The following is a 71,634-nucleotide window of genomic DNA, read 5'->3' as shown; positions in this document are numbered from 1 at the left end:
AAAAAAAAAAAAAAAAAAAAAAAAAAAAAAAAAAAAAAAAAAAAAAAAAGCAAAAAAAAAGCGCCCCTCTTTCGACCGTTTCTGGCCAATTTGCAGCTCGAGGCAGCAGTCTGAGGCTGCGCAGCTCAACGCCCGCTCCCCGACACCTGCGGCCGGGGGTTACCTGCGCCCAGGACCTCCGGCCACGCCGACTGCGCCAAGCGGGGACCCGCCGGCCGCTACCGGGCCCCTCCTGCGCTTCCACCCCTATCGCCACCGATCACCTGCAGCGAAATGCTTGCACGGAGGCGAGCAGGCCACTTTCTAGCCGCCTTCCTTCCTTAGAGCCTGCTGGGTTGTTTTCAAACTCTCCCCTCCCTTTCTCACATGCTGGCCAAGCCCTCCCGTAACACCCAGGGGAGGAATCCATTGGCTGAAGTTCCCCAAAACGCGTGGAGCAGCCCTTCCCCCAGTCCGATGCCTGGTGCACAATAGACACGCCGTGTCTCCAGGCTGCCCGGGCCAGTTCGCTGCCGGCCTTTGGTTTTTTCATCGAGGTTTATCTGAGCTGTAGCTGGGGTGACTCATGTGAAGTCGCCCGGCCTCGGCACCAGAGAGAGCAGTGAAGAGCAGAGAGTTGTGTTGGGTTAGAAACATCGCAGAGCACGTTCGTTGCGCTCCCTGCTGCGGATTTTTCAAAGTTTTACTTTCTGTTTTAAATATTTTCGATAGGCAGCATCTGTGCTCCTGACACCTCAGCAGTGCTGTTTGATTACAATCGAGTCTGTTACTGTGTCACTTGGAATATAAATTTCCACACATAATGCAGACAGCAAAAATATATCTGTTAAATCTGCTCTGTTCAGTTGCCTGTCTCTTGGCCTTCTGCTTTCTCTTCCTTCAGCCTGCTTTTACTTTTGCATCTTCTGCAAAGGTGCCTTCATAAAATGAACTGCAAGCACAGCAATCCCATTCTTCATCAGGCAGAGTCAGCTCCAGGTTGAAAGGATACTAAAACACGCCTTCGCTTTTTTTAATGCTCAGTAATTAGAGTTGCTTTTGAACATCCTCCTAGAGCTCCGCCGGTGAGCTGGGAACGGGGCTGCGCTGTGTGTGCAGTGCCTGTCGAGGCTGGGCACCCTGGGGGCGTGGAGGGGTTTTGCCCGAGCATGGAAACTGAAGTGTCACCCACTGCGATGGCTTTGGATAAACACTTCTCACAACTACATCTTTGCTGTCTCTATCGTGGCTTTCCAGGACTGGCCCCTCACATGGCACGAAAAGGCAAAAAGCCTTCCTTCCCTCTTCATGTGTCTGAGTACACCCTTCTGGCAGAAGCGTTAGAATTGGGTTTGCTTTGTAAAACTGTTCCAGGCATGTCTCCTCTGTGCTGCAGATGTCATCTGTTCATTCTTGCCTTAACAAAAGGCAATCATGCATCTGAAAAGATGCTTTACTGGAAAGGGCTGAACTTGTGAAATATGCAAAAAAAATGGGAGTACTTGATCTAAGAGTTCCAGACAGTGAGTTCATTTAAAAGCTAACAACCAGAAACACAAAGCACTGCCTTTACCTCAGAGTAATTGTCCTTTGCTACAGGTTTACTGTGGGAGAAAATCTTAGGGAGCAATTTATTAAAACAAGGTGTGTTATTGCCTTGTAATTATTATTTGACAAGCTGAGGTCCCGTGATTAATAAATCATGTGCCTGCTTTTTGTGTGTGTATAATCACATGCTCCATATTTATATTGACAGAGGGTTACAGAATATTTACCTTTGTGCATAGGACTGCCAGGAACTTCTTTGCTACCGGGTCTTCTATCACAAGCACTGTGTGATATAATCCTTTTCATAAACTTATCAAGTTCTGTCCTCAGAGTGATTTAATATTTTTCATGCACAATTGCAATGGGGGAGCTATTCCAGAACCACATTGTCAAATGGTTAGTAATGCTCTTCTAACCCAAATGTCTAATGCCTCTTTTTGATTATCTGTTCTGTACCCGCACTGGCCCTTAGCACCATCAGCTCTTCCCTCTCCCTTCCTGGGAGTATTTGCGCAGAGAAATCGCCCTGCTCTCGGCATTCGCTTTGCAAAATGAAGCAAGATACCCTCTCCTTGAGCACACCCCAGCCTTCGCTGCAGCCTTCGCTGCACCTTTCCTGCTGCCTTCTGGGATTGTATTTCTTGCTTCCTTTCCACTGTGTTGTCAAGTCAGTTATTTGGTGATCAGTGTGAGCTGCCAGCTAGACTGTAGGAAATGGTTTGGCCGTTTGTGCCTGTGACTGCCACTTTCTGCTGCTGACTATTTTTTTGGGTGTAATATCTCAAGCCTCCTTTGTCCTGAGGTTGCTTCATATTTTCTGTCATCAGCAATTTCACCAGTTCTCCGTTAACATTAGTGCCAAGCTCATTTACAAAAGCACTTTGCCAGATCTCCAGGAGTGATGTTTAACGCTCCCCTGGTAACTGCCCTCTAGCCTGACAGCCATGTGCTGCTCTCACAGCAGGTCTCTTGTACCTTGTGCTAAATCACTTCTCCCTTTTCTTAAGAACTTTCCACATGGCACCATATGAAATGTGCAATTTAAGTCCAGATAGGTGAGATCCACCCCATTTCCTTCACTAAGCAAATGGCTTGCAGCTTGCCTTACCCAAGAAAGATAGATAGGTTTGATAAACCCATTTAATCTCATGCCATTTACCTCTCTCTCTTTTGCTAGCCTTCCCTTCACCATTTTTTCTGAAGCTTTCCATATACTATTAAGCTGAAACCTTCATGCCTGTTCTTGTCCAGATCAGTTCACTTCTTCTGTACAGGCTTACTGTGCTCCTGTCCCTGACTGAGGGACCTGTTAAAGACATCAGGCCAGTTCTTCCAGAGCTCTGGCATGTGGATTAGCCCGTTCCTCTGCCTTCAGTGCAGGAAGGAGCACTGAGATTTGCTTCTAGCCTGGCCGTGAACATTTCCATACCCCTATCCCATTAGCTTTCTCATCTGTAGTCACATGATTAACATCCTCAGTGAAAGTTAAGGCAAAGTACGAGTTTGGGTTTTGCGCATACCTAACACACATTAACCTCTATCCCATGTAATCGCTCTTTTTCTTTCCCTGTTTTCTTCAGCCATATACAACCAGGAAAAACATTTTCCCATTTTTATTAATATCCTTTAAAAGTCAAAACTCTGACTTGCTTTTGAGACATAGCTTTTATACCCCATCAGTTATTTGCTTTTTAAAGTAATTCCTTGTAATAACTGCTCGGTTTTGGTATCATTTTTGAGGTTGGAATTCATTCAACTGCAGTCTCTGTCTTCAAGTTTTTCCCCTTGCCTTGGTTTTATCCCCAGTGAAGTTATACTTAATTAACTGGAGTTTTATCCCCAGTCTTGGAGTCTCATTGCAGTAAAGTTTAGACATGTAAATCCCCCAGCTCCTAAGGAAAGCTGACTATATGGATTAGTTCCTGTTATTTATTTAAATACATCCCTTGGGAGTCTGAAGCTCTATCAGTCACACCTGCCTTGATCACAAGGATATCATATTTTAAGTGCGGTACTGTTTATCATTTAAAAACCTGAAGCATCTCAAGTTTCCTAGAAAAAACTTGACCAAAGTGGATTTTCCTGATACTTCTAGGGTAAAAATAAACAACACAGTGGAAGAGCAGAAGTCGATTAGTTGCTCTTTTTAGAAATATGTTTTTTAGCTTAAAAATAAAACTCTGCAAGTCACCTTTTGTGCTAAACACCAACAATGTGTTTTACCTCACCAGGGCCAAAAGACCCAGGTCAAGGCCTTCTCCCGATCAGTGAGATCTAGAGGTCTACCTGCTTCTCTTCACCCTGTTTCACATCTTTTATTTTCTCTCTCTCTCTCCTCTCACTCTTCCTTCTGGATTTCCTCCCTGCTGACACACCGTCCCAGAGTCCTGACACTGGACTGAAGTCAGAGAAGTGTCAATGTACAAGGGCTTGACGTTTTCAGCTCTCCTGCTGCAATGCAAGGAGGTTTGGCACCCAGTGTATCCTGCAGCACAGCTGGCTAAGCCAGACAAAGAGCCTAACATCTTAAAAATGTATTTCTGATCTCCTGGCAGGTGTCTGCACATATATCCAAGCTCCTTGGAAGGTTTGGACCACCAGGTCTGGAGGAAGATGGTGCTGTTGGACATTCACTGTAGACGGGGCTGTGCCGATATAAGCAAAACCACCCCTGGTCTTCACCACTTCTTGCGTAGTGTGCTCTGGGGTGTCAAGGTTGAAGTGTCTCTAGAGACGTCCCCTGTCTGGGAAGGTTCTTGTAGTCTTCCTGCATGTGTACGGTCAGCGGGCTGGAGGGAGTGTGCTGGAGATGGGCGCTGCAGTGGCGATGCTCAGCCCAGGGGTGCATCACACCACGCCTTGCCCTCCGGGTCACTGGGTGCCGTGGGCTCGGCCACGCTGTGCCATGGCAAGCTGGACAGCAGCTTCAGGCGCAACAGATCCCACAGCAACCCCTCGGCGGTGTGCATTGGGCTCCTGGGGGAAGGAGCAGCACTTAGGAGTGGTGGATGCTGCTCCCGTCCAGGCGCCTCCTGAGCACTGTCCAGGCTGTGCTGACCCCCCAGGTGGGCCGAGTGCTTCCTCCATCTCTGCACCCCCCAGGGAGCTGGCGTGGCACAGGAGAAGGCAAGGTGTGTCCTTGCACTGGGGCATGAGCCATGGAGTCAGCACTTCGGGGCCGAGTTCCCACCTCTGACGCCGACTTACTGCATTGCATGACCTCAGGCGAGTCACTTAGCTGCTTTCCTGCATTTCCTGACTCTGCTAAATGCCGGGGATAATAAGTAACTTTGTGTGAATGCTACAAAGCTTTGAAATCTTTAGATGAAAAGGTGCTGTATAATTGCAAAGCATTTTTAATAACGCTAATCATTCGCTTCACTCTGCATTGCCCGTCAGTCTCAGGCTGGAGCGCTGCAGCAGCCACTGGCGCGCAGGCAGCGAGCATCAGGCTTTGCTGAAGTGGAGGATTTCCCTGAGTTTGTTTCCATTTTGGTCTCGTGCTGGTCCAAACAGGAGTCTGAGCTCAGCCCAGGACCTACAAAAAGCTGCAAACTCAGAACAGTGCCTGGCCCTTGCAGAAAGGGGCTTTCTGGAAAGAGGGGATATTTGGGGGAAGGGATTTAAACAGCTGTGTTGACAACACAGACAATAGGGATCTGATTCAAGCTGAGGGGGGCTACGTGAAAGGCAGCACGAAGCTGAAATTAAAGCAACAGTGAAGAGGAACGAGAGGGAAGAACGGCAGATCTCTTGGTCTGAAATGCTCCCAGTTTGGAAGCAGCCACAGCCACATGTCCCAGGAGGTGCCTGGCTGGCACCAGCCTCCTCTGCATCCCAGAGAGAGCTTTATACTTTTAAACGCCCTCTGCCAGGGCTGCAGGGACCTTCGGGGACAGAGAGCTTGAGTGTGAACATTAATCCAGAGGACTACAGAGGCAGCACTTTTGTGAAGCATTGCAGCCAGAAAGCAAGCAATGAGGTTATCTTCTTTAGTTAGGCCTGCAGAGCTGATGTTTAACCACAATGTTATTTTTATTTGATTCACTAACATGACAGTAGCTAGTGATGCCTGCAGCTCGCTGCAGTCCAATGCCTCCTCTTCCAGACAGAGGAGACTCTGTGCACTGCTGGCAACTCCTGTGATTTTATCACAACTTTTATGCTGTGGGGAATATATCCTAAAATCCCAGCTCCTTGAAACAAGGGAATTGTAACTTTCATTTATAAACAAAGTATGTGTCTAGCCCTCTAGGTTGTGGATGAAAGATTTGAAAACACAAAACTAGTTGCTAAATGCTCAAAAAACTTGGAGGTGAATAAAGAGATCCTAAAGTTTGTGGCTAACAAAAAAAAAGTTAGGAAAAGAAATAGCTGGCAAACAACTTCTTCTTGGGAAATGGGGCAGGGCTTGGGCTGACTCCTGGCTTTTCTAGAATCAGGGTTGCCAATATGTCTTTGAACTTTGCAGCCATTCATAAATCCTTACATAACAATAGCAGCCGCAACACACTGGAGCTCTAGAAATGCTGACATGAGGAAAGTGGTGGGAAAAGATTATTTTAGCCACCTATGAAAACTCACCTTGAAGCATTACTCTTTAAAGATGGAAGATCTGAAGCCTCAACAACCCCTATCCCCTTAGAAAGGAGTGTCTTTGCTCCAGGAACTTGTTTTGCACTGTAGTAAACCTCTTGTAGGTAAAGAGGAATTCAGAGGCTCCACAAGATCATAGAAAGTCATTGAAAGAGGTTGAATATGACATGTCTTGGTCCTTTGCATTTCAGGAAAATGATTCTTCTTTGTTTCAGTGGGTGGTCTTTGCTGGAAGCCTCCAGGACCAAATAAGAGCAGATATGAGCTTCAAAAACCTCATAAGCACTGCTCTGCTTCTTCAGGCATGTTCACACAATCACAAGTAATCAAAATACCACAGCGGCGCTAGTTGTTGTGTATCAGCTGACCCACACTAACTCCCAGTGCACACACCTGCCCTGCTGCTTCTGAGCTAACATCCACTCGCTTAGACCACCTGCACAGTTTAAGCAAACATAATTTACTTCCCACTTTGCTTGGCTGACAAGAAGTAATTCGTGAAGGTGAGTTCATGCCATTCCTTGCCATGGTGTGAACATGCCCTGAGTGCAGAGAGATGGAGCAGCTCCTAGGGGGAACGTACCCCTACTGTATTTCTGACAGGTTTCTTCCACTTCAGTTTTTCTTTCCACTTCACTGAGCTGGCATAGCTCAGCGCTCTCACACTTCTAGGCACTGCTTGCATCTGATACTGTTTTAAACAGGTACTTAACTTACCTTAAGGCTTAAGTAGGGCTTGATTCAACCAGACTCACACTGCTGGTTTTGGGATCAGACCCCACAGAGGGGATTTGGGAAGAGACATGCTGATGGCTGAACAGCATCAGCTTGTGAATCAGCACCCACCCTTGCAGGAAGAGAAAAGCAGAGGAGCAGGTAACACACAGCCTACAAATGTGCAGTCAGAGGGACATCAGCTTGCTGGTGAGAAATACCCATGAACACAGTCCTCCCAATTTATTTCAGACCTCTTGGGTCCATTTCATACACAGCCTGGCATCAGTCACACATGGCCCTGTCAGTTCTCTGTGCGCCCCTGAGGCAGCTGAGCTTCCTTCTGTGCCTGGCACAGGAGGGGAATGTCCAACACCAAATCCCTACCCTGCCTCACTAAAATACTCCTTGTCGCCCATCCTTACCCCCAACCAGGCTCATTTGTGAGAGAAAAGGAAGGAGAATGCTTCTGGGATCATTTACAGCATCCTGGCTGCCTTGCTGATCTCTTGGCAGACTAATATCTAGCATATCCTGCCTAACTGAGTTAATCTTTCCCAGTTGTAATTAGATGGAAATAACCACTGGAATAGCCCAGCCAGAGTGGTGCTGATGCCCATTAACATCACGGCAGACCTGGGCTGCTCTTCCTGTTGGTCTTAGTGTACTTTCTTTTTACTCAGCCAAATCTGTTATGAGCACGCCTGTTTAAGGCCTGCCTTGTTTCCAGAGACCCCACACTTCATGGCAAGGGCACCTCGGGGAACACCAGTCCCTGCGTGTCTCCATGCAGCCAGTGGCTCAGCAAGCTCATCACTGCAGCTCATGCCTACAGAGCGCGATGGGAAATAATAATGACCGGGGTAAATGAGGAGGTTAGAAACTCGACTTGGGCACACACCAAAACAATATTACTTGTGATTGTAGTGTTGGCAAAGTAAGCCTGATTGCCAGCTGCTTAATGCTAAAGTCCATGCAAGGCAGCACAAGTCTTGCTCATGCACGCACATGCACACACGCACGCTTGCCCTCCAACGTGCCCACGCTGTGGGAGCTGGGACCTCTACAAAGCCCTAATAGCACTGCTGTGAAACTCGTTTTAACATCTCAGCAGTGATACAAACAGACAAATTTTTCCTAGTCCCCCACCACAGGTGTGCAAAACAGAGTGGCTACGCCCCCTGAGCTCAAGGTGAAAGTTTGCTGCCAAGAACACCTTGCTATCTGCCAAAGATAAACTAGCTGCAATGCAAACACAGCCCAGCCCAAGAAGAAACCCACAAACAAAACAGGCTTCCTGTGTCCTCTAAAGACATCAAGACAGTGTTTAAGGAAGGCGCAACTAATATGCATGTACTCAAACAAGGCTCAGGAATAAAGGGAGGGCAGCTTGGAACAGGAACCTTTGTTTCTAAGGCACTGGGTAGAAATCGGGCTGGAGAAGCCTCCCGACCCAGGGCTGTGCTGCTGATACTTACTGTCTTACCTTGAGGAATATTGGCCAAGTCTCTGCCTGGCAATTATTTAAATGTTTAATAGGCCAGATTCAGCCTGCCCTACACAGCTTTCTAGCTCATAAAAGGCTTTTGGACATGCCCACTCATTCAGATCTGACCCAGTTAATTAAAATTTGACGTATGCTCCTATTTTAGTTTAAATGAAGCTACTTCAGTTTGCTGAACACCACACCTGACAGTCAGCTCTTTAACCAGAATAAGCCCGATGTGAACTGAGAGCTCACTGGCTTTAATCACCTTGGGTATCTGATTAGAAATCTCACCCTGCAGTAGGCTGATGCAATTGTGTGCAGACAAGCCCTAAGAAAACTATCTTCATGGCGTGGAAGATGGATCCTGGTGGCCCCGCCACCCCCCTGCCCACTCCCAAGCCCCTGGGACACCCAGCAGGGCCCCCCTGAGCCTTATGCTGGCAGTAAAGGGAAGAGATAGAAACAGCCAGGAAGGAAGGGATAGAAACTACCTCTGGTTCTTCCACTTCAGCATCTGGGGAGTCAAGTTTCCATGGTGCTCTGAATATATTAGGTTAGTACAAGATGGCGTGTTTCATAAAGATGGGGGCCAGACTGCCAGCATTGTAACTCATTGTAGTTCTGCTTGAGGCAAGCAAAGGGGAGGTGTAATGTGCCCGGGGAGGTAGAGGAGATTCCTGGCCACCAGGTCAGTAAGGCCAGCTTGGGCCCTGCAATGCGAAGGCTGATCCTTATGGCTATCTCTTTTGTGCAAGAGAAATGGGTATTTTTTGTTTCACTGCTGCATTACCCAGTGCCAGTAAGATGTTGCAGGAAGGATCCCTGGTTCTTATCTAGTTCCCCTCTTCTCCACATCAGGGGGAACTTTTCCTCCACAAATACATACTGTGTACTCCAATGGCTTCACAGTACAGCATTGCATCAGGTAAGCCAAGCACGTGAGGAGTGATCAACATATTGACACAGATAAGCGTAGATTGGCGGAGTCGGATGTAGAAAAGTAAGCAAAGGTGAACTTGTTCTCTTGGGCTGCCCTTGCTGCCACCTGCACAAACACAACAGAGTCTCAGGCCACATCAGTGCTGAAAAGCAGGCGGAGGGAGGCTGCTTTGTGCAATGCCAGCGTGTGCTGCAGCATCAGCCCAGCCCTGCTTGCATCAGGGCAGCGTGCCCACCGGCTGAGCCCCACAGCAGCCTGACCCAGAGCAGGCAGCACCATCCCCGGCTCCCTGCGCACCCCTGTCCTCCCTCCTGCTCAGCTTCCCAGGGAGGGCTCCGGTTTTCAGCCAGCCTTGGTCTGGGCTGCTCTGCTGGTCAGGCAGGACGGCTGGGTTACAGCCTGGCTGTCCAAGGGAGGTCACTCACAGACTTGTGTCAAAAGGCCAAGCTGGTATTTGGGTGCAGACTGGTGTTCACTTGTGAGGTTGTTCACACCCAAGTTCCCTTTTGCACCAAGAAAATGAAGTGTGCCAAAATCTGAACTGAAAACTCATTATGTTTGGAACACCACAGTTTGGATTTTTCTTTTGTTACAGGTATATGATGTCAAGTTAACACTTACAAAATTGATTTGCCTGAGTTCTACAGCAAGAGATTCATAGCTGTGATGAGATGGTATCAAAAACACACATACAAAGGTTTCAGTACATCCAGGACAGAAGAACTGAAACCATTTGTGGTTAAAATACATTACATGTGTGCCTCAGCTGCAAAACAGTCACTTAAAAGATGCTAAAACACTGATTTCATGAACTGTGGAGTCAGAAAACCTAAGTGCCAGTCTTTTTGCGCATGACCCATTTCCCTCCCTCACGGGTGGTGGGAGGCATCGCCTGTGCTTCGATGGTGCCCCCTCCTTGCACGTAGACTGGACATTGCCTTGTCTCAGTTCTCCTCCTAATGTTTTCCTCTGAGTGAATTCATCAAAGCTGGAGCTGAAGTTTCCCCTTGGCTTTTGTCCTCATTGCATTCTTTAAATATTTAGCACAAGCATGTCTTTATGCCACCTTGACTGAGGTTGAGTATTTCCTCCCAGGAGCTCCAGTTGCTGGTGATGGAGATGAGCCAGGGAGAAAGCCAGGCAGTGGGAAAGGTCCCTGTGGAGCTGGGAGGGCACCAGGGAGGACAGTCTGCTGAGAATGATTGCAGTCAGCAAAGGCAGAGGGAGAGCGCGAGGGAAACAGGGTAAACAGGCAAACAGGTGGACTTAAGCTGAGATGAGGTGGAAAAGATGCTTGGCTGGGTATGATTTTATAGGGTGCTTTCAGAAGGATGAGAAGACAATCTGTATGGAGATGGAGAAAAGCCAGACAGCTTGCCCAGTTCATTCGGAAATAAAGAGAAAAAGGGAAATGAGAATATATCTATAGAGACAGGCGTGAGTAATAACAATCGATAATAATCACAGGGCGAACCACTGAGATGTGTTCACTGCAACTTCAGCATCAGATGGCAGCAATCACTTGCAATCTGTACAGCAGGAGCTACCTGGTAAGAATCACTACTTCTAGAAATTATATTTAAAAGCAAACATTTCGGCCTCCTGCTTCCTTCTTACCCCCAATCTATATTTTTTTAATTTTGATTTTTAATAGATCCCCTAGGAAGCTAGGCCTGTTGTTGCTGGGACGACTGCCCACCAATGTATATGCTTCATAATTCTCTTTATTAAAATCTTTCTTTTTAAGAAACACAAATTGAAACACTTTGCAATCAGTTACACAGATCAGTTAATATTGGTGACAGTTCCTACATAATTAAACAAGTACTAACAAATTCCAACTGTTTACAAGCCAAAACTTAAATTAACAAGATTATATAAGCTCAATAAATAGTACATCTGGTCCAGTTCAAGTATAATTCAACAAATCACAGCCTTAATCCTTAGAGAATAGAAAAACCCTGAATATAACCAGCCTAACACTAATTTAGTGTTAAAGCCAATATTAAACTTTATCTAATCTTATGGGGCAAATGTTTAATTCTTTTATTTTTTACTTCAGAGAAAGTAAATCGCAGATTGACATTAAAGACTATTTGAGATCAATACAGATTTCACAAAGATGAAAAACATAGTCCCTATTAAAAAAGTGCAATCTTTGGTTGAGATGTGTTGAAACCGTTTGTATATATTAAGGAAGCTCCTTTTTAAATATCAATATTTGTTTGGCTAGACCTGAGCCTGCTTTGTGCTATATATATATATATATATATATTAACAAACAGCGTGGATTATAGTGATGATGAATTATGCCAACTAAAAAAAGTCAAGATTTTAAATATAATAAACCAAAAGAAACAATGCATTTTTACACAAGCTGAGAAAGGTAAGCAGTTGCCTACAGTGGCCTTCTTCCTCAGCCGAATAGGTAGTAGAGAGAAGTTGAGGAGTTGAGTGCCTGTCAGCATTGCATGATGGCCTGTTGGAGAGGGAAGGAGATTATCTCTGAGTTCTCAAAGTGCATCAGGCTGAAAACTGATCATAGGGATCATTAGGAGCTAGTTGAGACTTGGGATTGTTTTTAACTGCTTTTAAAGCAGTTTTAGGGGGAGTTTTAGGGAAAGAAAGGACCTTCTCAGAAGGAGAATTGCCTGTCTGGCCATACCCATTATTTTGCAGATCACTGTTGTGTGAGGACAGAGCCCAAAAGCACAGGGTGTCCAAACCACCTCTATAAATTTCTGGGTCTCATCACATCTGCAGGGCTGGGCACTGCATCTGCATCACTCACCTGAGTCATCTACCTACACTACACAGGGCAGAGCCATCTGGAGCCTCCTCCTTCCTCAGGGGCAAGCAGGGGCTCGTACCTATGACCCAGACAAAGTATCTGGAGCCAGGACAGTTCCTGGTAAGCCTTGGTCAAGACTCCAGTTTTTGGGGCCCTGGATGGAGACCAAAACTTAAGCAATTGGAGACTGAAGTATACCAAGGCCCACTCTCTCAAGAAGGGATTTTGTGTGCTAATGCAACCGGCCAGGAGATAAAAGGAGGTTAAATATGAAAGCTGTGAATAATGGCAGTGAACGTGGTTCAGAACCAGAGGAGGGGGAAAGTAGTTTGAATCATCTCCCGTAAATCCAAAAATAAGCCCCTGGGTAAACGCTCATTTTAATTATTCTTCTGCTGCCAGTCAAAATCTTATGGTTACCTACTGCTTTCCTTGCCTGCCTGTATCCACCTGTTGTCTGTTTTCAGAAAGTCTGATTTAAAGCTCTCTGGCCTGGGAAAGCCTTTGTTGTGGATTTGTGCCGTGCCTGTAATAAAGGCAGTGGACCTGTAGCTTCTACTGCAATACAAATAAAGAATAATAACAGTGATACTTTTCTCATTTGAGGTTACCTGGGGATAAAGTTGCTGGAGGCATGTGACTTTGATATAAAGTCAGCTATGTCTCACATCCAATTAAGCTTAACCACATGGTCTAACAAGCTCCCATTAGGCTGGTGAGAGCCCCAGTTTGATAGCAGGGTTAGCTTCAAAGATTTGATGCTTGCATTTATAGTGATTTCCTTCCCTTGTGCTCAGATTGTGCTGAAGGGCATGAAGGGAACTTCATATTCAGATGATACATGACCAGCTTGAGAGCTGTGCTTTAGAAGACAATTGCACAATCTTTACTGCTATTTTCGTAATCTTACAGCTTGCAATTCAAGCTCTTGCCCTAACAGCCCTGTGTTCAAATTTCACTGCAATGTGAAAAACAAACAGTCAAAGAAAAACCCAACCCTTGAAGGAAAAATACCTGGTTTGCAATATTTTTTTTTTTTCTATAGGGAAAACCAAAAAAACCCCTGTTTTAAATGACAGATGGACTAAGTCTTAACATATTTCAAGTCCGGACAAAGGAGGATTTAGGCTGTAACGTTTTTCATTTCCCCTTGTCTTTTGGATAGGCCACATCTGAATCTGGGATGCAAAGAATCCCTCAACTTGTGAGAAGCAGGAATGCCAAATATGAAATCTGAACCCACCTCTGGTAAAAACGAGTGGAAAGCGCAGGCCATGAAATGGAACAGGGCTTCAGGCAACAACACCAGGCACCTCTGAAACACACTGCCTGGCGACAGAGTACTTCAGAGAATGAGCATGGCTGCTGGCACAAGACATAATGGAACGAATACGTTGGTGGAAGCAGTTTTGGCAATTTAGCCACTTTGCAATATTTTGCGAAGTCCATGTCATTCTTAGGGATGGCTAGAACCTGCCGGGAAACTATTTCCTCTGCACAACATCTAAACAGGACATCCAGCACCAGCAATTTTTACAGAACATACTGTGATGAATATTAGTCAGGCAAAGAATGAAAATACGTCTGCAAACCGCCATCTGTCTAGATTGCGTGGGGCATTTTATAAAAGCATAACTCCAGGATCAATTTTGGCAACGGTCTGCATACGTATTCACTTTCTACACAAAGCCCTATTGAAATGAACTAGAAACTTGTACAGTGCATTTCAAAGGGACTCTGCAAAATACTAAGCAATAACTGTGCAGAAACAATAGCTCATAATAATGCCAGAGCTGCTGGTGCATCCTGTGTTCTCAGTGCAGCACTCTGTGAGCCATCAGTAGTTGTATTTGCCTTAAAAAATTCAGGGAAGTTAAATACAAAAACAATATTAAAAGTCTGGCATCTTTCCATGAAAACCAGGAAAATTCAACATTGCCAAGCTGAGGAAAAGCAAGCTTTAAAAAAAAGAAAAAGACCCCACAAACGAGGGGCTTGAATAAGATGTCTAAAAGAGACATGGTCCGAACATGTGGCACTTTAAAAAACCTCTCGTGAGAGTTTCAAGTCTGTAAGACTCAAAGTTGGCACCCTTTAGAATTATCAAAAAGAAGAGTTTCAAACACAACGGTACCTGGAGAACATCCTGATCACACCATGGAAAATGCTGAAAACCAGAGCAGGTTAGCTGTCAGCACGTGCATACGAACTGCTCTTGCTGTGCTGGGTTCAGGCTTTAAGGTCCCTGGGGCAGACTGTGGCTCCCTCTGCATTTGTACAACACAGTCAGTGTACAGTCAGTGCTTAACAACACAAACATTTTATCATTTCACCAAGCTCTACAACACATGGAGGTGGATGCTGATGGGGCTTATATTATGCCATCTAGTGACTAGTTTTAGCGCAATGGCTTTAGATGCCCTATACAAATCCTACTTCTCACTGGGGCAATGAGTGAAATGGCTGAAGATATTTTAAGCAGCATTAAAGCCTATTTATAGTCACATCTCCTTTCCTTCCAGTGTCCACTGGAGGATGCTGAGTGCTTCTAAATACTCCGCCTGACCTGATGTGTCATATCAGAATTAAAACTTTAAGAATCCCTGAGAATTCTGATTTAATCTAGGAAACCACTCCCAGCATGCAGAGTGTGAGAAAGAATTGCTCCACTTCTTACAGATATGCCAGCATTGCTTCACCGTGGGAAACAGTTTCAGGCATTTTGGTTTTTAATGGCACTCTGGGTATAGATGCATGGAACATGCTCTTTTATTTCCCCTCCTCTGTACAGTGCAAATTGACAGTTATATCATAGAAATAAAAAAAAGTAAAGTATCAGCAGTCACTCATTATTGCTCTTCCAGTTCATCCGCATCATAGTTTTTTCTTTGCAAAGTGAGGAACAATGCCAGTGTCATCCTGAGACAGATGGCTGCCTTCTTCCTTCATTTTCAGGCTCTCTTCTGCAAGCTGGGATAGATACTTCTGCAATCATATCAAAAACAAAACATCGTTACCAAACCCGAAAATATTCAACATGGGATGCTTTATGTCCATTCACAGCTCTCACACTCTCCCAGCATCTCAAAAGGGAAGAAAGCACATAGAAGCCCCATTTTGGTGACAATTCAAGCCAGGAAATAGAGCCGTGTCAGGCCACATGGAGAAAACATGGAGAACCTGAATACATGGAGAGCCTCAGAAGTTCAGTGATTTACTCTGTGCCACAAGGGAACTGGTGACAGAACCAGGACTCCCCATCCATCTGTGCAACTAGACCTCACCTTTTCTCCTTGGAAACTCTCTACTCGCATATGCTATAGGGCTCCAACGTAACTCCACTGAGTCAACTGAACTATGCTAGTATAAGGCTGGTGTGTCAGAAAACAGATGTGGTTTCTGAGTCACAATTTAAAGCATAGATATCACATTTTCAGCATGTCCAGTTCAGAGGTAAACCTTTTGCAGAAAAACATTTGTTTTAAGGGAATAATCAAATTCAGTAATAATTAACACAGTTTAGCAATCTGGCTAGAGTATTTACATTAATTATGTTTCTCTAAGATAAAGCCTTTCAGTGCTTTAAGTACTCAGAGTGATCTGAAAACAGACATGGCCAGTGAGACCTTCAGCCTTTTGGCAGTGCTTTTAGTTGGTAGAGCTGCAAACAAAATGGGCGATGAACTGGTGTGGGTCTGAAAATGGTGCTCAACAGACCTAGAAATGGATGGAAAGAAGCTTCTTCAGCAGCTAGTATGGAGACATATAGGAAATTCCCACATAATAATTACAGAATCATAGAATATCAGGTTGGAAGGGACCTCAAGGATCATCTGGCCCAACCTTTCTGGCAAAAGTACTGTCTAGACAAGATGGCCCAGCACCGTGTCCAGCTGAATCTTAAAAGTGTCCAACGTTGGGGAATCTCCCTGGGGAGATTATTCCAGTGGCTGATTGTTCTCATTGTGAAAAATTTTCCTCTTGTGTCCAATCAGAATCTCCCCAGGAGTAACTTGTACCCATTACCCCTCATCTTTTCCATGTGACTCCTTGTAAAAAGGGAGTCTCCATCCTCTTTGGAGCCACCCTTTAAATAGTGGAATATAGCGATAAGGCCTCCCCTAAGCCTTCTCAAGGCTGAAAAAAACCAATTCTCTCAGCCTTTCCTCATGGCAGGCTCCCAGTTCTCTGACCATCTTCGTGGCCCTCCTCTGCACCCTCTCCAAACTGCCCACATCTTTTTTGTGTAGTGGGGACCAGAACTGAACACAGTATTCCAGGTGTGGCCTGACAAGTGCTGAGTGGGATAACAACTCCTTTATCTCTGCTGGTGATGCCCTTGTTGATGCAACCCAGCATCCCGTTGGCTTTCTTTGCCGCTGCAGCACACTGGTCACTCACGCTGAGCTTCTTGTCCACCAGGACCCCCAGGTCCCTCTACACAGAGCTGCTCCCCAGCCGGGTAGATCCCAGCCTGTGCTGCACTCCTGGATTGTGTTTTCTCAGGGGCAAAACCCTACACTTGTCCTTCATAAGGTTCTTGTTAGCCCACTCTTCCAGCCTATCCAGGTCTTCCTGCAGGGTGGCTCTCCCTTCTGAAATGTCCACTTCACCACTCAGTTTGGTATCATCTGCAAACGTCATCAGGGTACACTTGATCCCCTCACCCAGATCACTTATGAAGACATTAAACAGCGTTGGGCCCAGTACCAATCCCTGGGGGACCCCACTTGTGACAGGTTGTCAGTCTGAAGAAGAGCTATTTACCACCACCCTCTGGGTGTGGCCTCTCAGCCAGCTCCCCACCCACCACACAGACCACTCGTCTAGACACTAACATATCAGTTTCTCTAGGAGGAGGCTGTGGGGAACTGTACTGAAAGCCTTGGAGAAATCCAGGTAGACAATGTCCACCGCTCACCCCACAACAACTGAGCAGGTTACTTTGTTGTAGAAGGTGGTTGGTTTGTCAAGCATGGTTTGCCCTTGGTGAATCCATGCTGGCTTCTCCCAGTCATGTGCCTCATTTGATTTGGGATAGCCCCCAGTAGGATTCATTCTATAACTTTTCCATGGATTGAAGTTAGACTGATGGGTCTATAATTTCCTGGATCCTCCTTTAAGCCCTTCTTGTAGATGAGGGTGACATTAGCCTTCTTCCAGTCTTCTGGGATGTCCCCCAATCTCCACCATTTCTCAAAGATTACAAAGTGCCCTCACAACAATGTCAGCCAGATCTCTTAACACTCTTGGGTATATAACGTCAGTGCCCATCAATTTGTAGGGGTCAAAGCTCCCTTGTAATAATGTAGTAATGTAATACTGTAGAGATGTTCTTATTAATGACTTATACATACACCACATGCAGAACAGTTGACCTACACATTATTAGAATCATAAACCTCTCTTTTCCAGCTGATTATTCATTCTGATTTGTTTTGAAAAGACCATCTCACATCACTGCAAAATTTTATCTAGTTGCAGGATTCTCCCAGTTTACTCTTTGGCTTCTATGGAGAAGAGTTGAAATGAGAAACGGATGTAAAAAAACTAAGGACTGTCTTAGGACTGCCAGGTTGTCTCACATCAGTACAAGTTTTGGATGTAAGAGGTGCATCTCAAAGGGACTCAGATGTGGTAATGAATCAGCATACCTGTGACAAAATGACCACTGCACCCTTGTTACTCTGAATATAGAGATTTGGCTCTGGAAATTACACAACTCTCAGTCTTGATCCCTGGGTACAAAATTCCATGTGGCAGAAAGCCAGAGTAAATGTTACAGTAGTATACAGAGATATAGGGTCCATAAAGGCTGGGAGAAGTGATCCGTACACCATGAACTGTAATAAATCACTAATGCTTGTCATCGGATCAGATAAACCATGCATATTTGTTTTTTAATGACTACCCACCAAAATAAGGCTGACGTTTATCCACCACCTTTAGCTGACATTGTCAGCTATCATGAGTACCACAAATACCAGTTTTGAAGTTCACAGACCAGACATTCAGATTAATTTATAGCAAAATGACAGTCAAGGAAAAATATTTCTTCATTTAAATACAAGTTTTGATGAAAACTGTATAAAGCCAGTGGAAAACAGGATACAATGCCGCACGAATTGCCAAGGTAGCTTACACCAGATGAATCTGACAGCTTTTTGTGGTAGTGGTGGGAGGGATGGCCAAATGATAGATTTTTTTTGACATGGAAAATGCAGTGGATCTGTAAATATAAATACCACCTGGGAAAATAATTTATTAAGCTGAAGAGAATGGAAAATTACAAAAAGTCTTCCAGATTGACAAAGAGACAGTTGGATTTTTTTCAGTGATCGTTTTTCTTCAAGGGGCACCATGCACAGATGAAGTTGACTATTTTACTTCAAGACAAAATTTTTATCATCTAAGCAAGGCTTTTGGAAGAAAACTTGTAAACAAACTTTAGTTTTGCATTCAAATCCGAACACTGGACATACACTTTGGATGTGGCTCCAAGGAGTTCACATGAAAGACAAGTAGCAAATCAACTATAAAAGACTCATAGTCATGAGACCATTTGGGACAATGTCACTGTCATTAGCAATGGTATTTGTCTTGCAGGCAAGACAACAGAAAGACAGTCTGCAGCAGCAGCAGTCCCATAGCTTCACATACAGAAAAAGTTAAGAGTTTATAGTTCTTATGTTGGTGGATACACTCATTAAATTGCATCATCATAGAAGACTGACATTTTTTGCAGAGTGTGTAAATAAGCACTCTTGCAACTAAAAGGGTTCTAGTAATACAGAACAATTATTTAAAATCTGCTGAGTTTCCACTTGAGTGGGCAAAAGTTGGATGAGACATTTACTTCCTCTGTTTAGTAAGATAAGAGGTACAGCTCACCAGAACAGTCTGTTTTCATTACCATATTTGACAGCTTTAATTTTAACAGCTTTTGTGGTCTTTGTTCTTTTATCTCAAGTCAGTGTTAGATATCTACCACAGTGCTCATGGGAAATGTCTTAACGGGGAGAAAAAGAGGGCTTTTTTTCACAATGACAGTTTTAGTTGTATCTTTTTTTCTATGACTTTAACAAAATAGCTTAGGAAATGAAAAAAAAAAAATCTCTCTTCTCCTCATGGGACCAGCTGCCAAGAGCAGGGGCTGGAGTTGCAATCTTTGCATTAGCAATGAGTTTCTTTGGGACAGACTCACATGGGATACACAGTCTGCACTGAGTGGTGCCACCTCTGGTGAATCCCTCTGGATTATTTTGTATGAAGCAAAAAAAAGGCATGCAAACTGGGCACCTGTTTTTCAAGCTTACACTTGGAGGATCCATTATTAGCAAGAATCACAGCTCTGCAGGCACAATCTTTGAAAGCTAGAGATCTTTGTATGATTACAGCTACCTAGCTTCAGGAAAATCAAGAATAAAATTCTCCCAGAGAAATTATGACTCTGAGTGTCACTAGAAAAAACCAACACATACAAGCCAGGTAGGGGAAGATAGCTGTCACCTGAAGAGAAGCAGAGCTCCAGCACTTACTATGGGTAGAGCAAAGCAACAGAAAAAGGAGGAGCAGCTTTGCTTTGCTCTTTCAGGACTTTTGCCAAGAGTGTGTGAATGCCAACAAAAGTGTCTTCTGCAGAGTGTACACACCCTGCACACTGGCAGGGACACAAGGAGGTGAGAGGCAAGGCTACCTCCTCTGAGGAGTCCTCAACACAGTGCAGTTAATGCTCATCCTGTCGTGGCTGATATTATCAACCGTGCATCTGAGAAGTGATAAAGGCAGGGTCTTTTGATTGAGCTGCGAGCACCCATGGTTCCTGTGTGCTGTTACCAAGTGCGGGTATGGTTATGGTATATTCTTATAGAAACCATACAAGTAATAACATGTTTCTTCATGACCTTATAGAAATTGTTCAGCGGTGTTCTGCGTGGCTGAACCGCTGTGCCATTCTGTGGCACAGGGAGGTGATTTCAGCAGGTCACAGGAAATGCCTCGGAGAGCCCGTGTGTCACAAAGTACTCTGTGCTGAAACACGCTGCAGAATTACAAGCTAATGCAAAAATATGTCTGGCAATATTATTAAACAAGTGGCATGTTTAATGCTCCTGAAATTAAGAAATAAGAAAGGCTGCTGCTGGGCTCACTCCCAGTGATAAAAACATCTGAGACCCTCAAGAACAGAGAATTAAAGATCTGAGTTGCATGCTGTCCTGGTGACAAGGATCAAATGTAGATAAGAAGATCAAATTATCACCTGGCCCCATCTTAGTTATGATCCAGAAGTTGAATTCAAGGATCTGGGAGTGAGAAATTAGTGTGCTAACATTTGGAACTACTGTAAAGTTTTATCTAAATGTCCGGTCATCAAAATTCTGTCCACAGAGTAAAAACTAATTTCTTGTAGCATCACCTATGGACAATCCACCGCATAAGCTGGTTGTTAACCAGCTTCAAGTGTGTTTTTACCTGAAGATTTTTGTAGTGAACACTACTTCTGCAGTGACTTGTCTTTGCTGTCTCTTCATTTGTGTAGAACAGTCCACAGAGCTTGCAGTAAAACCCAGTTCTAGGCACCACAAATTCCACACCTATTGAGAAATTCTGAATTACATTTAAATGTCAGTTGAAACCCTTCCCCTCCACAAAAAACTTGTTTTCAAAGAAAAAAGTTGCTGTTTAGTTAAATGACATAGATAAGAAGAATGAATCCTGGATTCACTTCTCTTATTTCCCTAATTTTGCAATACTGAGCTGCAGTTTAAAGTCCTGTGCATTGCAAATAGACCTTCCACTTCTCTCTTAGATACTATACATATTTAAAAATGTACCTTCTCGTGCATAAATATTGACTGGAAACTTCACTGTGTAACCTCAAGGGCTAGAATAGCAGTAGTGCTTATTAGCAGTAAATTCATGCTTAAGTTACACAGATGTAATTCTTCCAGGTGTTTTACTCATGATCAGTGTTTACACAGTAAAACCAGTACTTTTGCTTGTACTGAAAGTATAATCAATACTTTTATGACAAAGACTTTGAAATTACTAAGTATTTCTCATATATTTTTTCCATCTAGTCCAAGGGAATTTACTTAATCTCATCAGCGATATTAACTGCTATCTTTTGCCATTCATCTGAAATGAAATTAGGAATGATCTATAATCAAAAGCCCATTTCTTTCAACAGCTACCCCTCTGTCATATACCCCGTTCCTTCACTCTCCTCACATCTGTTCTGAAAAATAAATATAGCAAGTAGCCTTAAAGTGACATCTTGTTGTAAGCTCTAGGTATTGCAGTGGGCAGCGCCGCAGGCCACGGGCAGCCTGGGTGTCGGAACGTACCCAGGGGAATGCTGAGTTCGGTAAAGACGTCCTCTTGTTCCCAGCCTGGCGGAGAGTGCCTTCTTTTCGGCTCTACCTCTGGGTATTCCAGAGATCTCATTTCCAGGTACCTAGAATTTGCTTAACAAATGAATACATGTATTGAATGAAAACAGTTTATTAGTTTAAAGAGATGTTTTTAAAGTAAAAACTGGAAAAAATGCTTTCCCATTCAAATCAGAGGCCTACTCTAGCAGCTTGTACAACACTGTGCAGTCACCCCAATTTCTCCCAGTAGACCATTTTTCTATTTCTAATGTCACGTTCATTCAGGGTTTTTTTTTTCATATTTTAATCTCTAAATAGATCTATGACATTATACATGCCTCTGGCACAAGCATGGTCTGACTGCAGCTCTGTAACCACGCATGGTACCCTATGACCAGTGATGGAGCTGGGCTAACATAGGGGCTGCTGAGAAAAGGGGGGGCCAGCAGGACCTGCTGAGAGCAAATCATCAAACTGCATGGGCAGAGGAAACCTTCCTCTGGTAGGACCCCTTCAGCACCATTGTCCGCTTCTCCCTGGAGCCACTCTTCTCCCATCCCCAGTATTCCAAGGGATAGTTTCTACTTTAGGACTCTTGGCCACCTGAAGATTTTGGTTCCTGGCCAGTAGGGATGGGACGGTTGGTCCCTGCTGACCAACGTGAATGGATACAGGCAGGAGATTGAAGGTGTGGAAAACAGTGGATTGATTTGCTGAGGTGGATAAAGCTGGTCAAAAGAACAGATGCTCTCCCTTCCCAACATGTGAATGGTTTTTATTTTAAAAAAGATAAATTTGTTATCACAGAGAGATAGAATTACAGATAAACTGGTCTGATTCCTATTCTTCAGTTCTTACATCAAAGAACTAGTTCCCTTACCCTGACAAAACTTACATTGCATTGCAAATTTCACTAGATAAGGGATATATTTTCCCATAAAACAAATATATTTTTGCCCAAACCAAACCCTTCCTGCCTTTCAAGTCTGTAGTCCACAGATCTGCAATTTCTGGCTAAGAGAATGAATATTTATTCATTATTTTAAATACATCTATTACATGATTTAAAAGAAAATACATAAAATCCTGACTGGTTGGCTTTCCAGTTAACTTTAAGCCCATCCCAGGTTTCCAAATCTGCATCAGACATCCTGGAAAACCTGCAAGCTTCAGTTGGCTATTCTTAAGACACCCTGAGCCTTCGTGGCAACTTGAGTCCCACCTAAATTGATTTCTGGGCTTCTGAGCTGACAGCTGCATTTGTGGAGAGCCTAGAGCCTTACACTGCAGATCCCAGATATCAAGTCCACAGCAGAAACCTGGGAAGCACAAGCTCCCCTAGAGCTTCCAGGCTCCCTGCTGACAAGCTGGAAGCCGAGATGCTGAAAACCCAAGGAACTATGCTCTTGGGATACCCAGATCTTCCGTCACCTGGCTGCCTGTGAAGCGGGCAGCCCAGGGGAGCTAACCTTGCCATTCCCAGTCTCAGGGAGTTTGCATGGCAGCATTATCTCCAAGTATGCAAACCCTGGCAAGGTGTCTTCAGGCCAAACAGGTTAAGTATTGAAAACATTGAGTTTCAAATCTGTCCTGGAGAGAGAATTTCAAAATCAGATATTCACCTTAAATATTCCAGCATTTTCTGGTGGAAAACTGCACCCTCAAAAATCTTCATGCAACTGCTGTTCACAAACCCTTCTCTATCACACAGGCTCCAGTAGCAACAAAAAAGAGCATTCCTGGCTGACATGCTCTATGTTGTTTGCCACTTCCCCTCATTATACACAGCCCATTTGCTCAAGTTTCATTTGAAAGTGTGACAAGGAACTGAACTCAGACACTCAAGATTTTTTTTTTTTCCCCCTGACAGCTAAAATATTAATAGACAGCTATGATTACATGTATTGGCATTATCTCACAGCATGTCCTACCAATTATGTTAAAGGCAGCATGCGGTAGATAACAGGAGATGATAAGGCAAGTCCTGACAAAAGGCACGTATTTGCGTGAACAGAGACTGAGAAGTAGCAATCTCCAGATGATTTCCATGTTACTAACGCTTCAGTACAGTGTGTAAGAATACCCACCTTGTCCAGGAGCCAGCCAGACATTATAGATACTTTTCTGTTGACCTTCAGAGACTGTCATTCATTTCATTGACAATTCAAAATAAATTTAGCAGGGCACTGAAAGAGTTCAGTTAAACTCATGTGAACCTTTACATGACAATTATAGCAGCTTATGCCTTTCAGAAAGCTTGCAAGCTGCTTATCATATTTCCTTTGCACTATTCAGCTAAGAGCCTCTAATGGTTTAGCTTGGCAAAAGGCACTGGGGTTCTTTTACTGAGCTGCTCCAAGGACAAGTCTCGATACTATTAGCAACATTTATTCTTGTTAGCAATAAATTTCAGTGTACTGTCAGAGAAAACATGCAAGGCTCTCTGTGGGTTGAAAAGAAAAAAAATCAGTAGTTACCCTTGGCCTCTGGACACTCTTGGCTTCCATGTCTTGTTTCTTCACTAGCATTTTTAACAAGCATTTCCATAACTTCTCTGCTCTCAGTTCCTTGTGATCCCATCTGTTTGTAATCATCTATAAATGTATCAGGGAGCTGGAGAGTCTCTTCTTTCAGATGAACAGAAGGTATATGGTGATCTTCGGGCTCTGAACGAGTGTCAGAGCTCTTATCAATTTTTCCTTCCTTCTGCTGGGGATCTGACTCCTTAGCAGACTGGTCTTCTTGCAATTCCTCTGGCTTCTGCTCAGGGTCCAGATTTAGGCTTGATGCTTCAGTTACAGCATCATCATTATCATCATCCTCATCATCATCCTGACAGCCGCTAGAAGCTACACTGCCCTTTGCTGATCTGAAGTTTGTTTCTAAAGCTTCATGGGCAAATTCATCTTCACTCCTGGCTAAGTGGCTGTGATCGTTTTTCAGTTCTAACACAGTTGACATACAGGGACACATTTCTGAAGCAGTTTTATTTTTTTGATCAACTGGTACTATTTCTTCAAGCTCAGTTATATCAGGCTCCATAATTAAATCATCTTCTCCCACTTCATCTACTGTCACTAATTCCTCCATGTTAGCAGGATACCAGGTCTCACCTTCTATCTCACTTTCACTCTCCCAGTCTCGGTCCTGTCACAAAGATGTAAAACATTTGAGAGATCAGTGATTAATGATCATCAACACCGTTAAAAAGTGGGCTTTGAACATCAGTAACCATGAAAACCTTTGATCTGGCCATGCCTAATCCCTCTTATATTTTAGTTTCAAAGAACGATATGCCTTGGTGTTGTGATTTTGAACCTTATGCACAAGGACAAGCAATCTCTTTTTAGTTGTCACATAAACATCACTTTGTGGAGATTCTGTAACTGCCCTGGGGATAACAGTCTCTCCAGTCTCCTGCTTCTTACTTTTCTGTAAGCAGTAGAACAAGGCACAACCTGTTATACTTTATTATGAAACTGGTGCCACTATGTGATCCCCAAATAAAAGAAACTCTCCCCTTCCTCTACCTCCATCCCAGGGTGGCAAGAAATAGACAGCATGATGAGAATATACTGAACCCCAGTCTAACCACTGTGGCTTTCACTTTGCTGGACTAGGTCCTTCAGGTTCCTATGGTGACTGAGAAAACATGGCTACCTTCTGCAGTCATCTTCTTCTACCAGCAAAAACCCTCTGCCAGGGACTGTGTTGGTAGAGATAGGCCTAGACCTTAAGAGAAATCAGTTTTACAGTTATATCCAAGGTACATAATCTGAAATACCTCATACATGCCGCTATAGACTTAGAGGATTCAGACACTAATACTGGACTTAAGAAGTATTAGAATGATAAGGTATATTTTACTTTCAAGACACACTTGCAGCTTAGATTTCAACTCCCAGACTCATAGTGTACACATAATCTATTAATAATCTGTATTCTTCTCCTGTTTGGCCATTCCCACAATTTTCCTCCTAGAATCCTAAAACAGCATGAAAACTCTAGGAGTTGACACTGCTCTTGCCAGGAGATCAGTTTTCTACAGCAACAGATATCAATAGCCTCCATATCTGACCATCAACCCATGACCCTACAGATATGAAGCTGGAGGAATTCCAAGGACATTGCTGTCCCTGACTGCGATGCTGCAGTAGGGGTGCTGTAAAGACATTATTTAATTAAAAACAGAAATAATCAGAAGAGGTTGCTATCTATAGTCCATCTAAGGCCAATGTTCTGAAAAGTTTTCATCGTTAGTCCCCTCCTTCTCCACTAACTGACTGCATCTCCTATTTTTGGGCATGGTTCACAAAGTTACACAGTTCACTTGGGCATACGTTACTACAGTTGCCAGTGCCAAGGGCTATGCATGTGAAGCAATCTACATGGGCAAAGAGCAACTAAAAAAAGAGTTCTAGAGACTTCAGGAAAAGCTATCCCTTAAAGCAGAGGTCAAGATAAGGCAAGTTAATTTAGACAACCCTATTCTACAATCCCTTTACAAGCCTTTCCGTGGGGGTTTAATATTTCAGTTGGGAGAATGTGCTACTAAACCTGGCTTTTCACTCATTTTATTGTGGAAGCTGCACCAACAATGTGTCACCAACCTTCTCTTTTCTTGTGTTTTCCAGAACCTCTCCCGATTCTTTTCCTTGTTTATTATCTGAAGGTGAGCTCTTCTCTGGAACTTGCTCCTCTTTTCCAAGCTAAAATAAATACAACATACACACGTATAGCAACACACACTGGTGCTCTAGTATGTTTCTATTCTGGGTTTAGGGAAGCAAAGTCACTCACAAGGTCACATTCTTTATTTCTAAAGTTTATGCAAGTCAACTAGGCTGTAAGAAAAGACCCAACAATTGGATTCCATTAGCAAAGTTGCACAAATAAGAATTAAGAAAAATTTTAAAAATATTAGAGATGTGTAATTTAAATCATAGAATTGGCTAGAATACAGGTGGGGGAGAATGTGAATTCATTAAAATTTCCAGCCTCCACTCCTCTGTTCTTACCCACATCTGTTATGTTGGCTCAGACATGGTAAGGAGAGCAGCAGTGTTAAAACTCTGCAAAAGACCTCCACTGTTGTGTTTATTGATGTAGGATCAGTTGAGAATGCAACTGCTTGCACAGTTCATACTTTGGAAGAACAAAACCACAGTCCTACCTGGCACTTGGTTAAAGAGGGGCGAAGCAAAAGTATCAGTTCAAGGCATTCAAACCCATTCCTTTTAAAATAAAGTATTGGCAGTAGTCCCTGGAGAGGTATGCCTTTTAACAAAGCCACTTTAACTTGAAAAACAAGCAGAGGAGTGTGCAACACTGGTGATTTAGAATGTTGTGTGACATTTCTCTCCGACATCTCCTCCCAAGGAACCATTCATCACGGTGAAATACCAACCAAAGGAGAAAGATGACAAAAGGTGGCACAGACACACATATCTATGGTATGAGGTAGTGCTGCTGCCTGTTACAGAGACTAGCTGAGTTGAAAGATCTAGAGATTTCCACCAGCTTTGCCCCCGCATGAGAACAACAAATGCAGGGTCAACTAAAACCAACCAAAGATGGCCCTGGCAGCACAAAGTCACAAGCTAGAGCTGGACCCCTGGTCAGCAAAGCAGCTCTGCAGCCTCCTGTGCCAGCATCCCCGGGGGTGGCTGGCGGCAGTGTATCACCGGGGGGACTGGGGGAGGCAGGGTGGCCAAGAGCCAGTAACAAGATCCCCATAGGGTGGGGATGCAAGCATGGGCTGTACTGGGACTGAGCGAATGAGGCATCTTGATCCGTTCCCTCTTCACTTTTTCCAATTGGAGAATCAAACCCACAAATGCTGTCACTTTACCAACTGGGAGTATTTCTCCAGAGATCTCAAATTTTACAGATGAGCTGATTCAGTGGTTCTGCCATGAGAAGATTCCTACAGCACATTGAAGGGAGTGGTGTGAATTGTCCCTGCCCACAGCGGAGGGCAGGGACATATTAACAGAAACCAATTTCTCTGCTAAGTTGACCAAAAAAAATATAAAAATGTTCCTCATTAAAAGTTCATTTTAGAAGTATAACAACCAGTTCCCTATATTGTCTTACATATATTGTGCATCCCTGTAAAATACTACTTAACTCCAAAGCAAGTCAATCCACATCACAGGTAGTGGAAGAAGGTGATGGATGCTGAGAGAGCAGCTATGGGGTATTCTGCACAGACTTAGAAGAGAGAGCAGTAGGGCAACTGCCTCTGCACACACAACCTGCATGCAAACAGCAGATTGTCACTTGGTTTTGTTGTAAGTTTTCTGTCCCCTTCCCCCCACTGGTTACCCAGAGCTTCTGTGCTTGACCCAGAAAGACAGTGTCCATGTACCCAACACTGCAATGGTGTAATAGATCTGCATCATCTGGGCAAGGACATAGACAAAATGACCTCCTAAGATCTCTTCTAGGACTATATTCCCTGATCATGGCAAAACATTGCATATCACCAGCACCACACACACAACAACTGATCTAAAATACTTCAGAAAGTATATTAATTCAGCATTTACCTTCTTACATAAGTTTAAGATCTGTATTTACCTCATTCTCAGGAGGTTTGGTTTCCTTTACATCACTGCCTTCAGCAGCAGCATCTTCTTCTTGGTCTTTTTCAGCCTTCTTCACCTTATTCTTATCACTTTGTTTCTGCCTGGAGCCCTCAGATGCTTTGCTGTGCTTCTGTTCAGCTGCCTCCTCCCTGGCAGCATCCTCACTGTACGAATGCCTACGTTCCCTTAACTTTGGTTCTTCCTTTCTCTTAGATCTCCCAGGTAAATCCTGTGGCTGCCTCTGAAACTTGTCAGATTTTGACTTAGAGGTTTTTCGGTAATAGTCATCTTCCCTGCTCTTGTAACCAGATAAAGGGTGAAGGGAGCCAGGGGAACCACTCCTTAAATATTTTTCTCTGTGCCCTCTGCCTCCTTCAATCCGTTCATCCAAATCAAACTTGTCCAGCTGTCGGGAATAATGTTTCCTCTCGTGTACCCACGTGTCAGTCCTGTCCCTCTTCTCATCCCCATTCTCTCGCCATTCTCTGTTGTCTCTTTCCTCTTCCCGTCGAGAATATGGGGACTGATCCCATGACTCTCTCCCATTTCCCCAGTCAGTCCTGCCGGTCCCCATCGGGCTGTGGGGTGAACTGCAGGAAGTAAAGCTGGGCGTGTGGGATCGGGGCGACAGGGAGCGGCTTATGGGGCTGCGCGAGCGGGGCCTCTCCGTGCCGTACCTGCTGCAGAGGGAAAAGGCAGCTGTAACTGGCTGACTCACTGTGGTCTACCAAGTTCTTGCACACTGGAAAGACATGGGGACTGCCCTGGTGCCTGCGAACCTGTGATCCCAGGCCTTTCACAGACACGCACTGCACAGCTGCAAACACAGTGAACAGGAGAAAAGGCAGTGTCATAACCAGAGAGCTTAACTAAATCCCCACAGATCTGTCAAGAATATATTCATTCATTCTTAAATGCCTCTTATAGCGGTTTAGTGTTAAAAGGATATAATACGGTAATACCTTTACAATGACTCTAATGTCTGTACTCTTAATACTCACTCATCTAGGGCATCTCTGAGACAAAAGTGACAAAAGGTCACCTTATGTTTTATCACTGTGATTCCTCTCCATTTTTGCTGGAAGGTCCAGAAGCCAGGCAGATCAGAAATATACCCAAATACCTTGTAATGTGAACTGACTCCTTCCCTCTAGGTCTCGCAGCACTCCCAGCCTTTACAATTTTCACTCAAGGGGGAGGAAAGTGTAACAGCTTCGTTTGTGTGTTCTTCACATGCCTGGCATATTTTTCTGAGTCATCATCACCAGTAGGAAAGAGTTCATTTATTTTCATAACATGCACAGTTTCAATCTGATCTCATGATATAGGCCCTGCAACTACTGTTGCACCCACTTATATTTTTACAGTCTTTTGAAGTAAAATCCAAATTATGAAAGCATATGAGGTAAGAGAGGGAAGCACACAGATAATGCTTTTTCTACCTGCTGGTTTACAGATTTATCCAGGTCCCAGTTCCAAACTGTGGAGAAACTTTACCTGTCCACTTCGCGCAGCAGGTCCCTCTCCCTCTGCGAGTGGATGTCCTGGATGATAGCAGCCACATTCTTACCTGGTTTCTAAATAAGACCAAGACACTGTTTAGCATGCTGCACTATTCTCCAGGCTAATACAGGTGATTTGTCCTTCAAGAAACAGCATCCATGCATCTTTCAGTTATACCATTACTGAGAAATATTTGGTTTCAGTGCTGTGGTTACAATCTTTTCTCCAGCTGGTATCTCAATCACAAGATCAAAGCAGTAAAATGATACAAATGGAAAATTTGCTCCATTACGTTGTAGCACTGTATCCTCATACTTGGCTGCTGTAACAGGCTTTGAAAATGAGTTTGTCCTTCCCTGCTACACATACACTGCAGAGTACTTTCTAGGAAATGGATATAAGTAGAAACAAACTGGACAATTTTTCTAATATCTGAATTAAATATGCATAGTAGCCTGTCTTGGATCCTCTAGGAATGAACTGTCTTCTTTTCATCTCAGAGTTTAGCTCATTCTGGAGTATAGCTCTAAAAGACTATGTTTAGACACAAGAGTTTCAGAAAAGCTATGTGCAAGAAAGATGCATACTGGAAGTGTAGATTACTCGAGATGCAAGATGTGCTACTCCAGGCTGGAGTGCACACAATTCATCAAACACTCAGAGCATGAAGAGCTGAGCAACATAATCATGCAGGAACTCAGAGCAGTTTGTAGTGGTAAATAGCTCATGCATATTCCCCCTTCCATGTTGCACTCGTTTGTTTGTTTTTAACAAAGAGAAAGGGCTTTTGCTTGTGCAGAGAAAAATTAATTCCATGACCTGAAAAACTGCCATTGGAAAGGCTGAAAATCTTCCTGAAATCTAGGCAAACTCCCACATTCTCCTGGCTAATTCCTGTTCTGCCTCTATGTTAAGATGCAGTCTCCACCACCTTACATCTGAACCCCTCACTGTACCACACTAAGAAAGACTGGGCTGGTTTATGAACTTTTGGCAACTCCTTTAAGTCTCCTTAAACCATGATACATGTACAGGAGAGAAAGAGACTTTTCCAAAGGTCAAACCAAACTATCTGAGTTGTCTCTCTTTCTCAAGGTGCACAAAAGGCTCTTAACCTCTTAACTTGGAACATTACAGTTATTTTATAAAATAATTTTGTGCTGTGTTAGATAATGCACAATGAGGCTTTTCAGTTCTGCATTGCCAGTTCCAGTCCAAGTCTCCATGAAAAAAAAAATACCTCTCTTTGCATTGCACATGGCAGTAAATAAGCTTCCACAAATGTGCTCACAAGAGCACTGATTTCTGGACATCACTCAGGTGTCCACATCAGAAATGTCACACACTCTACACAAAGTCCAAAGACTATTGCTCTGTTCTCAGTCTATGTGAAAAAAAAATAAAATTAAAATATCTTGCTTTTAAATTTAGGTCGTTCACAAGAAAGAAAGAAAAAGAAATCAATATGATGTTTAGCCCTGCCATCACTGCATGGTATAGAGACTGTACTCTGGCTCAAGCATGTAAGCAGTGAAGAGCATTGCTGCAAGCTTAATGTCTGACTAAAAAGACAGGACTGTCTTATTTTTGCTGACATGTTGTATCTTACACATGTCTGTGTTTTAGACTTTTGTTAGACCTGCTCAGAAGTAAGCTCAGAAGGGATTTTTGAAATAATGGTATGAGAGGACCAGAAAAAATGGGATCTTTTCCAAGAGTTAAAATTTAGAACAAGAACAAGCGGCTAAGTATAAAAGATTATTAACATACATTCATTAATTTATCTTTCTTAATTTCTTTTTCCATAATATTAAAGCATTAATTAGAAATCAGTAACCAGCAATGACTTTTAGATGTATTCTCCAGGACATGCCATGAAAACTCAGGAAATCTGATCAGGAATAACTCTCTTACCTTCAGCTGCAACTCCTTGTATCTTTTAGACATCCTAATAAGTAACTTGTCATCATTTATCATAGCAGGTTTTTCTTTGTAGTACTGCACCATGGCTTGCGCTGCTTCACTGTAAGCCATTTCCAGAAAGGCCTAGCACAAATGGGGAGAGCTTTAAAATATACTACATAAATAAATATATGAAGTATAAGAGAGAAAAGGCAGCACAATGATTTTCCTTTGGATTCTTTTCATGCAAAATGCCTTGATAGTACAGAACTGGGTAGCTTCCAGCCCTGGAGCTGAAATAGTAACACTTGGTCTACTTCTCAGTCTACTTTTAACTGCAAATAATGGTTTCAACTCAATTATTAAGGCTGATAAGCAACTTTAGAAACCAGTTTAGTTAAAAACTAAATGACTGGAATCTAATCTTTCTGGATATATGGAAACATCACCTCTACCTTGCTTTCTCACTGGTGCTTCTAAACCATGGCCAGTTGCTGACAAGATGGAGAACTGCAATGCTGCAGCATGCACCGCTCCCGAGATTGTCAGCTGTGTCTTGCAGAATTGCAAGGGATCCACATAAAAGCAGAACATCAGAGCATGAGCAGCCAGAACAAAGCCAAAAGAATTTAAAAAACCCGAACAATATTAACTACATTTTTATTCACACAAAAATTGCATTTGATGTAACTGCAGTTTAACTGGTCAAGGACAATACTCACAGCTGTGTAAGGACTGCATTTTGAAACATTACAGTCTCCAACGTTGCCCACTGCATGGATTCTACATCCATCTGTACTGTCTGCTGCAGGCATGTGAGAAGATTTTCTACTCTTCACAGCCTGCCACCACTGATAGACTTAAGCTATTTAAGGCAGACTTAAACTACCTTGAAGGAAAAGCTCTACTGCAATCCAGTGCAGGTTAAAAGGGAATGAGTGAGGTGTCAGTGCCCCCTGGTAATCTGGGTCTAATAAGTGCCAGATCACCCAGTGCAGCCATGGCCAGCCAAACCAGACTAGAGTGCAGGTCTTTCTTCAATGCCCAGTTCAGCTCTACAAGTATGGGTAAGAAAGCAACAAAAACCTCCCAAACAGAACAAGAGAAGTTTGAAAGGAACACTAACAAATGGCTGAGAGAAGAAGGCCAAGTTAGTAAATTAAAAAAAAAATAATAATTATTATTTTTAAAAGCAGTTTTACAACACTTCTTCACTGAGATTTCTGGGTTTTTTCAACAAGAACTATGAGGGCAATGGTCATGTCTATGCTATCACCTCATTCTGTGAACACGTTTTTTTTTTACTTTAAGAATGGACTTTATATTTAAGTTTCTATTACAAAAAGAAGAGATTTTCCTCACAGACTCTGTCCTCATGTCAGCATATCTTTATGCCAATAGATGTCAATACCAGTGACCCCAAATGCACAGTACCTGATTAGTGGATTTCATGAGGATATAGTTGGTGACCTTCCCAAATGGGAGTCCCAGGTTAATGACATCATTCTCTGTGCAGCTTCCCTCAGGGAGATTGCAGATGTGAACAACTCGACCCAGTGTAGATTTCCTCTGGGGGAACTGGGAAAAGAAGAATTCAAAATGATGTTTTTATCTTAGATATTCCAGCCTCTAGATAAGATTTTACATTTCTGCAAAAAATGAAATGTTCTGTTCTCTGTACCTGTTATTAAGGACAAATACTCCTCTTTACAACTTTGCATTTTAACATCCTGGTTTAGAAATACAAATGGTAAGGGAGTGGTGCAGCTTGCAATGAAGTCTCCATCCCTGGACATTACAAAGTCCAGAGAGGATTTCTCTAGAGATGCTCTTGTTGAAACAGGATTAGCAATATTACTGCAAAAGCTAACTTGCCCCCTCAGACCTTATGGACTCCAGGGCTTCAGCTGCCTGGCATGTCACAGCAGTGGGCTGGGCTGCCACAGGCACAGGCAACTGCACAATACTCAGCACCAGAGGGAGTCTGGAGGCCCCCGGAGGATGTCCCTGCCATGGGGAGGTCTCAGCCCCTCCTGACGAGCTCACTGCGGTGCCAGCACCCATGTGGTCGGCCAGCACAACCCCTATGGCTCCTCTGCCAAGTGGGACAGCCTTCCACTGCCTGTCTGCATCTGTCAGTCCCACTGGGGGCTCTGTGCCTTCCCTGCACATGAAGACACCATGCACTATTGCTGAGTAAAAGGCACTTAGCAGACAGTTTGCAAGCAATGCACAAAAAATTAGTATTTTCAGGTATTTCATAAACACTCATTTATGTGGTGATGGTGGTGCCCGGAAATTAAAACTGCAGATGCTCACTGCAGTCCCTGCTGAATTTATGGACATCAGAAGTAAGTTTAGGTGACTACAGAAGTGTTCATGATAGCAGGGGCTGAATTTAAATCCTCACCCTGGTGGAACAGAGTGGGCTGGGGGGAGAAGTGACCCCATTTAACTTCTGAGAGGACACACAGTTGTACCTCAGGTTGGAAAACCTACTGCTTTCCCCTCTCATTGCAACAACACACAGTAGGAGGGACTTCTCCCCTGGGGCATAGTGAGAACTGGATGCACAGAAAAGCTGAGCTCCCAAACTGGGCTGGCACAGGCACATGGTGCCAGTGCAGTAATCACTTCCCAAGGGTGGAAGTCTATTTTGGAGTGCTGGGGCAGTTCCCAAAGAGCCGCTCATCTCCCTGACATGGAAACCAGGCTCTACACTCCTTGTACAAAGAGGCATCAGGGTATACTCAGAGAGGAACATAATTTACCTCACCTAATGACACACAAAACATTGCTCAGGTAGGATTAAATTTTCCCAGGTTACTTCCCTGTTTATGACCTCTGCTGTTAGGATTTTACTGAAGAAGTAACTCTACCATCAGTTAAAACTGTGCCATTCAAGGGAAGATGCAAATCATGTAATCTTGCGGTATCAAGTTCACCAGAGCCATCACAAATGTTTGGCTTGTCAGCAAGTTCACAAGTTACAGAGCTAATGTTATCTTATTTACACCTTCATCCCATAACCTTCCCTCCAGGCTTCACCATTGAACCATTTGTGTATTTTTGCTGCAGCAAGACCCTGTATTGTACAGTGGTTTGTTATTTCACTTGCATCTTACACAGCCTGTCCAGGTGCATAAAGACAAAGAAGTGCCAAAATTCAGGTATCTTCTTTAGCAGAAAAGTAACAAAGACCTGATCCTGAAAAAGATGAAGCAACTCAATTCCACTTGAACAGAAAAGGAAGTGATGTCTCTGTGCAACAGGCAAGGCAGCCTGTAGCATACAGAAGAATACAACTACAGCTACCAGAGGAAAAGGAAACGTTCCTGACAGCAAAAGCAGTTCCAGTGCAGGAACACCCCAGGTCACGTGGCTCCTTCTGTTTGTTTTGTTAAATCCGTTGAGAGATGGTATGTTACGAGTCTATGGGACTAGAAAGACTTAGCTGTTCCCTACGTAGGCTCCAGAGCCTGTGTTCAGACACGGACTCAGCAGTACATTAAATCAAACGACTGTAAGATGTTACCACCTCCCCACAATTGGCAATGGCTTAAATTAAAATGCTACGCCATAAATCTGCTGTAATTCATGATTAAGAAGTGGTCACATACTCATACCAGAAGCCAATGGGCTCTACCAAGCAATAATCTTGTCAGATGATTGAAGTTAAATTGGATTCATTCATTAAATAAAGCTGTAAATCACATCCAAAAAAGGAATATACACCTTCCATATCTGCAGCCAAGAAGTTAGAGGAGCTCTTGTGTGTCAAGTGTCAAATGTAATTTTCAATAAGATTGTAAGTTAACTTTCCTTCCAACTGATGCCTACAGGGGTTTACCAATGCAGTTGAACAACTACTACAAAAATAATTTGATGCACAGCAGTGAAGTGTACTTCATACTGTTTGCCATATTATTTCACCAATACAATTTGGTTATTTTTTATTACAACCTCTTTTTAATTTTTTTTTGTTTCTTGCTTTTCAAATTCTTTATCCCTTTCTTGAGATTTGCACGGATCTTTTCTAAAGATAATAAGAAACTGACAGTCCCATCCCTCCAGTGCTAACGGCTCTCTGCACCCAAGTGAAGACCTGTAGCACAGTATTTGCCTTTTGAAGAGGGATAGAGTTATTTGCAGACAGATAGCACAGATCAAGCTCTTCCAGAAATCCGAACACTTTGTTTATGATTACATGCAGGGTCAAGTATAATCTCCCACTGCTCAGTTAAATGGCAGCAGCTTAGCTGAAAGTGAACACTACCGTTGCAGAGTCAATGACAGCTGGCAAACTCAGTCTTAACACCTCTAATATAGTTCCCTGTCCACCCAATGAGCTTCTGAAGAAAAAGAGGATTTACAGTGTCCAGGAAAATCAAAGTTATTGTTTCTTTTATCTCTCATAGTAGTGCATGTCATTCAGAAGAAGGACTTCTGCAGGCAGCTTAAATGATAAATAGTGACAGATTCTAAGGAGAAATGATACTGGTATTAGCAGTAATTTCATTTGTTGCAAGGTTGACAGACATGATGAAAAGGAACATTCCACTGCACCCGCTGCTACTCCACCTCTGACCTTGGAGGCAGCTGTCATGAGCAGCTCTGCTCCATGCTCCCCTGCACGCATAGTGCCTGTGACAGGCAGAAACTAAAACCCCTTCAAATAACCTCTTGCACAGCGAAACCACACAGAAGAAAATTGGTTGGATTAAACAAATCTGGGTGATAGTTCTGTAAGCAATGCCTGAGGTGAGCTCGAGTGGCACAGGGACATAATTCAACCTGGTTTTCCAGAGTGTCTGAGACCACATCAGGATATAGACACAAAAGCTAACAAGGTGAAAACTTGAACCCCTGGATTACTGCTGCTATTCCATGAACGTCCTAACATGAGTCCTTGAAGTCTCCAGCTTTAATCGTAGCTTTCTGATGTATGTTGAGCTTCATTTTAACCCTAACAACTTTGTATTTCCATTATATATGATTTTTATATATGATTTGCTTTTATTTGCCTTCTATTTTTTTGTTTTTTTCTTTTTTTAAGTAAGAACCACTTCTAATATTATCCTTCTTTTCTGGCATTTTTTGATTATTCAAACAGGAATTCAAATTATATTCAAACAATATAACTGAGGACCTGGTGCTGAAAGCAGGGGGAAACTAATCTAAACCATGGAAGGCTGTACATCAAAGCAAACTTGCTGAAAGGCTACCAGAGGCAGTAGATGATATACATAATACACTAAAATAAACTAAGAAAAAGCCCAGTAGAATGAATTGATCCAGCTAAGTAACAGTTAGTGAAGCTGCAGCCATTATCTTTGCCACTGTTGCTACCTGAGAAAAGGACCCCAGCATGGGAGAGGCAGACAGCAATAGCTACAAATAAATAACTGGAGAGATGGAAGGCTGCTTTTGGGATCAATACTCAGAGTAAATAAAAACTAAACCAAATCATTCCAAGCTGAAGCTGACCTCCCTGGGTTGAAAAGATTCAGAAAAGGGAGTAAAAAAAGTTAATGGGATACACTCAAAACCATTTACCCACCTCCCCAAACCTCTAACAAACAAACAACTTTTAGCACTGGGAAAAAAAACCTATAATCAAGTTCTGATTTGGCCAGAATCAAAAGCATAAAAGAGCTGCAGGGAAGTTAAAATAGCACACTGAATATTCAGGTTATTGTCTAAAAGGAAGCCTTTATGGTTTTAATTCCAGTAAGTACAAGTGGCTTCTACAAGAATCTTTAACACGGAGATCAATTTGCTTAGGTACTCACCCCCGATGGAGGAGAAGAAAATGTAGGACCTGGCTGGCCAAAGGATCTTGCTGATGTAGTGATAAAAGATGCACCGACATTTGGTGGATAATCTAAATAATGGATTACACACATTTCATGAAAATCTTGACTCATATTAATTGCATTAGTGTGTTCAGTAAGCAATGCCTCATTTACATAATGATTAATTTCATAGTCTCTACACTAAAATTATATGCTGTTTCATTGTACTGTGAAAACAAGTAATTGTTTGAAAGGAAAAAAAATTCATAGTTTGAAAGGCACAGTACTGGCTTTTTGCCTTCCTGTGCACAACCTCTAAAAAGTTTTCCTTGGAAACCTGTATCACATTTCATTTAAAATATCTATTCTTCCCCAGAGACTGACTTCCCTTTCAATTAAAAAAAAGTGGTTTTAACTATTGCACATACAACCATTCACCTTCAATACTAGATGGATTGAAAACTGCTGCATTATTTGGTGATAAATGCAATGTTCCATCTGCTGAGCTTAACACACACCGGATGCCAGTGCTAGAAAAGAAAGAAAAGAACTTTAGGAGCATGCATAATGTGCTAGAAATATTAAAGCATAATTATTAGACAGTAAATTTTCAGTGTAAAGCCACTGAAGTAGGGGATGCTCTGTTAGAAATTCAGTTGGAAGAGTGACTCTAAAATACTTACTTATCTGAAAAAGCCATACATTTTTGGATGTGAAGACTTCCCTTAATGTGCTGATCCCAGTCCTAGGTTGAAACAAAGGCATGATGAGCATAGGAAAAATCCCAAAACAATTTTACAAGAAATTGCTTCTCCATTCATTTTATCTTATTCTAAAAACAATACTGAGATGCTGAAGATCAAACTGTGTGATGCTGGGGCCAAGCACACCATCTAGTGCGTTTACTGATGCGTTATTTGTAGTTTAAATTATCAATTACTTTACAAAAGGAGAGTTTCCCTGTATTAGTTTTTAAATCCAGTATATTTCTCAATTTGGTTACTTTAGTCTGGCTGAACAGCTCATCCTGCAAGGTGCTGAGGACCCTCAACTCCTGGAGTGTCCATGCAGAAGGCGCTTCAGCATACAAGACAGCCAGGACAGCACTTATTCATTTCAATAGATTAGCAATATTTGTCCAAGTACATTTAGCTATTTACACTTCTATGATCCAAATAAGGCAGTGTATTAAACACTAAAAAACAGATCAACCCAAGCTCACTGTAATGACATTTTTCCTGACCTTTTAAAATGTTTAATGAAAAATCAGAAATGCCCTGCATGCCTTAGATGGGGGCTACTTCACACTAGCCCTGTAGCTGCAGTAATCACAGCAGTTGCACAAAGACTAAAAGGGAAACATGAAAGAGCAAATATATTTGAACATCCCAAAGCCCCAGGGTGTGTAAGTATCAGGTACTATTTCATTTGCTAGTCATCTTCCTTCCTATATACATGCTGTTCTAACGTTTTTGTCAGGCCACGACCAGTGTGAAACACATGCCTTTGCAGGTAGGTGCTGGTCCTGCAAGGCGATGGAAAGGTCACGAAGGCTTGTTGAGCAGGGCTCATCAGGAGGCCAGAACAACCCCAGCCAGAGCCTACAAATGGCTGTGGGGCTCAGACAGCCGTGTAAGTGGCCTTCTTCAGACCTGACCTATATAATGTGACCTAGCACACAGGTTCTCTGGGCAACTGGGAAGCTGCTTCTCAAGGATGAGGTTTAATTTGGAGCTCTCTTGGCAGTATGAACAGAGAAGTGGGAGCATGGTCTGCACCACACCTGCTGAGCAGCTTCGTGCTGCCAGGCCAAAAGCATGGGGGACCTGGAGTCCTAAATTTCCTTAGAGATACTAGGAGGAGAAAGAGATCCCAACAAAGGAATTATGAAAGTAATTTTATTAAAATGCATGGTTTTGTTTAAGCAAGCTGTTTCCACAAGGCTGTTAGGGGGAAGCCTTTGGGATGAGAAATGCAAAGAGAAAGGGAGAGGCAGATGAAACTGCACACATGCAGATGCTTGAGAAGCAGGGGATCAGCTTCAAGCTCCTCCTCCCCTTGCTTTGGGCTCACAAGATGAGCTGCAATCCCAGCCCAGACCTCTTGTTTCTCATGCCAGTGCTGTAATCTCACCGTTTTTCACAGCAAGATGCGGAACAAAACCAGATCTTGAAACCCCGGTAATTGCTGTGAAACAGATGTACGACACTGTAAGCGAAACTATGGCCCTTTGTTTCTGCTTCTCTTGGGGCACCTCCATGGCGATGGGGTGGTAGGAGCTGGTGGCCATATCAATCACTAGGCAGCCTGTTCAAGGGTCCAAACCATGCCCTGGGGGTGCCTTAAACCCACTCACCTTCAGATCGAAGATCTTCTTGTCGCACAGGGTGCAGACGTGGGGGAAGTGGAGGGGGGCCACGCCGCGGAGGAGGTCACCCAGCTGGTGTGGCGGCAGGGAGCGGGCGGGCAGGTCAGGCGCGCCGCCGCTCCGCTCCTCCTTCTGCCTCATGCGAGGGCTGCCAAAGCTCTGCTTGCTGTGGTTGAGGCGGCCGAAGGTGGGGGGAGCAGCCGTGCTGAACTTTGTATCAGGTGTTGGCTCTTCGGGGTTGTAAAGCTCGTTTCTTATTTCATACTGCTGCTGACTTGTTGACGGCCACAGGCTGTCGCTGGACACAAGGTCAGGCTTGTTTTGGCTGGGAAAATTAGGGATATTTTCCCACTGGTTGCTTGTACTGCTGCCATGCAAGACAGGGCCAGGATCTCCTTTCGGATGGGAGCCTGTGTGCGGGTCGCCGGGGAAGGCCCGTGCTGCCCCGTGCTGCGCTGCTGCCACTGCCCCATAGGCCTCCTTGGGAAAGGCTGCAGCTGCCTCGTGCTGCAGTTGGCTGGGAGCCCCAAAGTGACCCTCGTAGCGTGGCACCGCTGCCGCTGAGGAGGCTGCGTGGGCCCCGCCAGCGAGGAAGCCATGCTGGCTGGGCTGGTCCCCCTCCGAGGCGTACGCCTGAGGGGCGGCAGTGGCAGCGTTTTGCTTGTTGTACTCATAAAAGCCCCCCGCAGCAGCCGCAGCGGCAGAGGTGGAAGCACCCGCCTTGTTAAGACCTACCACCACAGGTTGCTGGCCAGAGGTTGGGGCCATGACACCTCCGAAGGGACTCATGACGATGGCGTTGGGTGCCTGGGCAGGCCCCAGGCCACCCCCCGGCGTGGCTAAGGCCTGGCTCTGGGTGGGAAAGGCAATGCTGCCAGAGGGGAACCTCGCGCCGGTGATGCCGGGCCCCTGCGGCGGCCCTGCAGCATGGCCCTGTGGGGCGTTCATCACGGTGGGGTGCCTCAGCTGGTTGAAGAGCGGCTGGGACATGGCCACTTTGGAGAGCACCTGATTGAGGACGGTGGCGGCGGCCGGGTTGTTGGTGACGGCGGTCTGAGCCAACTTCAGCCTGTGGAGCGTGAGCTGCGCCTGGAGCTGCGCCAGCTGCAGGCTCGCCGGCGAGGGGAGCAGGGGGTTCGGGGCACCGACGGAGAATGGAGTCTTCTCCAGGAGCTTGGCAGCGCTGCAAAGGATCAGGATCTGAGTTAGCTTAATTTGCCCAACATCTACCATCTCTCACTTCCCGCTAAAGCCCAGCATGGGATACACGGCCACTTCTGGAAACTCAGATTACCTAAACCCAGGGAAAACCAGGTGGCAACTGACAATGTAGCCATAACCTGTTGTCTTCACTTCAACATCTGCTGCCGCATCCCTTTCAAACAAAAAGTTCTCTAAACCCCCCATCGCATCCCTCTGGATCAGGCTCATTTTAGGACACACACCTCTAATGCAGACCAGGAACAGTGGCAACACAAGCCCCTAATCTACTTTTTTTTCCTCTTTTCTACATTTTACACAACCTCCTGACTCCCTGCTGGGACATTGCCGCTCCTGACTGATCTCGTGATGCTACTACCATCGCTCCCTTTTCTCACAGAGCAGAGGGATATGAAGAAAAGGACATCAAATGGGACTGTAAAGCCAACCTTGTAGGTACTTCATACCTAGCACATCTGCCTGCATAAAGCAAGATGAAATATACTACATGTATTTATTTTAATTGTGGCATGACAGCCTGTTCTGTAACAAAGTATATAGTTTCCCTGTTGTGCAAATGCAAATACAGAGGAGGAAAAGAAGTGAGTGATTTGCCAGAAACTGGAGCAACTACGAACAAACCATCCTGAAGTTTTCCCAGTTCAGCTGGAATGTAAGACAAAATTTCTGCAGTAGCAGATGGTAAAAATCAAAGTCTTTATACTTTCTAGAAATTAGAGGTGCATTGAGTGTTCTCCTTCAAGTCTTGTACATGGGATGAATAAATGATGATGAAATTGCCTGCTTGAATACCAGAGCCGGGAAAATAGCAGATCATATTTGCAGGCATATGGTAGTTCCTGACTTTGGGAAGCATCTTTGGGACATCTCACCAGGTCACACCACCAACAACAACCCTTCCTCTCCCCACCTCATCAAATCCTGAAAATTAGAAGAAAATAAATCAAAATGAGTAAAGTTTAGTGAAGGTAAAAGCAAGAGAAATGTTATAATGGAAAATATTAGGCAGCACTAGCTTCTGGGCAGCTGTACCCACGCTGCTTTTACTGCCCCCCTGCACCCTTCCAGGATGCCTCCTGCATCATCTGCAGCAGATCCAGCCTGGGCCACATGTATGCACACCGTCCCACAGCCACGCTCCCTCTGTATGTCACGCTGCCTACGCTTGGATACCACCAGCCATTTTCATGCCCCTACCAGAAAAATGTTAGCCATCACTTCTTCCACCACCAGAAGCCTCTGCTCATGGAAGGCACAACTACTCAGGGCATTACAAATGGCTGTTCATTCTGAAAACGAGAGCAGAGAGCACTGGAATAACAAGGATGTGGTCCAGGGCTCAATTAATTTATATTGTAAAAATGTATTGAGTTTCAATTTAGGCCTTTCAAAGCAGCAGGAGCTATGCATCAACCGCCACACAACCCTCACTGTTAATAATTGGCCAATTTGCTAAACTGCATGGATGAAGTTGTAGTTAATGATAAATGTCTTGTCAGCATGCTACATTTGAAAACCACAAATTAGGAAAACATCTGCTTAAATCCAAAGTATGACTAAGAGAAAATGAATGGGTTTCATATTTAACGTTTAACTTCCACTAGCAACTGCAAGGCACATCTGTCCCCCAAAACACAAAATGCCGTTTGGATAAGTGCATCATTATGTAATGATGCGACTCCCTGCCAGTACAAGCTGACACCAGCGCGCTTCAGAGCTGAGGTGCCTTTTGTTTTCCCGTGTGGTTTCCATCACTTACTCTCTGACTTGCACTTATACCGCAGTTTGCTGTAAATCTGATTATGAATACGAGTCAGGACACAAGTACAGTCAAAACAACACAGAGGCTCTCAGAAACCTCAGCCTGTGAGACCCTGAGGACCCATAAAAGCTACCAAGGAGTCCCATCGGGTGCGAGGGGCTCAGCGAGCAGAGGATCCCGCGCTGGCATGCACGCTGTCGTCACTGCCAGGGGATGTGGCATGACCCTATGCCCAGGCTGTATTGTGCCACCACCATCTGGAGCGTCCTGGCTGTGTGGGACCTACTACAGTCCTGACAATTGTTCCATTCTGTAGCTGGTTATACCTTTTGTACGCTAGGTAAGCTGTAAAACTATTTTTAAAAGTTTTATAGAGCATGCAAATAAGAACTGCCTGGTGCTCTTAAAATAAAAAGAAAAGCCAGCAGCCAGCTTATGATGTTTTCAGGCTCAGGAGACGCAGATGACTCCTGTTCCCAGCAATCTAATTCCACTGTGCTGCAAGCCTACGCAACAGCAGGCATATCCCAACAGCTGCAGCTGCTTCCCAACTCTGGCGGCTACCTGCTGGAAACGGGCACAGGCTCCCTCTCTCCAGTGAAACCATCTCACTTGACATTGTCGCAAGCCCTAAAGCTCCCTCAGCCTCGTCAGATTTTGACCAACTTTGGACCACTGTCTCTAAGAAACCCCCCAGCACATAAGTAGTGCCCTGCCAAAGTCCCCCATGGCTGGGCATGCCCAGGGTGCTTGCCGCTCCCCAGCTCCCGCATCATTTCTGGGCTCTGCAGCTGGGCACGGGGAAGGCAAGCGCCGGAGTCCCTGTACTGCTGCACACCGGGCTGCCTCCAGCCACCTCAGGCCAACAGCGTTCAGGCCCTGCTGTGGAGCGGGGCAGCACTCTGCCCCCTGTGCCTGCCATCTCCATCCCTGGATTGCAAGCCAGCAACAGGGAGGGCTGGAGGGCTTTCCTTACCTGCAGGAGAACAAACGTTGCAAGGAGAAGCTGCAGCTTCCAAGCCACTCACAGAGGGACAGAGTTAGTGAGAAGGGTCGCTCCCATGCACTGATTGGTTTGGGAATGGCCACAGCTTCAAAATCCAGCTGTCTGTTATGAATTTCCAGATTTCAGGGTGTTTCGGGTTGCACACTTTATCCTCCCACAGCAGAAACAGAATATTTTATCATCTAATCAAGGCAAAGAAGGAAGGGCATGTTCATGGGTAGTGGGAAAAGCAGATAACGCAGATGGGAGGTTGGGAGGAGAGCTGTGTATAAGCATGTTTTAGAGCAACACCCAAATTTGAGTATTTCTGTTCTGTTATGAAATACAGGATGTAAGAGACACACAGGACCAGTGTGCACAGCTTTAAAAATTTCTTTTCCTCTTTCTACTCTACAAATATAATATTTATGTATTTGTTAACATCATTTTGTAAATAATCCTGCTACAGATTTACTAAATGACTGGAAACTGCAAACACGAAGTGAAGATAGGGCTCAACTAAGGCATTTTGTGGGGGCTGTTCACCACTTGAATACACATACACACACACCCCCCTCCCACCCCAGCTCGTCCTCAGGTTACCAAAACGCAGCCCCCGCCTGCTCATGGGGGGTCCCTGACACAAGATGATTCAAAGCAGCTGAATGAAACTCTCATTCTCCATTGAGCGCCCAGGGAATTAGCCTGCGTCAGCCAAAGTTAGCTCTATCCTGCGCAAAACATTCCCGATTATAAGGTCAGCAACGTAAAAAGTAAACAGAAATTGTCATCTTCATTTATTTATTTATTTAACATTAGTTGTACAGCTGGGCTACACCAGCAGTCCTTACACAACTAAGAAAGCCAGAAATGGTCTTTCTTTACCAAAATAAGGACAGGAGCCCTGCTGTTCAGTTTCCATGAAGAAAGCCATAAACCTGGAAAGTCTTTGCACAGCTCTGAAAGACAGGAGTTGAAGATATGCATCAACTATTGCAATACTCACAATGAGACTGCAAACACTGGCAGAGCTATATTGCTATAAATCAATTCAGTCCATCTGTTACCCCTGTAATCCTTATTATGTTTTTAGTATCCAAGAACAGCGGGCAACACACAGTGTCGGAGGTAAAGTATCTAGATGGCTGCATTATTTGAGTAATCCTGTCTGCAAGAGTGATGAAAAGGCTGAACACAAAACATGTTTGTTAGGACAGACTGATAATCTGGAGCTTAATTTTCAAATGACAAAATTAAGGATTTTAAAGTGCGGCCTGGCACCTTTCAAAATTAAGAATAAAAGAATCTGGAACTAATAAAGTTATCATTTTAGCTGCAATTTATTTAGGACATATTTATATTCACAAATATTTGAAATGCCGCATAGGGTGTGAATTTTAATACTTTTTCTTTAAAAATAAAAAAAAGACTAATTCATAGCAGTGCAGAATTTGTTTTCTTGCATTTTCCATAACTTTTGCACATCTAAGATTTTTGCATTCTCTTCCCTATGACATATTTGCCTTTACATATAATTACATCTACCTGTCAGAATTTCTGAAAGATAAATTTTTAATATATTTTGTTCCAAAATGTGATTTTTCCAAGCTGTCTGTATCACACTCTGTTGATTTCAGAATTAAAATGGCCAAGGATATTAAGATACCCAAGTATCCCAGATGTCTGACTACTCTGCATTAACATTAGTGTTAGATTTGAGACTGTATTTGCAATAGCATGCTGCTTTTTCATCCATTAAAGCTGTTTCTGAATCAGTTTTTCTAAGTTAGCAAACTTACAATTTTAAATTCAGGACTCTTGAATATATACAAGAGAACCACTTCTTAATTATCCAAGCACAAAATCAATTATAGTCCGTTATGCAGAAGTTTGAATATCCCTTCCCTGTAATGTATCATTTATTTAAAACACATGGGTCTGCCTTCTCTAAACTCATCCAAAATAATTGCACTGTACTAAAAGAGCAAATTAAAAAAATCTTAAAAATAAACAAATCAATTGTTATATAGATGAAGCTGATAAGATATTAGGGGTAAACCTAGTCTTCAAATAAAAATGCACCATTTGACAGCACTTCAGTGAGATTACATGCTTATATGCACCAACAGAATTCGACCTCTTGAATTCAAGGGGACTGCAAAGCTGCCCCAGTATTTCAAACACTGGTAAAGACAAAGTTCAGCAACCTCAACAACATATGTTAATTAATAGAATAATTATTATAATGATATTTTATGTTATGCTGTATTGCTGATCCCATTAAGTATACAGGGTTTACGTTAATTTTTGCTTGTTGAATAAAGACTGGAACACTGGTTAAAAAATAGACACAGGATCTTTCTTCTATACTCTAGACTGCATCTGGCTGGTACTAAATGACTGTTTATTTTCTTTTCAGCTCCACAAGAAGTGTTTTCTTTAGGTTTTAGTAAAATAACTTTCTCAGTCGTAAAAGCTTGGAAAGTCTGCTGAAAAGAGAAAAATCATCCACCTTTATAATTTAAACTCTCAAATTATCTGCCGCCCAAGATTTTTTTCTTACTGAGTTCTGGTTAGAAATGATAAAAAAAAGTGATCATGTTTCACAGCAAGTTCAGCTAATGATGGGGAACACTAAAAACCTTAAGCTACTTTAATACGTTTATAAGCTGCAAGTAAAACTCTTCTTATCCCAAATAACGATTTCTAAAGCCCTCCATTATACTACTGAGGGAGTAAAATAAAACATCAGCCAATGTATACATGTGCTTTGCCAAGTGAGTTTTGCATATGTTTGGCAATAGTAAACTCTATTATCTGGGCAATCATCAAACTAACAGTTAGCTGGAAGATGAAATGTAAAATGTTATCACAGATTTGCTAAACTTCAGATTTACAAAACTGATAGGGATTAAGTGCCTGCCTCCTACCTAGAGTCCTCTTTGCTCATTTGAATGTTCCCTCCTTTGTTTATATGCAAAGAAGTTAAGCAATTTCCACTGGGAAAGCAACAAGGGGCAAATGCAGTGGCTATATCTTCGATAATGGTTGCAATCACAGAAAGAAAATTGGAAGTGGTTTTAGGAGGATGGTTAGACCAGCTACTGAGGTGGGATTAAGCTGAACTCAACTACTCTTGACATATTTATTTAATCTGCTTTTAGGAACCTTCTGTGGTGAAAATGTCATGACCTCCAGGGACAATTAATTGTTTAGTCTTACAAAGCTCCTCTTAAAGCCTGTGGTGGCTCTCTGCTGACAGCATAAACCAGTCTTCCCATGCACACTGAGAAGGGCTTCTCTTACCTTCCTGCAGCTGCTATCAAATCTTCTCTATAATCATCCCAGCTCCTTTCTCTGCACATTTTGTGTGTTGCATTTGTTCATAATGCCCAGTATGATTGCTTTTCTTCATAACAGCACAGTCCTGTGGTCCCCTGTTACACCCAGCTCCTTTCCTGAAGAACTATTGCCCAGAGACGTTCATTGGGAGAGATCAGAGCTCAGCTGGTCTGAATTCCCACGCAGAAAGGCTAACTCAGTCTTTTCTCCTTCTGACTGTCCAATGGATTTATTGTATCACCATTTCATACTGTGCTCATCAATATTGTATCCAGGTTACGTCAGATCCGGTTTGTCAGGATTACTCTGGATTCCCGTGCTGCCTCCAGAGCACTTGTAAATCCTCTCCTCTTGGCACTCGCTGCAGATTTAATGGATGCTATGTTCACCCAAGTCATCAATGAAAGTGTCAAATAGACTAAAGACTGTTCCCAAGAAGGGAACTGCAATACACATTGTCTCTCCAAACACCAGTAATTCAGGGACATCTTATGCACCTTACAGCTCTACTTTGTGTGCTGAAGAGACCACGCTCTTTCCTCCCTGACACTAGCTCACTTCTGCTAAAAAAAAGCAACTGTTCTATTTGCAGTTGCAAGAATAAAAGGGTGGATCATCTCTGGTGAGACTGATTTTTTATTAACAACTCTTGCTCTATAATTCTGGGAGAGTTGTTTTGGATTGTTCTTTAAAATCAACTCTACATTCTGGTTTCTTTACAGCAACATTTGCTGCTATTTGATTTAGCTGCTTTCAAATGCTGAATCCAGTGCAATAGACAACAGTACACAGAGCGTAAGAACAACAAAAGCAGGTACCACTGAAGTCTGCACTGGCCATCACACTTCTTCCCTCTGTTATTCAGCACCCATTTTACCCTGGAAATACGTTTCTTATATTATGTGGAAGTCCAGATTGTATACTGGGCTTATTTCTGCTTTCCATCATGTAACACATCTCTCCATAAATATTTAATTACTCAAAGTTCAACTCCTTTCAAGTAAGGGACATATTCTAGCAAATGTACCACCTAAAACCAAGGTCATAGGTAACGGTTTTCAGAAGTTGGGAAAGTTATCGCTTTGGTTCATGACATTTAAATGTTGTTTCGGTTTGACGATGTGCGACAGTATGTCAAGGATCTCTCTGAGGATTAGTGTGCACACAGGAGCACCAGTCTACTTTTAAAATTTCAATAGGCAGCCATACAAACTCCTTCCTTTAGCTATACTGTAACCATCTATGCAACTGCTTCTCAAGGAAAAGGAAATCTTTATTTACTGAAGTTAAAGAAATGTATTTTAAAAATTGTACTTTAAATGTATGCTAAAAACTGTCAGAAATCTCTATAGCACCAGATCAGTGCCCTCCGTAACATGTTGCAAAAATCTAAATTTGCAGAGAAATCGTGTCACAGTTTTATGGAGCTTTCAGAGCATGCTGTGAAAGTCTGGAAGTGCCATCCCGCCTGAACCTGCCTCCCCAGAACCATTCCTGCAACAGCTCTTATCATCTAAGCTTCAAATACCCTTCACCGTGCAAAGTCCGCAGGCCAGATTATCCCTGCCAACCAGCATCCCAGCAGGACTCCTCTAAGAAGGGGTGCTGGGGTTCCCCAATAAGCTCATCACCCCTTCAGCCATAGACCCCAGGCAGCTGCCGGTGCCGGGGTGCTGTGCGGCCGTGCCCCAAGCCCCTCCTGCTCCTGCCCCAGGCAGCGAACAGCGCAGCCCCAGGGGCTCGCCTGAAGGCCAAGGCGTGCAGGAGGCCTCTGGGGAGGGGAAAAGCAAGAGAAGGTGTTATGGACAGTAATGCAAATCCATAGGGTGAGCAAAGAGGCCGGGACAGGGCTTAGTGTTGGTGCGCGCCCGCGGGAACAGGGCAAGCGGCTCCAGCAAACGCGGGATTGTGTCTGCAGCGCTGCCGCATGGCTTGGGGCTTGCGGCGCTGCTCCCAGCCTCCCCTCGAAAATAAAAGAAATCGGGGGAGAAATCATCTGGAAATCTTATTATAACTTATAGGAAAAAAACCCGAAAATGCAGCCTTTAAAAAAAAAAATAATTCAGAAACCCTTCAGAAGCTTTTTACATGAGCACATAGACAAATGCCCAACTGAAGAATAATCCTCAGCCTATAGTACTTACTAGAAAAGATATTACAGTAATATCTCACTGCGCCTCCTGCTAATGTCTTTTCTGCATGGTATTGTTAAACACTACAGAAATAATAAGTTTGAGTGTATCAATATCTCACACTGCCTGGAGGCACAGCCATTTGCATTTGTGTGTTAAATGTAAGAAGCATAATGTGGTAGGCAGATAATTCCTCATTTGAATAAACCATTTCTATTTCACAGTAATATAAGACAATATAAAAGCCCTTTTACAAAGGTAATATCTTCACTTTGTAGACAGGAAAATGACATGTAACCGTGGAAAGGGTAAAGTACTAAGAAGGATTTTTATTTCTAAGTAGCTTCATTTGTGCTCAAAGAAAGGATTGCCATTTGTGGAAAAAAAAAAACAAAAATATGAAACTCACCTTTTTATCGTGTTATTTTTAAATATGTCCCGATGATATATTTGAAAAGTTTAATTAGGAAATTAATTCTCTAGGAGAATACTAGCATTCACAATGGTAATGGCACAGACTACAAAAACTGTGAGCAAACCTGAGCTCTTCTGTTTGTACCTTAGGTCAGCCAAAAAGCAACAGCTTGTGACTAAAAGTCATCCAGGAGCATCACAATCATTTCATAATTAATTTAGAATCGCCACCTCCTCTAAAAGCTGTTTAAATGCTGTGTGTTACTAGCCACCATAGCACGAGAGTACACGAGGAGAAACGCTGGAATAGCTCCTATCTGAAGTGGCCAATATAATTTACCGCTAACATTTAAAAGTAGGCAATTTAAACTAATAAGTTAAAACAAAAAAATAAAACAAAGCTTCACTTCGTTTTTAATCAGATTTCTGGTTAGGAAACCAGAACCTCTGCAGATTTCCTAAGATATATATTACATAACTATATATTTAGGCCTATTTTTCAGTTTTCCTTTTATGTATATTTTAAAAGCACATAAACGTTATAAACTCCTATTGTTAATATACCCATACACATTACTGATATACATAAATTATACATGAATCTTATGAAGCCCAGATCTAATTCAGCTGTTACTGAAGTGTGCTGCAAAGTCTTGCCTGATTTCACTGTAACAAGAGCAATGCTTCTGTATCCCTCTTCAGTTATATTTAATTTAAACAGAAAACATCAAAGAAGATTGCTCTCTTTTCATGATCTCTTTGAAATCAGCCTTTTAATACTAGGTCATAATATTCATACTGTTACATGGAAGTAATACGCAGTGTATTTTAGCCTAGAAGCTTTCATTATCTATTTTGCAACAAATGTTGCTCACTTTTTAATGCATCCCAATTTCTATGCTAAAGCAATTTTAATGCGAATCCTGAAAGATATATAGGAGGTTTTATTTATTTTTCTTAAGTTAAAGGACAACAGTTGGTATGAATCAGACCTGAGTGTGTTCCTTCTGGCAGAAAACAGCCTGTGCCAGAACTGCTGGAACTCTTTGGCTTTGAGAAAGTTTAATTTATTGTCTTGAATAATAAACTGCCATTCAATCAACTTTGTGAAACAGAACATAAAACAGGTCAATGCTTAAATCTTGAACAAGGACCAAAAGAGTTTTCGACAAAGGAGAGAAAATTGGGAGAGGCATTTTATATTAAATAACATCAATTATTTTATTCTCCCTTTTTGTCTGCCTTCAGTATTAATTAGGAGTAAGTGACAGTTAATACGCTCCAAGCTCTGCATGGTAAAATTGATTAGTATACTAAGACGGAAAATAAGAATCAGTTTTTGATGAAAAATATCAGGTTTCAGAGCACTGCATGTGGCAGCTGTGAAGAAGGAAAAAGTGTGAAGGTATTAACCCGTCCACAACACTCAGCTGGGCATTTGCCCAGTGCTGCCGACAAAACCGTCAGTGCACAGGGCCGGCCACTACTTTTTGGTTAAGCAGTACATTATTTCCTTGGGATTTTTGCTTGCTGGCTTTGTCTTTTTTACTGCAATGCACATGCTCTGCTCAGTAGTTGTAGTCTATATGTTTAAGTAGCTTACGTGACTAAGGAAAAACAGGTTTTAACTCATTCCACTGGCCTGCATAGTAGATGTTACACCTTGTGTTAGTGATGTATTTTTCAATCACAAAACACCCTAGGACTCAGATTCAGTTTTCTGTGTGAAAAGATGTCTAAGAAAGTTGTGACTACTACTGTTTTGTTTTTTTAAAAATATATACAATAATCTTACTTAAAATTATCTTATTTATCTCCCAGCCTTTACTTCTGAAAATAAAAAGCGGTCTTGAAGTATAAAGTATCAGTTATTAAAAAAACCAACCAAACAAACAAAATCAACAAAAAAACCCATTAATAATATTGCTGTTTTTCTTTATTTTTATTCCAAGGAACTCTATTGATAGTCTAGTGACAACATTTCCAAATTCAACCATCTTTGAAATATTTTGGTATCTTGACTTCTTTCACGTTTTGCAAATAATTCTTTGCCCACTGGTTGTAAATTACATTAATATAATTCTGCTTGTGTCTACTCACACAGACTATGAGGCTTATTATAGGGTGGTTAACCATGGCAAATCAATAGGATACAATTTGGTGTGGAATGTCCTTTAAAGTATAAAATCCCTGGTATTACAAAAAGCTAAGCACTATAAGAAGCTACTGCACAAAGCAGATCGTATCACTAATTTGAAATCCAAGTTAGCTGTTACCGCCAGAGCTGCACATGCCTGTATTTTCCCTTTGCTACGGAAAGAGCTGTACTTCAGAATTAAATGTAAGGATCGCTAAAATACTCCGCTTGGCAGATTAGAATCCCTCCTTGCGGGAGACGGGCGTTTCGGCACGGCGGTGGGAGGACGCGGGTGACACGACATGATCTTACCTTCTTGCAACATATAGGGCTGCCAGGAGCAGCGAGCTGGTGCGGAGGAAGCGTGGCCAGGAGCCGATGTCAGCGTTGCGCACGTGTCTCCCGGTAACATCCCGCCGACATTCTACCTGCTCTCTGTGTCCCGACTATTTACAATCTTTCCTCCAGAAAGTCACAACTTTAGGAATGAAAAAAAAAAAACCAACACCCCACCCCAAATGGAGGACTGGAAGGCGGATCACGTGGCTGCCAGGAGCCGGTCTTGTTGCATTACACACAGCAAGTGTGGATGGCAAACAATATCGGTTGATGTTTATGCCATATGTTCTCGGTCTCTTCACGTTCAGCACCAAAATCCTGTTTCTGCACAGTGTAATACTACAGGATCCTACCGGGGAGAGGGTCACACTCTAATTAGTCGAACTGTGGGAAAAACACGGCATGCTAACGAAGAGTGAGAGGGACTAGCTTTTACAAAGCGAGCCCTTGCTCTGGAAAGCAACAAGCACTACCCAGCTAAAGTTTTAACAATTTCTTAAAACAGGCACTCAGATACACTGTGTTTTAGACCCTGAGCAATTTGTCTGTGTTCAGATTGGCTGCCTCCTAAGGACAGTTGAGGTTTTGAGGAAAGACACTGTTGTTATTTGGGCTAATATTATTGCTCAAGTCAGCTATCTGCCTGCTCAGAAACAGACAACAGAAAGCATATTCATCATCCACTGCTAATCCACTGTCCCAAACACATACAAGCGCTGACCTGCGCCACAGGCTCTGCTGGGACTCTAAAGCATGAGCAAGAGGCAAGGTAAAGCCTGTACATCCTTAATGAAGAATGTGATATGTGAGCAGGTCTCTTCTTATTGCTGATCCATCCTTGTTAAACCGAAGATTTCAATAACAAGTTTTGCACCTTCCTAAACCAAAATTATGCTTTACATGTGGATGGCAAAATTATTGATCTTTCCCATATTTCACACTATCCAAAAATTAACACAGACACAAAAAATGCTATTTTCCTGTCCCTGTTTCTAACATACCACAGTATATACATCAATTAAAAAATAAATGAGCTGTTCTCCCATATCTAAAGACAAAAATAAGCCAAATATTCCTATTTTTGCCCAGGGTACATTAGCCCCTGCAGCCTATCAGATGACTCTCCTTACAGCCGTTTAGCTGGCCACCCTACTAACCTCCTCGGGCACAATAAGAGCTTGTTAAACTTTCTTTTTGCAATTAATGGCATTAGTCTGAAAACCTGACACAGTAGCAGTGGCATTCTATATGTGAGATGATCCTTCTATGGAAGATACCATTTCCAAAATTACTTCGCAATAAGTCAAACCACAAACTAAATCAACCTGTGAATATGCACCTCCTACCTTTAAAAAAAATTATAATTCTGCAATACTTCACACTTGCTCAAAGTGGAGCCCAGAGGGGTCTCCATACATGTTTTCTAATTTCCTTCTTGCCTTCTTTCTTCCTTCCTGTGCCATGTCAGAGAGATCTCCCCACCTCTCCAAATGAGAAAACTAGTCTTCAAATTTCTGGCTTTCCTCCAAATAAAAAAAGCCCTATTTTTAAGAGATGACAAAGACTGTGACTGAAAGGGGAAAGGCACCTAACAGGTGGTCCAAGGGTGCTCCTTCACACATACAACTCCCATCAGGAAACAGCGGAAAATCCAGGGGAAGGAGACGGATTTTGTAAAACCTACGGGGCTTTTCTACAGCCTGTTGCATCTCCCCCAGCACAGACGCCCTCACGGAATCCTCTGCATCTGCATTACATTAAACAGGATGAAGAAACACAAACCAACTTTCCTTGAATTTGAACTCTCTATTTCATGTCAACCCCAGGACAAGCACGTGAAACACATATGGCAAGTTCAGCCTGGGAACTGCATTGGGACCTTTCCGGCCAGGACCAGAGCTAATCCTCACCGCTGCCCGCATATGGTTTGTGACTGAACGCTGTGGGTTCCTCCCTGCCTGCAGCTGCCGGCCCAATCGGCAGCACGGGCAGGGACAGCCAACTTGACTGTGTCAGCAGATGGACTTGCATTTTTTCCATCGAGTCGGAGCAGGCCAATGACGAAGTAAAGCAAGACGAGTAACACAGGCAATTTGATTTCAGAAAATGCTACCTAGCACACAGGCTACACACTTGCTGATCTCTCTGGAAAGGGAAAAGATTCACTCTCCCAGGTCTGCAGTTTTCCCTAACCTGCATTTTCATCTGTCATCAGATGCTTGCGTTTCGCTTCACACCCAGGGAAAGAATTTGCTCCAAAATGACAGTGTCCCAGGAAAACTAGCAAAACATCCCTGTGGCATGTCCTCGCCTCATCTATCTGCTGAGTTGGGGAGAAGAAAAAAGGAAAAAAAGAAAATAAAGAAATAAAGCTGCAACCAGTCCCTTCCACCTGCCCGAGGAAAGACCCACCATTCAGAATAAATCACTTAACATTCACTATAATGAGCCTTTCCAGTATTTTTTGCTACCTTAATTAAAAGTCATCAAAATAAATGCTACTTTTGAAAGTGAATCCACTTCAGAGACAGACAGTGAAGCCTCTCAACTGGTTAAATTTTAGCTGGGAGCCTCTTCATTGTTTCCAGATAGGAACTATGTGCTAGTCTCAATAGCCACCTTGCAGGCACATGCAAAGTCTCCTAACCCCCGATGCCCTCTGCTAAGGTAATATGATGCTTCCGGGGGCTGGCGAGACCAGAAAGGCTCACTGGCAGTCTTTGAGTATTAGTGGGGGTAAAGGAAAATAAAAATAATTTAAAAATCATTCAGACCATTTGTATCATGGGAAAAAAAAAAAAAGGCAAAGATGAAGTAATGCAGCTGAGAACAAATTTTAACTGAGCAGTTGGCACATGTGGAGAGAAATCACCAAGTCAAAGACAATAATATAACTGATGAGCTGTAAGTCCTATGGTGCAGCTTTTTGGGAATTTTTGCTCTCTAACATACTACTTGGGGATTGTTTAGGCATGACTTCCAAATTCAGAGGTCAGACTCTTCAGATAAATTGCCTAGCATAACCTCTGGACTCCGATATCTCTTAATGCATTTAAAAATCTCTTTTTGTTAGATCAAACACATAAAAAAAGTAGATCCTGCCCCTATCTCCGGAGCTTCTGGATCACAGTATTACTGTTAGAAGAAACATCAGTACGTCATTTGGAAAACATCCTGAAAAGTCAGATGCATCAATGCAAGCCAAGCAGGGATGTGACGGATCAATTTGAATATTTAAACATCAGAATTTAAAAAAAAAATAAATGGACAGAGATCTCCAGATATGGGAGCATCCCCACTCAGAGAAGATTACTGAATAAATGAGACATTCTGATGTCTGGACAGAACATGAGCCTGAAAATCTCCTGGCATAAACCACCATCTACAGGGTGGGGGTTGGAAGAAGCTTATCTCCATATTCCACAAAAATGAGCTTTACAGTCATGCTTTCTGTAATACCCTAACAAATGAGATGCTGGCAGACAGACAGAATTGCGGTTGGATCTGCTGTAAGAATTGCCATATTTCTGTAACAATCAAATAAATTCTTTTAAAGGATTTTGCTATATCCATCTCAACTTTTATAATTATATATGCTGTAAAACAGAGCAGTGTTTTCTTCCCTCAAGAAATAAGGTAAAGAAGCTGTCTTCAGAGTTCATGAAGAAAACTTCACGTTTTTTTTTCTGCTTTTACTCGCAACCAGTCACTCCTCTTGAACTCTCATCCTGCTCCATATAGTAATATTCAAATAAATAATTAAAAAAAAACCCCAAACCACAACCCAGCTACAGTTCTTTTTTGAAGCAGCATTACGGCCTGATTTGGCCAGGACAGCAAACCAGCTTCCTTACTGGAATCAGACAACTTCATCTGCAGCTTCTTTATGACAGACAAGAAAACAAAACATCTGTTTGACATGTCTACATCTCAGCTAACAAATTAAAGGCCAGAAATACTCCACAGAACTGTGATTCTGAAATTTTTAGATGCCTGGACATTTTTAGACAACCGCTAGCAAACCCATTCAACGTACATAAATACTTTTTAACATAACATCAAGAAATAACAAACCTTATCGTGGTCTCCTAGGATTATCGGTGCAACTGCTGTTAGATATTAAAACAGGCCCATATCAGTATTTCTATCTTTTTTTTTAGTTACTCAAGTGTCTGTAGAGAGTAAGCCTCCAGAGACTGACAGCATCAACTCTAACTGCCGTTACAAACTTTCCAGATGCTGCTTCCAGAGTCAGGGTTGCTCCTGCTCCCTAGCATCACACCCACTGGGATGAATTGTAAAATCTGGTTTTGGAAAGGTCAAAGCACCCTCCAAGTGTCACAGGATGAGACATCTGCGTTACACCTAAGATCAGATCTGGTTGTTTAATGGTCCTTTCTAGACAAGAAAACCTCTACTGAGCTGTGATGACAAGCAAGTGCAAACCTGCAAATGCCCGAAGGAAGCGTGCAGGAATTGCTTGTGCATCCACCATCCATGCTTGTTCTGTAGTTGGTTCAACTACTGAGCTAATGAAATACTTTAACACAAGTATCATATTTTAGCTCCATATGAAAATATGACTTAGCAGAGAAAATCGTTAAATTTTAAACAGGACCAACCACCCAAGTGAGCAACACGGGCTGAAGACCTTTCACTGCAGAGAAACACTGGCCGCCTGTGCTACTGCCAGCTTGTTCCCATCTACAGGTAGAGCTCTGATGGTTACCTGCTTTAATTATTTTTTTCCTACTTTTCTGTCATTCCTACTGTTTTGTATTGAAGTCCACAGTGAATGCAATAGTTCATTATCACATAGGGAAACAATCTGGTGGATGGGACAGCAGCTGAAGATAGTGCGTTAGGAACAATTATAAAGAGATCTTGAGCAGTTTCGATAGGTGCCTTGTTTTTGAATTACTTAAGTGGATTACCTAAAATCCTCCAGCACAACAGATCAGTCTTGATGTCTCTCTTTCTCATCAGATTTAGTAAGCCAGGTCTCTGTATCAGTAATACTTTTGGATGGTTTTGCCCCCTGATTTGTTTACTTAAGGCAAAGCTTCCAGACGTCATTGGCATTTGAAAGAGAATAATACACACAGCAAGCTCTGCTGCCCACTCCAGCATTAGCATATGGACAACTTAACTAGAGCTACCTCGATGCCACTGATGATAACTCAGTAACGAAGCATTTAGTTGGGTTTTGTCCCATCTGGCCATACATCTGGAAAAGGAGGACATGGTCAGCTAGGCTTTTACAAATATAGGATGATGTTTACTGCAAGAGTCATCCTGCTCAGCTATTTTCACCTGATAAAACACACATATTTTGTACAAATTAAAAGTATTGCAGAGCTGCTATTAATTTGCAGCACAGGAAAGATTCATTAATTTTCTCCTCTAGGAATGAGTGTCGCTCAATACATGGGGCTATCACAGCCCAGCAGCTCGGTATCTTAGCCCAGAGCATGCAAGAGGATGCAAAAAAGCTCTTTCCCTGTCTTGTATGTCGGTCTTGGGGGTGTGATGGAGCCAGCCAGTCCCAAGTGCCATCTGCCACGCTACATGTGAGCATCACACTCTGTTAGCCCTTTGCATGCCTGGCTGAACTAGCTGATGTCAACAAGATAGTTACACCCTTCCCTATATGGGCACACGCAGGGCATCCAACTCCATATGCACCACGGGGGAGGGACTGGGGGGACGGAACGGACAAAGCACACGCTTGAGGCCTTGGGAAGCAACGTCAATCAATTTCTGACTCTTGAAACAGGATCAGACTCCCTGGGAACAGAGCCAGCACCTCCCCCTGTGGTAGAGTTGGACACGCTAAGCAGATTTTGTACCGAATAAAAGTCTCCCGATAGCAAGGTGTAAGACAGCCCAGCGCTTCAGTGCTGCCAGCCTTTTCAGTTCCTCATCTCTCATTCTCTCTAGGGTTTGCACAGCTGGCATGGCAAGTGCAGCGGCACTTGAGCATCTGAAAGTGATGCTGAGGAGGAGAGGCTCAACAATCTGCCCAGTCTGGAGCATCTCCAAGCTTTGTATGTGATGCATTTATCATGAGCACCACGAAGGCAGGAGACAGTAGGGAACAAAGCCAGATTGTATTGGGTGCTTCCCCTGTCCATCGCATGCTGTTTGCTCTGGAGAAGGCTGCTGGCCAGAAGCACGAGTGAGGACACGCTAATGGCCCTCTTGGCCTCCTGATCTCCAAGGAGGGAAGGAGGACAAGCAACAGGTCTATAAACATATCGTGCAGTGGAGAGGATAGAACTGTTTAAAATTAAGCTAAAGGTAGGCTCAAAGCTGCCCCAAGGTACTAAGGCTGGGGGCTGATCAGAAAATGATAATGTCAACGTGAACACAAGCACAGTGTTTAGTTAGAATATATGTTCTATCTTACATACACCTTAAGAAAAGAAAGATACTACAGTATTTTCACATAAAGCAGCTGAGTGTAAATGTGAAATGCTGCATGAAAATCACAGGAGTAAACCTGAGATTTAAATATCAATACTAACATATAGGATAAGAGATTTTAATAACATCTCCACTCTGCTTCTCCCCAGGAAAACATGCTGATACTGGCTGGGAAATCTGAGGAGCAGCTCATGTGATGCAGACTTCTGACATTCCCCTAGACATGACTAAGCTTAAACAAGTGGCATTATCTGATGCATTTGAAAGCAAGATGTGAACAACATGATCATGGGGCTTTTTTTGGTACCACACAAAATGTTCCCGCTTGGTTGGGGTTTCTGAAGTGAAGGGTATTATGAACAAGTTCAAATTTGCATGTGGCTTTCATAGTCTTGACAGCCTGAACTTAGAAGAGAGTGCTGAGAGTTAACAACATGAATGTAAAGAACAGTAGTTCTATGAAAAAGCCTGTAATTGAGCTGACACCATATACCACGACAAAAATAACTATGATTCCTATTACAGAAAACACAACCTTACCTAGAAACGAAGCCTACAGTGGGCATCCTTAGTTTTGCAAGTTTTACATCATTACAAATTCATTGATATTTAAAGCCTGCTGCTTCCAAACGTAGAATTAAATAGTGGGTAATCACAAATACTATTTTCTAGGCGTGAAGCTGAACACATAAGTGAGTTTCATATTAACTAAAAAGTGAATAAAAAGAAAATTAAAATAAATGTATGATGTGAAGCCCAGATGCTGTTACCCTGATGTATATGCACAGCTCAGGAAGACCAAGCTGAAACAGCACCTAATCCCTGTGCAAGCAAACCCTAAAGGCTCACAGAGCTCCTGCATCACAGTTTCTCTTATCCTTAGCAAGTGATTTTGTTCTACATTCACCTATAATGTCTTAAGTCTCTAGACTTAAAAAAAAAAAAAGTATTGAGATTACTCAATTAAGACTTCTGCTTTTGAAGAAATTAGAGCAAAAAGGTCACCATCCCAGTTAAAAACAGAAGGCCAGGTCTGACCGCTGGGGGTCAGAATAATTCCTTTAACAACAACAAAGCAATGACACCAGCTGACTCTTTATTGGCCAGTCCTTCAAAAAAACCTCTCCTGCCTTGGTAGCAATTGTAGAGGTAGTAACTACTTTCCTAAATCTAATATAGTTAGAAAGTTCCTTATTTTCTTATTGGTGAGATTTTGGTTTTGGTCTTTTTGGTTGGGTGGGTTGGTTGGTTTTTTTTGCACTTCACCACATTTACATCATAAAATCAGAGGGACCTCTCCCGCTTTCTGGTTGACTTATGCACAGAAAAGAACAACTTCAGGTTCAAAAGCCTTACCTGCAACTGCAAACCTGTATTATATCTTTAAATTATTTATAATTGTTTTTCAAAAGATTTTCAAAACATATATGGAGTGGAGTTTAACACAACCTCTTCAAATACAAACCGATGCATTTGTTCCATCTAAAGAAACTTGTCATTTCTAATCTTTCCTACCTAGACTTGCATTTATCTCAGCAACTAATTGAGATACTTGCTGGCTGATACTGCCACCCAATGGCTTTTTAGTCATTAACAGTTAAAAAAAAAACCAAACCCAGCAGATATGTAATGTGGAACCAGTTCTGCTTCTGCTATGGGAACAGAAAGTGGCCAGGTTGGACACTTCCACTAAAGAGATCCTATGAAAAATGACTATATAAAATACACATTAAAAATACTCATTTGAGGAAGCTGGAAATGGAGCAAGTTCTCAGAATTTGAGCTGAATATTCTTACTATCATCTCCAGCAATACACGGGTGAGCGATTTAATTCACATGGACACCAGCTCCTGCACGCAGTACTCTGCCAGGCATTTCTGAAGATGTTCCCCCACTGCAAAAAAAGGGATAAACAGATGCTTCTCTCCTTCCCCTTGTACCCCAGTCCCTGATCAGTAACAGGAGCTGTCTCCAGGCAATTTTATTCCCAGACATTCAAGAACCAGCTCAGATTTTCAGAGGCAAAAACTCAGTGTTCAGTTTACACAGCAAGAAAATACTTACTCCCAGGTGCTGTGACAGGCGCTGGGTATCAGACAAGGGAAGCTGTGTGAATAGTACCCCAAAAAAAACTCTGCAGGCAGCTGTAAGTCTGGCGACACTTCAGCCCTACTTGACATAAAGCAAATACTGACTGGCCCTCAAGAGTTTTTTAATTCAGGAGAGGGAGAAGGATCCAACAAGTTATCTTGTAATCTCTGGATACATATCCATGTAGAGAATGCAAAAGGGCCTTCAAGAAGAGAAGCAAAAGGAATTAAAATGCCAAGATTTAGGAGAAATAGAAAACTCCAGCTCCATTCCTGCAGTCAAGTCCACAAGAAATTTCTTTGCCTGTGGGTGGAGGGGACCCCATGGTGGAGAAAGCACTATAAAGCTTCCTGCAAGGAAGGAGACGGGGTTCTGTTACGGTCAACCTGGCACAAACCTTGAGTTTGTCTTTGTGTAACAGAGGGGTTTCCCTTCTTGTTCTCCAGTCACAAGTGGTCCTAAAATGTCTCCCCATCTCAGCCTGAGCGTGTTTGTCGGCACTAATTCCCTCACAGCCAGGGAGGGCCGTACAGCTGCACTTCGGCCCTCACCAGGACAAATCTCAGTCAAAGAGCCTTGAACTGCTCCTGACTCACAGCCAAACACCAACGCCCACCAGCAACATGGGACAAAACCCAGGGAGTTATGGTAAAACCTGCAGGGAGTAGGACTCCAACAAGAAAAACAAGTGATTATGTTTTTCTCCCAAAGGCCACAAAGGGCTATGTGCAGCAAAAATATGTTTCTGCATTATTATACACGTTACAAGTCCCCAGTGGTTTTACTTTAATGTAATAATTTAATTCACAAAGCACTGTACTGTCTGGTAGCCTATTCTTTTTGTCATTTTGTTGTTAATGAACAAACCTGATCCTGCTTTGTCTTCTCAGTCTGCATATAGCCATGACAGACATTTTCATGTGCATTTGCTGTGTCAGAAGCAGTAGAAAAATAATTTGCTTCAATACAGCAGCAATTTATTTTCCACACAGAAATTATAAGTAGTAAAATTGATGATTTTCCTTTGGGAAAAAAAAAAGTATGTACTTTATTCTCTACTCACAGAAGTTTAAGATGTCCACAAGGAAAACGCTGAGATAACAGGGGGCTACAACTGGTCTTACTGCCGTGCGTGTGTGCAAGGCATCCTTCTCCCCCAAGTGGTACTCGGTGAGGGAAGGCGGAACAGCCACTAGATGGGGACGTCTGGCCTCAGAATGAAACCAACGCAAGGGGAGCCTCAGTCACCCTCTGCGATAAAGGTTTTCAGACTACTAGGAGAAAGAAGGAAAGAGGAAAGAGAGGGGAAAGAGAGGCAAGGGGAAAGAGAGGGGAAAGAGAGGCAAGGGGAAAGAGAATGGCAAGAGGAAGAAAAATGGCATGAGGAAAAAGAGAGGGAGAAGGAAAAAGAGGAAAAGAAGAGGCGGAGGGAAAAGCGGAGGGAAAAGCGGAGGGAAAAGCGGAGGGAAAAGCGGAGGGAAAAGCGGAGGGAAAAGCGGAGGGAAAAGCGGAGGGAAAAGCGGAGGGAAAAGCGGAGGGAAAAGCGGAGGGAAAAGCGGAGGGAAAAGCGGAGGGAAAAGCGGAGGGAAAAGCGGAGGGAAAAGCGGAGGGAAAAGCGGAGGGAAAAGCGGAGGGAAAAGCGGAGGGAAAAGCGGAGGGAAAAGCGGAGGGAAAAGCGGAGGGAAAAGCGGAGGGAAAAGCGGAGGGAAAAGCGGAGGGAAAAGCGGAGGGAAAAGCGGAGGGAAAAGCGGAGGGAAAAGCGGAGGGAAAAGCGGAGGGAAAAGCGGAGGGAAAAGCGGAGGGAAAAGCGGAGGGAAAAGCGGAGGGAAAAGCGGAGGGAAAAGCGGAGGGAAAAGCGGAGGGAAAAGCGGAGGGAAAAGCGGAGGGAAAAGCGGAGGGAAAAGCGGAGGGAAAAGCGGAGGGAAAAGCGGAGGGAAAAGCGGAGGGAAAAGCGGAGGGAAAAGCGGAGGGAAAAGCGGAGGGAAAAGCGGAGGGAAAAGCGGAGGGAAAAGCGGAGGGAAAAGCGGAGGGAAAAGCGGAGGGAAAAGCGGTTTTCCCCTATTTGCAGAGAGGGGGCATTTCCCCTGACTTCCTGGCAGGTTCTCACACTCCTGGCTATCTCTCTTTTCTGACAATGTATCTTTTGTGGCTTCACCCAATCTTGGCCCTCCTCTTGTCTCCTTGTCCTCTTTTCCACCATGCTAATTTTATGGGTCCTCTTCTCTCCCCTCCAGCATCCAGTGGTCAAATTTTGCTTCTTCTCTATCCAAGTCTTTTTCCTTTCAGGTTACAGATGGAACTTCAACATGCATCTCCTGTCTCAATTACAGGGACACCCACCCCCTCATAACATTGGCATGGCCCCCACCCTTTTAACCCATGACACAGCTCCTGCACATACATTACCCCTCTTCAAATGGTCATGAAGGTTCTTAGTTCTCATCTTCAAACTCTTCACAGCACTGGCAAAGCTCTTTTCCTTCCCACTTTATCAGTTTTGGGGCCCGCTTGCTCACCTGTCCCTCTTCCTCCTCACAAGTGCAATGCCCTTTGCATTGAAATCTAAGTCTCCTTTTCCCTTCATCTTCAAATCCCCTCTTCTAGTATTTCCCTTCTCCCCAGTGCCTAAAAGCAAGTGACCAAACAATCACACAGAAGCAGAGCACCAAGGAACTACTCAGAGATACTTAAAATATTTCATACGTGATTAAAAAATTCTAGTGTATGTCAAAAGAAGGATGCCCGCTGAGGTCATACTCCTTCTGTGTGCTCATGTTTACATTTTGCAGGTCTTAGCTGGTAATTGCAAGAGAATCTGATTACACCTTCCTGTAGATGCAGACAACCATATGCAGGGACGATACATATCTGAACGTAATTACTTTCTTTGAAAGAGCACATGAGATGTTCACAACAGCTTTCTGTATGCTTAAGAACCAACCCACAGAAGACACCTGGGGAAACCTGTTAGAAATACAGACAGATTTAGGAATATTTCAAATAAACTGGATCATCTGTTTTTTCCAGCTGAAAACTATTTACACACATAAAAATTTTCTAACCAATATCTGTATGCACGAAAAAAGACATCAATTTTTTTAAACTTTTCAATGATTGTTTTTCTTTGTTCCAAGGTAAAAGATTATAAACAAAACACCACTGTTTATTGCTTTGAAAGTACCTGGCATCTCCTTTTAAAACACTGTTGTGTAAGAGTGAAAAATGCTAAAAAACTAAGAAAATTTAAAAAAAAAAAGTTTTCCTCAACTTAATGTGCAAAATCTTATATTTCTTTCTAGAGCCACATTTCAGAGATGACACATACTTGGTCAGGTTTTCAATCTCTGAGAAAACAACAAAAAAAGAAATAGTTAACATCCAATATGTTTTGTTATGGCTTTCAATTTACTGGAAAGTAAAGGTACATACAGAAAGCACTGCAGGCTGTATTCTTGATCTACCATTCATCTTGGCCAAAGATAAAATATTTATTGAACTCAGCAGCACAGACTCAGCTTCCACTGAGAATCTGCTGTAACATATTTGAGATCTGAGAAAATGCTCGTTACTGTTCACATGGGAGCCTCAGTGCATTTACAATACAAGATTTTAGTCCAAAATTTGCACATCAACATGTCACACCACAGTGATAGAATAAAATTTTTTCAGTAGAATTAAAAATATATTTACATAAAGAAAGACTTAATTTTAATCTGCTTCTCAAACACATATTCAAAATAAACTGCAAGACAAGGTCACTGTATAAACTGATCAATACCCAGTTGGGATGCCTTAAATTGCTCCCCTAGCTTGTTTTCAACTACAGGCACTGGCTGCAATTCTACAACTTCCATACTTTTGCACTGGTAAATAAATGTTCAGACAGGCTCATTACAGACTCTCACACACTGCACATCCCCCCTGTAAAGGGGCATTTTGCCACTTGCAAGGCACAGTGTTGCCCTGCGCTCTGGTCCTGCTCAGTGCTCTGTGCAGCCAATTATGCTGTGGAATTCCCTTCCATCAGGCATGAAGAAAATAATTCAGCACATTATGCTTGAACATACCACTATCTGGGTGGGCACTCTGATTTATTAAAAGAATAACTATATGTGAGCATCAGAAAAGACTTTAACTACAGCTCCATGAAAGATCCTGTGCAGAGATCTCTTAAGGAGCTGCGGACAATACTCCCAAAAGGAAACCCGAGACCATCCTCGGAATTACAACATCATCCACTACAGCAAGGAAGCATAAAACAGCTCATTAGCAGCCCTATCAAGTAACAGACCTAAAGCCAGCTCCAAAGTTGCCCACACCTGTCTGCCTATAGTGCCTGCCAAAAAGCCAAATTCCACTGGGGAAAGAATCCTTGTCCCTCTTCTACATCTGGATCTTGCAACCCCAATATGCTCTGGGGAGCTGCAGGTTTTACAGCAGCAGGGTCACAGCTAGGGAGAAAAGATGAGCAGACACTGTAAGATCCCATCCCCTAAATTAATGAATTCCACACTACAGTGTTTCGAATGTGAAAACCCAAAATGCCATTAAAAATATGTCAATTTTAAGCAGCACTATTTTAAGTAGCACAATTTTAAGTAGTCCAGCAAAAATTATACAGTGGTATTTCTAGTACGTCTTGTTCACTTATAACCTGAAAATGCACAAGCCCTACTATTACCTTAGTAACACATTTACAGTTGGCACCCCGAGATGTTCCTTTGACAGGCTAGGAGCAAACTGTATTAATAACATAATAGTCACTGTATAGTTTCACACTGAATTCTAATACCACAGTGAAAAGCCTTAAGTATGACAAAGCTGAGCAGAACTCCTAAAAGCAAGCCAGAAAATCTATTCTTTCCACACCATCCTTCATGATGATCTGAACATTTAATTAGTTTCCCTGGTTCTGTTTTCTAGAAACAGCGGGATTTTTATTTTTTTTTTTAACATGTTTTATATACAGCTTTCGGGAGTAAGCTATCAAGAATTCTGGTAATGAATTGGGAGAAATTAAAGTAACAACTGACATGCACACACATGTATCCATGAGTTTCAATGACTGATTTTTCCCAGACTGTGAAGAGAACACCCACATCATATGACACTCTACAGAAGATGGGAATAGCATCAGTTAGAAACCAGACATTTTTATCCTTGTAGAAATCTTCTTTAATTGTAGCAAACTGCTAGATAAATTATGATAAATAGATGATTACACAACATGGTAGAAAGCGTAAGAAGAGAGAGATTGCTGTTTTTTCAGCCAATTTACCAAGACATTTCACCTCTTTGTGATGGGGTCCTGGAAATGTGAAAAAGGACTCCTCTCTAATGCTGCCACTGTTCATTTTCCTTCCTGATAAAATTAGCATTATTACTATCAGAAGTAAAAGACATAAAACTAAATGCAGCAGAGCTGTAGCAGTACACAGTTAATAAGCAGTACACTGTAATAAGACCAGCACCACAGATCCTATGCAGCAGCAGAATATTAAACAGCAGAAAACGAGAAACTCCTCACGCTGCCAAAACATTGCAAGGTACCACATTAAGTGATTTGCAAGTCTAGCTATAAGAATTTTTCAGAGGAGATTACAATCTTGCAAGAAGCAAAAGGCAGAAGAACCCTTCCTGATTCTTCCCCAAATGATTCTTGCCCTTTCACTGCAAGAATATAAACCTAAGGGGTTTTTTTCTATATATTAAACTAGGTTTTAGGTTTTGTTCCCAAATAACATTTCGCCTAAATAGGTGAGGACATGTGAAAAGACGACTGGGGGCCTCTGTGCTTGGGAGAGAAAAGCATTTCACAACAGACTGAGTTTCTTGATCATTTCACTGCAACTTCCCCATTGCCTAGAATAGCCTTAAAGCCAATTCTAGGCTTAATTAATTCTTAGAAGAAACAAATGGTGTTGATGTAAAGAAAAGATGCATTAATACTGGAGGACGGTTTCATCTCTTTCTGTCTCGTAAAAGCTGGAAGCACAATAAATATCCCAAATGAAAAATCTGAATGGCAGCACCCACATCTGAGCACCCGCTTGCTTCTCTCCACCGGCGGCCGCTGCAGGGACTTGGTCTGGATTCAGCAGTTGGCACAGGCACCCTAACCCGCCGCTGCATCTTCCAAATTGTGGAACAAGCCTGAATTGACAGGAGGCAGGGCAGAGCCTAGGCAGGTTTAAGGAGGGAGGCAGCTGGCCTGGGAGTGGCACAGGAATTTGGTAATCCAAAGGGCCGTGTTCTTGGCCCGTCGGGAGGGACCTGCGGCCCCACTTGGAGGATGCAAGTGCTCAGAAGCATGTTCAGTTATGTACTAAGTGGAGATTTATGTTACAGTAACAAGTCACATATCATGGCGAAATGTGTGTGAGAGGAGTTCAAAAGGCTCCTCATTACACGTAGGAGGGCAGTAACTAACAAGAATCTACTTTCTAGGTTTCCTCTCCCTGCTATGGCATTGAGACACTTTTTAACTATTTCCCATTTGGTGTTTTGCTTTTTACCTTAGCAAACAAAGAAATTTTAATGAATCTCTACCCCTGAGAAAGAGCCTATTTAGTGACAAATCTGCTAAGAGACACCCCAGAGCAGGTTTTTTAAGATTAATTACCTACCTTATGTAGATAACAAAAGTCACATCCATTACAAACAGCTGCAGGTTCTTATAGCACTTAAAGGACAACGTCTTTAAAATAAACCCCTGGCATCTGTAGCTGCAACCCCGTGTGGAAGAGCCCAGGGTTGCACCCACCGCTTGGTCACGCACACGGTCCGAAATTTAATGCACCAGATCCTCCCTGTGCCATTGCTCTGTCATTGCTGAAGCAGAACTTAAAACTCCACTATCTGTTTGGGATAATAACTTAAATCCTAACCCATCGCCCCCTTCAAAACAACATACACTAACCCAATTCTTTTTTTTTTTTTTTTTTTCCAAAATGTGTTATGCATAACCATTGTTCAGCTGCACGGTAGATGGCAGTAAATCTTCATTTGTCATGTTACAGACCTTCTGGCCTCCATCCAGAATTGAAAGAATTTGTGAATACATTTATGGCATTTTTCAACATAATGTAGGAGTAAACTCCTTCTCAGCTACACTCATCTTCAGCTTTCTCACCAACCCTTTCCCTAGGTGTACACATATATAATTCTATTATTTCACACATGGTTCATTCTCAGAGCTCTTTTATTATGGAAAGCAATGGGATGCACATGCAGTTTAGCACTATCAGATGAAGACTGGCTTATTTCAGTGTAATATAATCCAAAACCTTATGAAACGTAAACCAGAGGATTCTTAATCACAGCTGTAAATGTGTTGACACATACGTGGTGAGGAAGGAAAAAAACATGCTTGGTGTTGCTGACAGTATGTCAAAGAGCCTTACCAGAAAGAGAAGCAAGCTGCAGCATGTGATTTGGACAACACTTTGGGACACAATTTCATCTCGATTTTTTTCCACAGAAAAGCATCCTCTTCCTGTCAAGCCTTTGCAAAGCTCTAAATCTCACTTAAAATGTCAAATGCTCATCATTTAACCTCTTCTACCAAAGATGCTGTTTTAAACTTTAAAATGCTCCATGTCCCAGTTCTCAAAAGGTACATTTGCTAAATCATTTTACATCTATGAACATCAGCTCCTAGTAATTTACAGGACACATGAAGCCATAAAAATCGAGCTAAGAAAATGGTTTTCATAGAGGGTTTGGCCTAAAACACCAATTGGCAGAAGTATTTCCAGTTCCTGCCTGGTCCTTGTGTCAGGCTCAAAATGAATGAAGGTTTGCTAGACCAGCTTTTTCATCAAGTTTACTGTCACTGCTCATAATGCCAGTGAAATTGTACCATTCACACCAGCAAGGAAGGCACTTAAAGGTGCCTTCTCTTCACACGCTATCAAGCATACAAATGAAGCTTATCTCCAAACATTCTGTTATGCCTTCTTGTGTTTCAGAGGCTGTCATAAAAAGCAGTGAGAAACCACAAAACAATCTCTCTTTACATTAGATGATACTAATTAAAGCAGATTAATAATGTGCTAGCTTGTAACAGCACACAGAAATCTGTTTTATATCACATCTTCCTGACGGTCTGCATTCCAAAATAATTTTGGTGCCAGCTCTCACATTCCCAAAAGTGCCTTAAAAACCACCTTGCAACCATCTGTAGGTCTCATAACTTGCATCCAGTGCTCGAACACTGGTCCTCTGGGAATTTTGGGCTAGCATTCAAGATCAGTACCCTGGCATCTGCACAGGGCGCTGTGTAAGTGTGAAATCACTGGGACTCAAAACCCCACCAGAAATGTCTTCTGACCATGCTTCATTTATATGAAAGTCAGTCAAATTGCTACTGCAGTTCTGTTTCTCATGAGCAGCAGCTAAGCTGCATGCAAAAAAGCAATTTGCCTGCAGGATTGCAATTGCCTCTGCATTGCTCCAGGGTGTTGAGGCAGCAAGAACAGAGATTTATGCCAGGACTCACAAACAACACTGCCCTTGTGACCTCTCTGTTCCAGCGTGGGACTTGCATGCAGTGACTTAAAGTGCTTACAAACACTATTCAAGTGAATAATGTTCTAGATTCATTTCTCTTATAATGTTAAAGTACTTCATACACATATTTGACCGCTGCTACTTTTTAAAAGACCCATCAGGGAGGGCCAGCAGCCATTTACTGCAGAAATAGAAGGGAAAGAAAAATCTATTAACACTAGAATATTAGCTGTCGTGCAGATGAGCTGGATCCAGTGTAGTATCTGGTCAAGTCTGATTTGCTTGAATCCAGGAAAAAAGGTAAGAGGAAATTATTAAGTGACAAGGAAATACTGTACATTTTGACAAACGACCTGATAGCAGTCAGGGCAACAACTGCTGAAGTTCTCATAACAAGAAGTCTATCTTTGGAGCCGTGAAAGGGCTGAGCCCACTAAAGTTCCTATCAGTAGTATGAATACAGATAAAGTGAACTCTAGAAATGTTCTATACAGACAAAGTTTTAAATACTGAGAGTTATTTTAAGGGAAAGCTTCTTAATACTTTTCAATATCTGCAAAAATGAGCAACTGAAATTGGCATAAATACCTTTTAAAAACTGAAGAAATGGAATAGAAATTAAAAGTCTCTGTGATGAAATACAGACATTCCATGGATGTCTTCATGTAAATATAAACAACTACAGACATAATACACACATTAAGAGACACATAAACAAAATACATTAAGAAGACTACATTCTCCAGATTATTTTTATGACTTGGTGTAGGTGCAGATCACATAGCACTGGCTACTTTGGTCCTCCTAGCAGCTTCACCCATTTTGTGGGGCAAGGCTTTGTAAAACTGCGATGTTCTGTGAAGGTCAGGGGACTTTCACCTTCACCATCTAAGACTGACCAACTTACAGTCTAAGCCACTCATTACCACTGTGGTAGGTACCCATCCCTTCTTTTCTTCCTTTAGATGTTCATAGCATTGTCAAAATAAGAAAGAGGAAGAGCTTGCTTGAAGCCTAAAAACTATGTACTTAATAAGAAGTGGGGTGTGCAAAAGATCTCAATGTTTTCAAGTCTAACAAGAACACGGAGACTGTACCTGTGAAAGGTCTCAGAGCTCTGAATTAAAATTTACCTGTTTGGTCTACCATTAGCAAATGTTTCACCTCTTGGCCCCTGGGCAAAGCTCAGTGGCTTCACACTGTTTCACAATATCTACCTTGTCAACAAAGGCACAGGCTACATCACTGGAGCAATTTCAGCCCAAGACTCTCATTCAGCTCAATGTGATTTGCTTTAGGTGAAACACAGAGGAACCGTGCTAATTGTAATCTGTTTCACAGCTTATGAACATATATCTCCCTTACCCCCAAATGCTGAACACCCGAACAGGCCCACAAACTTCAAATTTCAATGTCAATTTTTTATAAAACCCCTTCATAACAAATCCCAGTATCTCTGAAGTGGCAATACCACCCATGGTTAGAGCTGAAAACTGGCCAAATAAAAAACTGTAATACATTTTAACTAAAAAAACAAAAAAAATTTTGTGGTTATTTGCTAATTCTTCCAGGCCACTGAAGCATGTGTTTAACATTCAGTGGGCTACTGATGGGTTTAAGCCAGGGGAATAACTCAAATAACTTCTGTTGCTTCCAGTACAAGCAATACTGAAATTCTTTAGTGGATTTAGGCCCCAGTCACTACAAGTCAATGAAGCTCTGCAGTATGGTATTATATTTACACATTTACTCCAGAGCAGCACTTGCTCCACCCTTACTGTAGGATAAAGTGTTCGGGAAAAGAAAGCAGAAATCCTAGCAGCGACATGTACGCACTCTCACTTTAGAGGAGCTAATCTTTCAGTATGAGCAAAATGAGCTAGATAAGCATCTCTTCACAGTCCATTAAGTTATGAGCCTCCTCCATATCAAAGACAACATACAACAGCTGAGTCGTATACAGTATTTATGTGACGTCCACTTGTCCAATACAAATGTCCTTACAGAACCTAAAGATCTTTGGCCCAAGAGGAAACTATAGAGAAGTCTCTGATACTGTGACAGAGAACACACAAGATCCAGACAGACTCACAGACTTGTGACCTTTGTAATTACACCCCATCGCAGGCAGCTTGCTAGCATGTGGACAACCCTATTTATGGCAACAACAAATCACTGCGAGTTAGCCCCTGTCTGAGAGCCTGGAGACTGGCATACCTGAACCATCAAATATCTCAGCATTCCTCGGTTGGTGCCTGGTTTGCTCTAGCTAGACAGACAAATCGGGGCCATCCCTAACCCGTCTTAGTTTTAGTTCTGACACAGGTATGGGCCACACAAAAGAATACAATGCCACCGCATGAGGAGCCAGTACTCAGTGCTGGCTACTGGTGATCACGCTCTTCCCAGGACTCTAAAAGGAAGAGAAACAGGATTTTAGTAAAAATCTTTGCTTATGAGCCAGAAATCAGAGTAGAGGAGGGAGCAAATCAATTGGGGATCATGAGAGATTTATACCACTTTTCACCCCTTGTCCCTTTCTAATCCTTTCTCTGCCTCCCTGCTGGATAAACGCAATTCAAGTTTCCCGTCTCTACCTGTAAACTGCTCGTTCAAGCTGCTTCTCCTTTTGCAAGCTTTGGTTCAACCCTGACCTTCATCTGCCTTTTCCACTCCTCCTCTCA

General features: G+C 42.8%; 2 protein-coding genes across 5 annotated transcripts in view; both read right to left on the bottom strand.

Annotated features, from left to right (window-relative positions):
* PDCD4 (programmed cell death 4) overlaps positions 1–344 on the bottom strand; it is a 20,401-nt gene extending 20,057 nt beyond the window's left edge. For 3 of the 4 annotated variants that reach the window (XM_026851232.1, XM_026851235.1, XM_026851236.1), the window contains exon 1: positions 164–344. The gene's annotated coding sequence lies outside the window, so the exon portion shown is untranslated. The remainder of the gene's footprint in view (positions 1–163) is intronic. The other variant, XM_026851234.1, reaches the window with a different exon arrangement.
* Positions 345–10,981: 10,637 nt separating this feature from the next.
* RBM20 (RNA binding motif protein 20) lies at positions 10,982–40,822 on the bottom strand. Its single transcript, XM_026851519.1, has 13 exons — positions 39,578–40,822; positions 37,905–37,966; positions 37,660–37,751; positions 37,219–37,310; positions 32,861–33,004; positions 31,439–31,570; positions 29,519–29,598; positions 28,014–28,698; positions 26,042–26,140; positions 23,909–24,578; positions 21,405–21,524; positions 20,530–20,651; positions 10,982–15,042 (listed from the first exon to the last, which is right to left on the bottom strand). Exons 1-13 carry the CDS (start codon positions 40,820–40,822, stop codon positions 14,932–14,934), a joined length of 3,654 nt encoding a protein of 1,217 aa, XP_026707320.1. The 3' UTR covers positions 10,982–14,931.
* Between the last annotated feature and the right edge of the window lie 30,812 nt (positions 40,823–71,634).

This window comes from Athene cunicularia (assembly GCF_003259725.1).
Source record: "Athene cunicularia isolate RWA chromosome 6 unlocalized genomic scaffold, athCun1 chr6_part1, whole genome shotgun sequence".
Taxonomy (NCBI): domain Eukaryota; kingdom Metazoa; phylum Chordata; class Aves; order Strigiformes; family Strigidae; genus Athene; species Athene cunicularia.
Note: the sequence above shows the minus strand (reverse complement) of the source record. Positions and strands in the feature narration are given on the sequence as shown.

What these genes read in the sequence shown, in the direction of transcription:
- RBM20 (XM_026851519.1), bottom strand. Translation starts at nt 40,822, where the DNA reads ATGGTAGATGTTGGGCAAATTAAGCTAACTCAGATCCTGATCCTTTGC. An exon ending in ACAAGGAGTTGCAGCTGAAG is followed by an intron (nt 29,599 to 31,438) that starts GTAAGAGAGTTA and finishes GGTCTTATTTAG; the next exon opens with AAACCAGGTAAGAATGTGGC. An exon ending in CTGCTGCGCGAAGTGGACAG is followed by an intron (nt 28,699 to 29,518) that starts GTAAAGTTTCTC and finishes CCTCTGCAGCAG; the next exon opens with GTACGGCACGGAGAGGCCCC.